This window comes from Xenopus laevis, chromosome 7L (assembly GCF_017654675.1).
Source record: "Xenopus laevis strain J_2021 chromosome 7L, Xenopus_laevis_v10.1, whole genome shotgun sequence".
NCBI classification, from domain to species: Eukaryota; Metazoa; Chordata; class Amphibia; order Anura; family Pipidae; genus Xenopus; species Xenopus laevis.
In genome coordinates, this window is record NC_054383.1 from 130,495,302 (window position 1) to 130,550,005 (window position 54,704).

At 38.3% G+C, this 54,704-nt stretch overlaps 1 protein-coding gene across 1 annotated transcript; it reads left to right on the forward strand.

Annotated features, from left to right (window-relative positions):
- The first annotated feature begins 21,966 nt into the window (after positions 1–21,966).
- On the forward strand, positions 21,967–35,372 carry LOC108696949 (sialoadhesin). Its single transcript, XM_018226657.2, has 8 exons — positions 21,967–22,043; positions 24,250–24,615; positions 25,534–25,827; positions 31,335–31,437; positions 31,678–31,738; positions 32,249–32,316; positions 34,152–34,215; positions 34,835–35,372. The coding sequence occupies exons 1-8, from the start codon at positions 21,998–22,000 to the stop codon at positions 34,940–34,942; spliced, it is 1,110 nt and encodes a 369-aa protein (XP_018082146.1). The 5' UTR covers positions 21,967–21,997; the 3' UTR covers positions 34,943–35,372.
- Positions 35,373–54,704: the final 19,332 nt, after the last annotated feature.

Genomic DNA, 54,704 nt, shown 5'->3' on the forward strand with positions numbered 1-54,704 from the left:
AATGTGCCCCTATATGTGCCCTTCTTTAGCATGATTTTTTTTTTATGTTGGTTATTTCCACACCTTGTTTGTTTTTGGGGCATGGCTTGGTATATCCTGTTTGTACTAAAAAAGGAGGGTTGCAGAAGAAGATTATAATTTCACTTAGGGGCCGATTCATTAACTTCGAGTGAAGGATTCGAAGTAAAAAAACTTCGAATTTCGAAGCATTTTTTGGGCTACTTCGACTATTTGCGCTACAACTACGACTACGAATCGAAGGATTCGAACTAAAAATCGTTTGACTATTCGACCATTCGATAGTCGAAGTACTGTCTCTTTAAAAAAAACTTCGACCCCCTACTTCGGCAGATAAAAGCTACCGAAGTCAATGTTAGCCTATGGGGAAGGTCCCCATAGGCTTGCCTACGTTTTTTTGATCGAAGGATATTCCTTCGATCGTTGGATTTAACTCCTTCGAATCGTTCGATTCGAAGGATTTAATCGTTCGATCGAAGGAATAATCCTTCGATCGTACGATCGCAGCATTTGCGCTAAATCCTTCGACTTCGATATTCGAAGTCGAAGGATTTTAGTTCCTAGTCGAATATCGAGGGTTAATTAACCCTCGATATTCGACTCTTGATGAATCGGCCCCTTACCTTCATGTCGTATATTCCTTTTCTTCTTGTCCTGACATGTCAGTTCAGAGTTTTCCATCCCAAGTTATTAATATTGGTTACTGTACCGCAATGGCAAATGTATAACAGTGGCGAGGAGGAGGTCATGTGGTCTTGTAGGTCAAGTTTACGGGAAGGGCAATGCTGCCTGTTTGTACTGACATGTCGGGACTAGAAGAAAAGGAATTCACATAATGAAGATAAGTGAAATTCGCATTACACAGAAAGTTACATTTAATTACGTAAATTCCATCTCCCATGGATTTCCTTTTTCTCTGTAATAATAAAACAGTAGCTTGTACTTGATCCCAACTAAGATATAATTAATCCTTATTGGAAGCAAAACCAACCTATTAAGTTTATTATCTTATGTTTACATGATTATCTTGTAGATTTAAGGTATGAAGATCCAAATAACAGATCCATTATCCAGAAAAGCCCAGGTCTTGAGCATTCTGGATAACAGGTCCCAAACCTATATTAGCTTTTTCTAGTTTTTATTGATTTCTTTATTATACTGTAATATTTACTAAAATGAATTATGGATTATTTATACTTTAAGGGGCAGATTTATCAAGGGTCGAATTTCGAGGGTTAAAAAACCCTCGAATTCAACCATTGAAGTAAAATCCTTCGAATTCAAATATCAAATTCGAAGGATTTAAGCACAAAAGCTTTGATCAAGCGATCGAATAAAAATCGTTCGGTCGAAGGATTTTTATTCGACCAAAAAAAACTTAGAAAAGTGCTGGGGGAAGGTCCCCATAGGCTAACATTGGACTTCGGTAGGTTTAAAGTGGCGAAGTATGAAGTCAAAGTTTTTTTTAAAGCGACAGTACTTCGATTATCAAATGGCCGGATGGTCGAACGATTTTTACTTCGAAACGTTCGAATCATTAGATTCAATTGAATTTGATCGAATTTGACCAATTCGATGGTCGAAGTACCCAAAAAATTACTTCGAAATTCAAATATTTTTTCATTCGAATTATTCACATTATGTCTATGGTGTTAATTGTCTTAACATTAAACTGAAACATTTCTCCCCCCAAACACATCCAGAAAGTCACAGAAACTAGAAGCTTCAGGAGACAGGAGAGTGCAAACCATCAGGTGAGGCCATAACAGTTAGATGTGCCTATAACCTCCCCAATAACACTATGATAAGGATCAGGCACCTTTTACTTGCAGCCTTATTGTCCTGGAAGAGTCTGGTATAAAGTGTACAGATTGTGACATCTAGTCAGTATCTTCAGACTCAAGAACTGAAACTGAATTATATCTCAGTTGATTCTGACCCTGAGACAAAGATCTGGATTTACCATCTATGATGCCCTGGGACAATCTGTTTTGTACCATGGCTCCAGTCTGTTGACTTATTCCCTACTAGCCTGCATCTCATTTAAATAAAATACATATACAAATATAAAACACTACTGATTTAGCTTCAAGTAATAACAGATTTAAAAGCCAAAGCATAATAAAACTGTTAAACCGTGGCCTTTCCACGAATGTGGACATCACACTCGTCTTAAAGGGCATGTGAAGGCAAAATAATAAAATTGCATTTTTACTTTCTTCAATGTAAAAAAAACCTATCTCCGATATACTTTAATTAAAAAATGTGTACCGTTTTTATAAGAAACCTGACTTTATGCAGTGAAATTCTCCCTTCATTTACTGCTGTGGATAGGAATTGTCAGACGGTCCCTAACTGCTCTGCACGGAAACAATCATACTTATGAACAGCAGGGGGAGCCCCCGCCTTACTTCCCAGCCATGCAGAACTAATGCAGCTTTGTTTGTTTCCCTGTAGAGCAGTCAGCGACTGTGTAGAGATTTGTATTGGATTTTATTTTTGTCTTTACATCCCCTTTACTGTTTCCAACTTTAGCTCCAGGGACAAAGATCATGGAGCCAGATTTAAACCGATAAACTATGATTTTATTTGGAGGATTATTTTGCTGCAGAGTTGGAGAAAGTTTGTATTAAACAATACAAAAACTATAAAATCCACATTAGATTAAATGACAACACAGGACCCAGTGCAGTCTGTATATTCTGATTATTAATCAGTCTTGCTGTATCGGCTTCTGGCAGATATTATTTGACTTGTGCTGGTTTGATAATTTATGATGATATCTAAGCAGCCCAGATCACACTGAGCATGTGCACAGTCTTGGTTTAACAAAGTTACAAGATGGTGACCCCCTGTAACCAACTTTGAAAGCATAAATCATTTGTTTGATTAGACTTGTGGTGCAGCAAGTTCATGTTTATGTTTAGTATACAAAATACAGCATTTCTAGCCTTATTCTATTTTAGACTTTAGTTCCCCTTAAACACAGAGTTAAAAAAACAAACACATTGGCACATACAGTGCTGGGGTCCTGTGTTCGATTCCAGCCAAGACATTATCCGCATAAAGATTGTATGTTTTTCCCATATTTGCAACGGTTACCTAGTACTCTAGATTTTTGTCATATTCCAAAAACATACAGGCAGTTTCATTGGCTCCTGATAAAATTGACTAATGTGTTTTGTGGTAGGAACCATAGAGGGGAGTGATGTGAATGATATAAAATCACTATAAAGCACTGTGGAATATGTTGGTGTTAGAGAGTTGACTGATTCAGATACAGTATCAGACAAGGTATTAGGATCACTGGCCAGAGTCTGGGATACAATACAGTTTCTAGTTCAAGTCTAAAGTTAGATATGGACAATTGATGTTCTTATAAGGAATCTACCACAAATGTATTTTACAGAGCTGCAGAATTTTTGCACTTCATAAATACTTGTTAATAATAGTGATGAGCGAATCTGTCCTGCGTTTTTTCTTATATAATAAATAAAAAGGGATGAGCTGCAGTTTATTGTGTTTTATTTTATAGTATGGGGAGGTGGCTCTCTCCTTAATGCTTGCTCTCCCAACCCCCATTCAATGGTGTTTTTGTAAGAGATCATGCTAAATAAAGAGAAAAGCAGGTATGGTCTTTCTCCCCCCAAAAATAACACTTTTTTCACTTAGGTAGGACTGACGCATGGACACTGCCTTGACGGGGCGCGTCAGCTTATGCATATTTTGTACAAACTTTGTAACTAAAAGTGTCTTTTTTACTAGTTACAGTTCAGCTGTGCAAAAATAGGTTTCTCTTGGGGTTCTATATTGGAGTGCTGGGGTCAAACTTTGTGTAATTTGTTTATCAAGCCTCACCCACGTGCACCCAATAAAAAGGGATGAGCTGCAGTTTATTGTGCGTTTTTTCTTATGGAGACTTTTTGTCCAAATGCATTTAAGTCAATGGGCGTTTTTTTCTTATGGCAACTTTTTCAATGGCCGTTTTTTCTTGGCGATTTTTTCCATGGCAAATTTCTCAGCAGTTTCATAAAAAAATTTGCACATGGCAAAATTCATAATTTTGTCGCAAATCCATGGCTGGCGAATAAATTTGCTCATCACTAGTTAATAATAATAACTTGTAGTTTCTGCCTTGTAGTAAAATCACTTGCTTGCAGATCATTTTTGTGACTGTTTTAAGGCCTAAAATGATGGATATAGATGTAAAGATTCTGTAGCAGAGCTGTTTCATATAGGGTTACACTAAATTATTATATTTAGATGAGACCAAGACTTTCTAAACAATGAATTTTCCACTTCCAATTCAAACAATTTTCCCTTGATGATTTGTATCCAACAAACAAACAGGGACATGTACCTAACGATGGACCAGAGAACTATTACTGCAACATCTCAGCGATTAACAGTTCCTCAAGGTAATTAAACGAAATTGAAGAATCAAAAAGTCGCAATTGGCTTTTAAAGGATCACTCTGTCTATAAGACTGGTTATAAATTACACTTGGTAGATATTACTTTATTGCAGTAGAAAAGTAACTTCAAACAGTTGTTATTTTATAGCTAAATTTAGCTGTGATTTTAACCAAATTAGTCAAAATTATTCCAGCAGAAATGTACATAGCTTTGAAGCCTTGCAAATTCCATAACACAAAGCATCAAAATATCTTTCACCCTCCACACATTACCTAGCATCCTTTAAATGTGCCTTATTTTAATACAGGACACAAACAGCTGGACATGATTAAAGGGGCAATTCACCTTTCTATAGCACTAGCCAAAATTATCATATCATATACATTATCAGATATTGAGATGTGGTCTTTATCCAAAGGTATTTTTAAGTCTTTCTGATTGATAGCTTACTCCGATATAATGCCCCTCAGACACTGGTTTGGTGAGGCACTGTTGTGGTCCCATCCATACTTAATGCAATATCACCTTTAGTATATCAGTTATCAGCAACTTATATTATTATTATTAACATGTATTTATATAGCGCCAACATATTGCGTAGCACTGTGAACTTATAGGCCATTTTAAGTTTCCAGAACTTTACCAGACATATTTCCCTCCACCGAGAGATATTAAATCAGCTTAACCATTTCTACATAGAACAGTCCTCCAGAACAGTATTCTATATAGAAGCAGAACACAGATCAGATATGAAGTAGCAGATCTGATTGATAATCTGATTTGGAATCTGCTATCTGCCTGTCTAGCCACAATAAACTCTAGCAGTCTTACATTCTGTCTGTCACAGGAATAGAGCAGCAGGAACCCAGTTGAGTGAGATGGAGTTAGAAGATCTTTACACCATGCCAAAGGTAATTATTATGGATTGAATACATAAAGTTTCATGAAACAGCAATGACCTGTAGTAATGGCAGTAGAGCAAGTCTCAGAGAAGCGATTCACAGACACCATTTGAACCCTGCAAAACGTATTGTGCGTTGGTAACATAAATGGAGAATAAGGAAGATTTGTAGAGGCTTAGATTCTGCAAATAGACACCAACTGTTTTATTGTGTTCATATATAATTTCATTTCTTCACTTGAACTTTTCTATTAGTAGCCTCCCAAACAGAGATGTTCCCCTGCCCCCATGACCAACACAAATATTTTACTACTGATCAGCTTCCAAGATAATGCAGATTATATTTATTCTATTCCTGCTTATTTTTGTTGCTTTTTTGAGAAAGTACTCTGATTGTTGGATTAGTAAACTACAGAGAATAGAAGGGAAACTCCAGCGTGTTCTTTTGGGACAGAATTAATTTGTAATAATAATTTTACAATTTAATATCTTTCCTTTTCCATAAACACAATGAAGGAGCCAGACGAAGTTGAATATACTTTGGTGGATCATGTTCCAAGTAGTGAAGCCCTTAAAACCAGGAACTGCACAGAGGAGACAGAATATTCCCTTGTAACCTGCTGATTTGGGAGCGCAGAGAAAAATTCTCCTCACATCAAGACCAAAGATAAACGTTTCAGATGGTTCCAGTGTTTTTAATTCTGTTCAAATAGCACTGCCATAGGGGGAACTGACACTATAATTCTTCATCAAACTCATGCATTTCTCATTAAAAGTGGCCATTGATGTAACAACTACTATCTAAAGTCTAAGATATCCAGGCCTTCTGCCGATCCAAGATCTCCCGTCACACACACCGAATATCGTACAAAACATCTTTTTAAGATGTTATCTGTGTGTCTATGGCCACCTTTAGTCTTATTTAGTCAAAGAAGCAAATATTGGCACAAATTGGAAAGTTGTTTTCCACCAATGCAACCAATGTAATGTTGATAAATAATGAACAAGTCCCCTTTGTCAGAGTAGGAGAGTCTACATATTTTCATCCAAAACCACTCTAATACTTGAGGCTTGAGCCTGCCTCACTCTAATACACAGGTGTTTTCCCTTACTAAGCCAAACTAGGGCCTTGTGCTTCATTTATCAACACTCAAAGAAAAAGTGCAAATTTGCACTTGGGCAGTAATTCATGAAAACCAACAACGTTTTTTTCCCATTGTTCTTCCTGCAGTTGGCCAAAAAAAGCTAATCACTGCTTGCTATGAGTTACTGCCCATGGTTATGGATTACTGACCAGGTTTGGTAGGTGGACCAAATTCTGTCCAGTTTATCCAGGTTTTGCATACTCATTTTTCTTTGTAATTTGTTGGCATATCTGCCAGGGCCCTCCATTATCCTAAAATGTACTAGGCTCAATCAGGGCCGCCATCAGGGGGGGACAGGGGGGACAAGTGGCCCGGACATGAAGGGGGGCCCGGCACTGCTGCAGTTTTGAAAAGAGCCGAGCCTGCTTGCAAGCGCCGAAAGCCGTGCGTGCGGCCAGACGAAATGCGGAAGTGCCAAGAACAGCCGAACTCCCGTAGCGGCGAAAAGACCCGAAGTCAGGAAAACCGCAGAAATTGAAGTCCTGAAGTGGCGAAAAAGACCCGAAGTCACGAAAACAGCCGAAATTAAAGTCCTAAAGCTAAAGACCCAAAGTCAGAAAAGGAGGCGAAGTTGCTGAAGCCATGAGTTCAATTCCACTGAACATCGAAGTGGGTGTTTTTTTAATCCCCTGGCCACCAATGTATTATTTTAATATTCTATAGGCCCCAATTTTTTTTAACTTGTAAGGGGGTCCCTGCCACAAATGTTTTTTTAAAAAAATTTTTTTGGGGCCCCAATTATTTGTACGGGGGGCCGCGGCAACAATGTTTTTCTTTTAATTTTGTGGCCCCAATTTTTTTCAATTTGTAAGGGGGGCCCCAATTTTTTTTTGTGTGTGTGGGGGTTACTTTTTTAGCGCTGATGTCTGTGTGGTATTTAGGCAGAATGGAGTGGGGCTTGGGTGGAGTGGGAGGGATCTGGGGTGGGGCTTGGGTGCTAGTGTGGGTGGGGTCCAGGTGACCCTGAAAATTTTGTTGTATGGGGCCCCGTGATTTCTAATGGTGGCCCTGGGCCCCATTCAACCATAATCCCCTGTCTATGACCTAATGTGATCCTTAATGCCCTGCAAGGGCTATATAAAGCAGATCAAAGTATCCATAAGTAATGTTGCTGGTAAAGGGAACATAGCAAATATATGGATTACATCCAGCCAGCCACATGCAAAAGTGTCACATACTTTAATATCTGGAAAAAACCCATTGGGTCCCTCCGGCAAAGACATGCTACCTGCCTGCCTCCTGACCTCCTCCCTGGCTCTGGTTATGGCTGAAAGGAGACAAAATTTGTGGGGGGGGGGTGATGTATCTGTGGCAGGTGGTCCAAGAATGACTCCCTTACCTAACTGGTTTATCAGATTTAAATATCTGAGCAGGGACAGGTTACACAGCATTGATGGAACCATTTGTTAATCTTATGAGAAATAAATGTAATATCATGTTAATGAGCATTATCAGTAACGTAACTTGGTGGGGACGGGCCTTGGTGCGGGCCGTGCAGACGGGCCCGTCCCCACCATCGTGTGCGCGCTTTTTCTCTGCCACTGCAGCCGACTCCAGCCGGCTGCATCGCGAGTGATCTGCTGGGGGGCCCTGCGGGGGTGTGGGCCCTGGCCCATTTGCACCCCCTGCTCCCCCTGTAGTTATGCCCCTGAGCATTATATAACAGGCCATCTACCTACAGGAGTCAAAAAGTTCACGCTGTGTCTGCTAAAGTTGACTACTCCACTTGCAATCTTTTGGGAATTGGCAAAGTATCCAGTGACCTTATGCCAAATTTCCAAATGCCACTTTGGGGGACCAATTTATGATGAGGGTGTATCCATCTTGTCTTCTCCTTGCATCCAGGAGTCCGAATATATACTTATTGTTGCCATATAGGCATTTTTGTTCTATTTTATAACAGTTTTTATTATATATATGCGCTTTTTATAATATATATATTTGTACATATTGCAACTGATTCAGCTTTTTGTAATATTACATATAAAACATAACTTTAGTCCATTGCTTCTCTAAAGGACCCCCATAGGCTGTATGAAAGTGTGTATCTGTGTGCCTTAACCCTCTGCATGCTGAAAGCAGTGTCAGACTGGGACACCAAGGGCCCACCCAAAACCTTTAGACCAGGGCCCACCAAAAAGCTCTAGACCAGGGGCTCACTATCAGTATTATTCTTCCTCTCCTCACTCAACCTATATTCTCCTAGTCTCTTTTCTTTACATACTATAATCTATCATTCCATCTATTTAGCCTCTTTGTTCTCATAGAAATAGGGAATGGCCATAAAATAGGCAAATATTTAGCAGCATGAGGGGCCACTGATACCTGGGCCCACTGGGAGTTTTCCTGGTATCCCAGTGTGCCAGTCCAACACTGGCTGAAAGTAAACATCTGGTTAAGCCATTTCACCACTGGCACAAATTGTGTTTAAACACCTTAAAGCCACACCCAATGTCACATGCATCTCACACCTAACAACAAATGATGTATTGACAAATAAGATATTGAGCCAATGTTTGAAATATTAATATTACAGCCCACAAGATGGCAACAGAAATCCATAAACTAAATATTTAACACACAATTATTGTGTTTCTGTGAAAGAGAATTGTGTAAATTCTGTCCCCCTCACCACAATGATTTTCATACACAACTTGATCTCATAAATAACTCCACACATCTCCACACATACTCCTTGTAAGGAAAGCAATACTAATCCTAATACAATCCTAATTGTTTCTTACAGTCTCCCCTTTGATCCTGTGAAGGACCTCACACACAATTGTGTAAACATCTGAATTATAAACACCTCAAACCCAACATATTGTTCTGTAGAATTTAGCCATTGCACCTAATTAATTTTAAAGTCAGTGTTTTTCTTAAATCTGCATAAATACATTAATAATTTATGATCAGAAATATTATCAAGACTTCCAATTATCATAATATTAGTAATAATTATTCTCACTCACAGTGGTCACAGGAAAATCAAATGGAAACACATTTTAACTATAATATTCAGACTGAAAAGTGTAATTAATATGAATTTCCCTCTCCCCAACAACCACATAATCAAGATTATATGCAGCCATATTGTTCCTTTAATTCCTGTCCTTGAACCATTGGCTCTATTAAATAAAATCTATAGACCACTGGCCCCAGGCACTTTTTGAGGCACGGGAGTTGGCACCTTTTACAGTGTGAAACATACACTTTGTATGGTTACTTTGCAATTTATCTAAATAAGGTTTTACCAATCAGGACCTTTCCACTTTGGCTTAAGTGGATTCTTTTTCATGTGATGCTAATACAGGGCCCAGTGTCCAGAGTCTGAATCATGAATTTGACTTTTAACTATGGAACAAGGGATGTGACATATCATCAAATATAAACCCACCCTTAAACATCTTTGGAGAGTCCAAGCACACCACAGCCTACTAACCCACCTCTTACCTCCCCACCGTGTCGCTGTTTTGTACATTTTAATAAATATCTATGCACTCCCTGCCAAGCTTTTTTTTTTTTTTTTTTACAGAAGTTTGGGCTGTGGAAGGAGATCAGACAACATTTAAAAGTTTGGCTCAAGGGATGACTTTCAATAGATCGCAGTGAGGTAGCTACTCTGCTACACATGAAACCCTGACCCAGAAATGATTTAGCACCAGGTTCCCCATGAACTTGCGGTGTGCTCCGGGAGAGAGGCGACACCCTTTTGTCCACACTCTGGTACCGAGAGGAATCGCTGTGAGACAGGTTACCCTACCGATTATGTGTTGTCCCAATAGTAATCCTGCTCAAGACGAGAGGAACCGCAGGTTCAGATATTTGGTGTATGTGCTTGGCTGAGAAGTAGTGATGGGCAAATTTGCGCCGTTCGCGATTCACGAAACGGCGCCGGCGTCTAGTTTTTGAAGCTGGCGTCTGTTTTTTTGGATGCTGGCGCACATTCGTGGCAGATTAGTTTCGCAAATTTATTCGCCAGCAGTGAATCGCGCAAATTTGCACCTGGCGAATAAATTCTCCCATCACTACTGAGAAGCCAATGGGACGAAGCTACCATCTGTGGGATTATGACTGAAAATCAGAATCCCCCCTAAATGTGATACATTAACACTGGTGAGCAGAGCCCATTGATTCGGGAACAGAATGTGGATGAAAGGGGATTGCCTCTCTCTGGGAGCGCAACGCACGTTCGTGGGGAACCTGGTGCTAAATCATTGGTAGACGACCTGATTCTGGGTCAGAGTTTCATTCATAACAGAGCAGCTATTTCGCTTCGATCTATTGAAAGTCATCCCTTGAGCCAAACATTTAAAAGTGATGTCATTGTGTATTGTAGTTCATGAGTGCCGTTTGATTACCACTCATTTATATGAATTAATTACCTTCTACAAAGTTGATTTATTGTATTAACATCAGTGTTTCTCAAACACTGATCTATCAAATATTGGAATATAATCTAAAGCTAACAACAGACCAACTGAAAAGTGTATGGAGCAGAAGGAGAGAAAGAGAGAAGATGAAAAAAATTGACAAAAGAACGAGGGGGAAAATAGTCTATAAAAAAAAGAAGAAACCACATACTTCCTCTCTTTTATACAAGTTAAATTGATCACATTTCATTAAAAGGGCAAAAATAAAGAATTCAACTTAAAACACAAGGTGGGACTATTCGCTGAGGGTAGCTGGAACTACTATGAAACATAATGACCTACTAGGACTCAGAGCCTGGGTGAGGGTGAATTGGGACACTTTATTACCTAAGCTAAGAGAGGAACCATACATAAGTTGTAATAGAAAAGAATCCACCAACTTTCAGAAAATAAAACAAGCTCAATCATATTTTCTGTTTTTTTCATTGGGTGTTCTTTCTCACTTTGATCCATTATATTATTACTTGTTGCAATGTGCATAATTAATGGATATGTTCTACACCATGCAGGAATATTTTGCATTGTATATTTGTAATATCTAATGAGTAGGGCCTCATTACCTATTTTTTGGTTAGTATTTGTATGTAGCATTTGTATGTTTTAGATATTTGTCAATTAGGCCAATATTTTGGCCCATGCAGGTCAACAAGTATTACCAACATAGGCCTGTGTATGACCAGCTTTATCTTGCTGTGTGTAACACGAGGCTTAGCTTTATCATATTATAAAATCCCAACAAGGTCACTCTTCCTGATCTTATTCTGAAAATAAACATAGTTCCATCATCCAGATGCAGTTCTTCCTGAAAACTATAATTAGTTAATAAGCTATTTCCTGTAATTGTAAATATTGTAAAATCATGAATCAGCCACATTTACTCATTTTCAGGACAGCAGTGCCATATGGTGATTCAATTTGATGTCAGAAAACTGTACAAAGATGAGTTTGCAGGAGAACTGTAGCAAAGTATTGCACAATCCCATGAGGATATTAAATATAGACTCCTATAGCCAAAGATTAAAGCCTATCACTCCAATCACATCCTGAGCACTCATAATAATACATTCTAGATATAAGCCTAACAAACTTGAAGGTGGATCAGACATAGACAGTGACCCAAAAGCAGTCCACATTAATACCAAGCATACTCAGGATAAGAACAAGAGGCCAGGGGAGTGGAGAGATGTTGGTGAGTCTTAAGCTGGCCATAGACGCAAAGATCTGATCCTACGAATCATCGTACGATCGGACTTCCCCATCTCCGGACCTGCCACTAACCATTCAGATCAAATACAAAATGTACAAAAGAACAGATCAGCCAATGTTCTGCCCCTGACAGCAATCTTACGGAAGTTATGTCTGACAAAAGCAAGTGACAGTCTCCCTCTGAAAATCGCACGATCGGCAATACACGCAGAGATATTATCCTGTACGATCAACCAAACGACCGATCTCTGTCGGATGAAAAATGTCGGGACTCTCCAAAAATCGTACGAATCCTCGATTCGTACAATCAGATCTTTGCTTCCATGGCCAGCTTAAGACCAAGTCAGCAGCCAATATCGGCCTGTGTATGGCCAGCTTTATCTTGGTGTGTGCAACACAAGGCTTAGCTTTGTCATATTATAAAATCCCAACAAGGTAACTCTTCCTGATCTATGACCAAGCATACCAGGGATAAAAACAGGAGGCAAGTGGAGTGGAGAGATGCAGGTCAGTCTATGATTTGAAATTTTTGATTTGGTTTTCACAATAAACCATAAAAATCAATATGATAACAAATAGTATGCAGAATAAGAAGATTCCAGGTCAGTCTAGACCAAGTCCGCAGACAATATGAGGTACCAGGAAGTAGACAAAAGTGGAGGTCAAGCGTAGACAAAACAGGTTCAGAGTTGTGGCTCAAGCTTGATAACAAAGCAAGAAGTTTTAAGTCTCTAAACAGGCATGAATGCATGGCATCATCATGATGTACAGTATACACACATTGCATGTCACTTCATGTTATGACGCATGCAATGTCCATGTATATTGGAGAACCATCATGTGTGCATGCACTGAACCACACACAGGGGAAAAGCTGAACATCAAGCAGGCAGTTAAGTATCCTTACAAAGGCTTAGTGGGTGAGAAAATGTGTACATAAATGAGTTTTGCAATGAAAACGAGTAGCTGATTTTTTAGTTCCTCTTTAGAGGGCATCATGAGGTCAGTTCCATGATAAGGAAGCACAACAGCTCATGAAATTCACATATACTTGTGCAATAATACAAAGAAGTTATACTTGGCTATATGTTATATAAAGGTTTCTCTGGTAACTTGTTTCCAAATAACAGGGAAATAGATTTTGAGGGATTTTGATTTTGAGGGGAACTGTTTAAAAACAATACATTTTGTGAAAGGGAATTTCCCCTTTGAATATTTAAAGATGATTCTTCTTAAATTGCTAACACTAATAAGATGGAAGAACAAAAGTGATTAGGATGAGGCGGGCTAATTAAAACAAAAGCTTCTCTGCTGTACATTAAACACACTAAAATCTATCTTTACCAGAATGTATTTACATGACCCCCTGCTTATACACAGCATTGCCTTACATCCAGACATAAGATATTGTAACTTTCACTAAGGAATTATGGGTGAGAGCAGGATTGTTCCACTGGTTAAACAGTATGGATACAGTGTCATATTCATAGTTATAAATCACAATTTAAAGACTGCTGCATCCCAACACTTGATAGTAGAACATTGCTTGTGAGGAGCAGGTCCAAGAGAGAAGAAGAAGCCAAAAATCCCTCTAATGTATATTTGAGTAACACTGACACTATGGGGCCGATTCACTAACTTCGAGTGAAGGATTCGAAGTTTTTTTTGGGCTACTTCGACCATCGAATGGGCTACTTCGACCTTCGACTACGACTTCGAATCGAAGGATTCGGAGTAAAAATCGTTCGACTATTCGACCATTCGATAGTCGAAGTACTGTCTCTTTAAAAAAACTTCGACCCCCTAGTTCGGCATCTAAAAGCTACCGAAGTCAATGTTAGCCTATGGGGAAGGTCCCCATAGGCTTGGCTAACTTTTTTTGATCGAAGGATATTCCTTCGATCGTTGGATTTAAATCCTTTGAATAGTTCGATTCGAAGGATTTAATCGTTCGAATAATCCTTCGATCGTACAATTGCACTATTTGCGCTAAATCCTTCGACTTCGATATTCGCAGTCGAAGGATTTCAATTCCTAGTCGAATATCGAGGGTTAATTAACCCTCGATATTCAACCCTTGATGAATCGGCCCCTATGCTGGTTAACAAATACTCAGGAGTAAATTTATCAAAGAGTGAAGTTCCGCCACTAGAGTGAAATTCCGCAGCTCTCAATTCATTTCTATGGTATTTTGAAAGGCGTATTTATCAATGGGTGAAGTGAAAGTTCACCCTTTGATAAATACACCTATAAAAATTCCATAGAAATTAATGGAGAGTGTCGGAATTTCACTCTAGTGGTGGAACTTCCCTATTAACTTTACTCTTTGATAAATATACCCCTATGTCGGCTGCTTTATTTAAGCTGTGATATGGATGGTACATTTCGCTGATTCTAGGGGTTGCTGCCGCCTTAAAAATCAGCTTTAGAGCGGGACAAAATGGGCAGCATTGCTAGTGCATTGAGAGCAATTGCACTCTTTGCACTAGCGTAGCCGAACTTCCTAGTTAAAACCCGAAAATTCGGCTCTTAAAGTTACAAGAGGCGATTTTTTACCGTCACTTGTTTCCAGCCGCTCGCTTCCTTCTGAGACAAGGTTTTCACCTTGCCTCATGGCGGGAGCAGCCCTGATGGTACATGTGAGTACAAATGAATCAGCATCATATTGTAAGGCTATAATAAATTTAGATGCACCTTTACTCTAACTGAGGGATCCCCAACCTTATTTACCTTTGAGCCACATTCAAATGTTAAAAAAGTTGGAGAGCAACACAAGCATGCAAAAAGTTCCTGGGGGTGCCAATGATAAATTGTGGTTAACTGCTGGTGGCCCTTATGTGGACTGGCAGCCTACAGAAGGATCTGTTTAGCAGTGAACTTTGGTTTTTATGAAACCAAAACTTGTTTCCAAGCCAGGAATTCAAAAATAAGCACCTGTTTGGAGGCCACTGGGAGCAACATCCAAGGCATTGGTGAGCAACATGTTGCTTCCCAGCTACTGGTTGGGGACCATTGCTCTAACTAGTAGTTTTACCACTATATTTGCTCAAGATGAGACCAATTATTTTCTGGGGGTGAGTCCTCACAACATTGTGGAGGCAGGGTGTAGTACAACTGTAATCAGTGAGATCTCCAAAGAATTGGCACCAGTGGTTCTTATAAGTTAACCATAGAACTTATTCTAAATCCAGGGTAAGTGAGAGTATACACAGGGGCAGATTTATCAAGGGTCGAATCTCGAAGTGTAAAATTAAAATACTTTGATTTCGAATATCGAAGTCGAAGTATTTTTCACCGAATTTGGCCATCGAATGATCAAAGTAAAATCGTTTGATCGCACGATTAAATGTGTAAAGACTTAGAAAATGGTTGTAGAAGGTCCCCATAGGCTAACATAGCACTTCGGCAGGTTTAATTTGGCGAAGTATTGAAGTCAAAGTTTTTTTAAAGAGACAGTACTTTGATTATCGAATGGTCGAATATTCAAACTATTTTTACTTCAAATCGAATTCAAAGTAAATTCGAAAATCGTAGTATCCTATTCGATGGTCAAAGTATCCAAAAAATTACTTCGAATTTAGAATTTTTTTACTTCGAAAATTCACTTCGACCCATGATAAATCTGCCCCACAGCGTGAAATACCACCTCTCTCCATTAATTTCTATGGGATTTTTAAAGGTGTATTTACCAAATGGTGAACTTTCAATTTCACCCTTTAATAAATATGCTTTTAGAAATCCCATAGAAATGAATGGAGAGAGGCGATATTTCACTATATAATGTTCTCTATAAAAACAGCAGTTTTCATATCGACAAATGTAAGAATACAGGACATTCAACTACTTGTGGGCTGGAGGAAGAAGCTTCTGATAAACAACTTCCTTAAAATGAACAGTATGTGGTAGATACGGTATTAAGGCATCTTAACTGTTATATACTTTTTCACTGTTCAAGGCTGGACATAAGCTGAATGCTGGTATGTACTATGGTTTTTATGCTGACATAGAAACAAAACCAAAATGAATGAAAATCAACCTTACAGCTTACTATACAGGTTAATATTTCAGCTCTGGTATTTTCTGTGGAGTGAACCCATTGCTTGTTCTTGAAAGCTCATTATATTTACATTTTCCTGTTGAATTGTGCTTAGGGGAATACCTATACTGCCATAGTTTTATGGGATCTCTCTGTACAGACTATGAGCAAACTTAGGGGTATGTTCCTGCTGAATTGTGCTTAGTACAGGGGAATACCTATGCTGCCATAGTTTTATGGGATCTCTCTGTACAGACTATGAGCAAACTTAGGGGACTGTTCCTGCTGAATTGTGCTTAGTACAGGGAATACCTATGCTGCCATAGTTTTATAGGATCTCTCTGTACAGACTATAAGCAAACGTAGGGGGCTGTTCCTGCTGAATTGTGCTTAGTACAGGGAATACATTTGCTGCCATAGTTTTATGGGATCTCTCTGTACAGATTATGAGAAAACTTAGGGACTGTCCCTGCTGAATTGTGCTTAGTACAGGGGAATACCTATGCTGCCATAGTTTTACGGTATCTCTCTGTACAGACTATGAGCAAACTTAGGGGACTGTTCCTGCTGAATTGTGCTTAGTACAGGGAATACCTATGCTGTCATAGTTTTATGGGATCTCTCTGTACAGACTATAAGCAAATGTAGGGGGCTGTTCCTGCTGAATTGTGCTTAGTAAAGGGAATACCTTTGCTGCCATAGTTTTATGGGATCTCTCTGTACAGACTATGAGCAAACTTAGGGGCTGTTCCTGCTGAATTGTGCTTAGTATAGGGGAATACCTATGCTGCCATAGTTTTATAGGATCTCTCTGTACAGACTATGAGCAAACTTAGGGGCTGTTCCTGCTGAATTGTGCTTAGTATAGGGGAATACCTTTGCTGCCATAGTTTTATGGTATCTCTCTGTACAGGCCATGAGCAAACTTAGGGGGCTGTTCCTGCTGAATTGTGCTTAGTATAAGGGAAGTGAGAGTAAATGCAGTAACATCTATTTAAGGACATCAAAAGTATGCAAAGTTGTTCTTGGTTGTTATTCAAATGAAATATCAGTTAAGGATTCACTTGGTGCATTATTTTCTTTGGCTCCAAAGCAATGGCGGATTTACAAACTTGCAGAACATAATGAAGTTTTCATACAGCATTTGTGAGGGACAATGTGGGTATAAGAAAATATGAAGAAAGTTTTGCGGTTACAGGAAAGGAAACTTCCTCTTCTGCAGCAGAAGAATATGTTTAAGAAAACACTTGCATGTCCAATATTTCATTCCTGAACCATGGGGATCTGAAATGAAGTTGCCCCTCATTTTCCTGCTATTGCAGTCCCAGTTCATCTTAGAATTCTCCCACTAGGAATTTCGAAATGTCGGAACATTGTTGCAGGATTGTACTTTTATCTGGCACAATGGGGCAGATTCACTAAAGGGCAAAGTAGCCATCGCTAGCAAGAACCAGAAATCCCATCCGCAGGGAGTTTTTTTTTTATTATTGATATTAATCAAATATGATCGAACGATTAAATGTGTAAAGACTTAGAAAATGGTTGTAGAAGGTCCCCATAGGCTAACATAGCACTTCGGCAGGTTTAATTTGGCAAAGTATTGAAGTCAAAGTTTTTTTTAAAGAGACAGTACTTTGATTATCGAATGGTCGAATATTTTCGATAGTCGAAGTACTGTCTCTTTAAAAAAAAACTTTGACCCCCTAGTTCGCCATCTAAAAGCAACCGAAGTCAATGTTAGCCTATGGGGAAGGTCCCCATAGGCTTGGCTAACTTTTTTTGATCGAAGGATATTCCTTCGATCGTTGGATTTAAATCCTTCGAATCGTTCGATTAGAAGGATTTAATCGTTCGATCGAAGGAATTATCCTTCGATCCTTCGATCGAACTATCTGCTATATGAACTATTTTTACTTCAAATCGAATTCAAAGTAAATTCGAAAATCGTAGTATCCTATTCGATGGTCAAAGTATCCAAAAAATTACTTCGAATTTAGAATTTTTTTACTTCGAAAATTCACTTCCACCCTTGATAAATCTGCCCCACAGTGTTAACAGAGGTACTTCCAGTTTTAGCCTTTACCTTAAGTGGAGCCCCAAGGCTGTCTCTCTAAACCCTGGCTCAACACATGGGGGTTTATTTATCAAAGAGTGAAGTTAAAGATCGCCACAGTCCACTAGTGTGAAATACCACCTCTCTCCATTAATTTCTATGGGATTTTTAAAGGTGTATTTACCAAATGGTGAACTTTCAATTTCACCCTTTAATAAATATGCTTTTAGAAATCCCATAGAAATGAATGGAGAGAGGCGATATTTCACTATATAATGTTCTCTATAAAAACAGCAGTTTGCATATCGACAAATGTAAGAATACAGGACATTCAACTACTTGTGGGCTGGAGGAAGAAGCTTCTGATAAACAACTTCCCTAAAATGAACAGTATGTGGTAGATACGGTATTAAGGCATCTTAACTGTTATATACTTTTTCACTGTTCAAGGCTGGACATAAGCTGAAGACTGGTATGTACTATGGTTTTTATGCTGACATAGAAACAAAACCAAAATGAATGAAAATCAACCTTACAGCTTACTATACAGGTTAATATTTCAGCTCTGGTATTTTCTGTGGAGTGAACCCATTGCTTGTTCTTGAAAGCTCATTATATTTACATTTTCCTGTTGAATTGTGCTTAGAGGAATACCTATACTGCCATAGTTTTATGGGATCTCTCTGTACAGACTATGAGCAAACTTAGGGGCTGTTCCTGCTGAATTGTGCTTAGTACAGGGGAATGCCTATACTGACATAGTTTTATGGGATCTCTCTGTACAGACTATGAGCAAACTTAGGGGACTGTTCCTGCTGAATTGTGCTTAGTACAGGGAATACCTTCGAAGTTAAGAATACTTCGACCCTCGAATTGAAATCCTTCGACTTCGAATATCGAAGTCGAAGGATTTAGCGCTAAACGTTTGTTCGATCGATCGAAGGATTTTTCGTTCTGAATTGCTGAATTGTGATTAGTACAGGGAATACCTATGCTGCCATAGTTTTATGGGATCTCTCTGTACAGGCTATGAGCAAACTTAGGGGCAGATGTAAGAAGGGTCGAATATCGAGGGTTAATTAACCCTCGATATTCGACTAGGAACTAAAATCGTTCGACTTCGAATATCGAAGTCGAACGATTTAGCGCAAATCCTGCGATCGAAGGATTATTCGTTCGATCGAACGATTAAATCCTTCGAATCGAACGATTCGAAGGATTTTAATACAACGATCGAAGGAATATCCTTCGATCAAAAAATCACAGGCAAGCCTATGGGGACCTTCCCCATAGGCTAACATTGACTTCGGTAGCTTTTAGCTGCCGAAGTAGGGGGTCGAAGTTTTTCTTAAAGAGACAGTACTTCGACTATCGAATGGTTGAATAGTCGAATGATTTTTAGTTCGAATCGTTCGATTCGAAGTCGAAGTAGTAGTCGAAGGTCGAAGTAGCCCATTCGATGGTCGAAGTAGCCCAAAAAACACTTCGAAATTCGAAGTTTTTTTAATTCGAATCCTTCACTCGAGCTTTGTAAATGTGCCCCTTAGGGTCTGTTCCTGTTGAATTGTGCTTAGTACAGGGGAATACCTATGCTGTCATAGTTTTATGGTATCTCTCTGTACAGACTATGAGCAAACTTAGGGGCTGTTCCTGCTGAATTGTGCTTAGTACAGGGGGAATACCTATGCTGCCATAGTTTTATGGGATCTCTCTCTCAAATATGTTTACAGCAACACAGAATGTAGTATTGGACAGACATTGTACCTTTTACACCATAATCAAGGTCACCATAGTAGCTGAACGAAGCATTCTGTCAAACAGCAGTATCAGGAATAAACATGTGCAATAACACATATCTGAAATACAGCCAAACTATAAGTACGAGAAACAGAGAAAGAAAAAAACAAACATACGGAAGGTTTCCCAAAAAAAAAAAAAAAAAAGGGGGGGGGGAAAGGGAAAAGGATCAACCACACCATGTAGTTGAATCTGCTTCAACTTTATGTGAGATTCTTGTTATGATGCAAGTTGAGAGAGAGGGCCATAATATCGAAGTCGAAGGATTTACCGCAGATAGTTCGATCGAACAATCGAAGGATAATTCCTTCGATCGAACGATTAAATCCTTCTAATCGAACGATTCGAAGGATTTAAATCCAACGATCGAAGGAATATCCTTCGATCAAAAAAAGTTAGCCAAGCCTATGGGGACCTTCCCCATAGGCTAACATTGACTTCGGTAGCTTTTAGATGGCGAACTAGGGGGTCAAAGTTTTTTTTAAAGAGACAGTACTTCGACTATCGAATGGTCGAATAGTCGAACGATTTTTACTTCGAATCCTTCGGTAGTCGAAGGTCAAAGTAGCCCATTCGATGGTCGAAGTAGCCCAAAAAAAACTTCGAAATTCGAAGTTTTTTAACTTCGAATCCTTCACTCGAAGTTAGTGAATCGGCCCCTTATTGTTTTGGACCGTATAAAGAGTCAATTTAAACCTAGAACAGTAATTGCAAAATTCCTGCACTTCTGCAGACAAGACAAAATGCTTGAAGCTTACAAGAAAAACCACCTGGTCTTAGATGCCCAGAAAATACTTATTTTTCAGAACTACTCTGTTCTTGTAACTAACAAAAGAAAGGCTTTCACTGCCAACTAGTTCACCAACTAGGAATTACATTTTCCTTAAATTATCCAGCTAATCCGAAAATATTTCTACTTTCCGGTCCTCACATTTTTGGTGGCTCAGAGAAAGCTTATTGCTTTGTGACTAAATTGGAATCTCAAGAACTAAAACACCAATCCCAGTCTTCAGACATTAGAGACATTTCCAGGTCAGCATCTTCAAATTCACCAAAACCTGATCCACAGCGCACAACTTATAGGAAGATGCAGAGAGATGAGAAATGCAGAGATAAGTGGAATAGATCCCCATCTCCCCTGAGAATATCTCCCTCTGCAAATGTTTAATGGGAAACATCTTTGCCCTCTAGTCATTTATCTCATATAAGAGTTATTCCTAAGCAGGGTAAGGATCTTTCCTCTCCTAAAGCTTATCGTCTTATCGCTTTGATTAGTTGTGACTTTAAATTTTTTAACAAAAGTACTTACTGACTGTTTGTCATACTGTATTTTCTGCAACCTATGATCTAGATAGCTCCAAAATACAGAAGTACAAATTATTATAATTACTAAAAATGATTCCCTTTTTGTTTTTTGATAATAATACAGTACCTTGTATAGGGTAGCCACTTGTCCGGTTTTGACCTAGACAGATTGGTTTTTGTAAAGGCTGTCCAGTTCAAAACTGCCTGGTTTTTCAAATTTGCAAAACCAGATAGAAATCTCCAAGTCCACCCCACAGCATCATTGGCCTCCCCTGTGACATCGAAGGCATGTCCCCATGTCTGGACTGCATGACCCCTAAAGGTGGCAACCTTAACCTTGTACTTGATCCCAACTAAGCTGCTTGAATCCATATTGGAGGCAAACCAATTCTGCTGGGTTTATTAAATGTTTAAATGTTTTTTTAGCAGATTTAAGGTGTGGAGTTTCAGATTACAGAAAGGTCTCTTATCCAGTGAACCCCAGGTCCCAGGCATTCAAGATAATAGATCCCATACCATATTGGATTATTACTGTCTTTCCTGAGGGATGTGTTTTGGTATAGTACTACTTCAGGGCTTCATTTTAAAACATCACATACAATTATTAATTAGCTATTAGTTTTAGTAAATAAATGTTTACTTTTTTATTTTTTTAATGCAGGAAGAAGGACGGTTCTGGGTGAGACAGATGGAGCTCTACATGCATAGGATTATTCTCATGATTCTTCTTCGAGGTAAAGTCGAAACAACCCCATATCATGTAGATAATCCAGTGTGTGTGATTTGTATGTTTTGCCTCCCAAAGTACCGCCAATAATTCAGAAAAGCTTATATTGATTACATTTTCTTCTCTTCTTCTACTGTCATATTTGGGGGCATAGAACAGCCCCCAAAACATATCCCACAGTGGTTAAAGAGACGTCTGCTGCTCATGCCTGATTGGAGCAGAGGCAGCAAGCATGCACAATAGATACCTCTTTGGTCATTTTCACACCTCAAGAGTGAAGAAAAGTTTAGAAATGAAAATGCTAGACTAGAAAGTATCTGAAATGAGCTGCAATTGAGCTGCTTTTGATTTAGAAATGACATGAGACTGAATGCATGAAGAAAAATATGTTATTATGGGGACTGTTTAGGTTGGATGCTCCCAGCATCTGGCCTAAGCTGTAGGTGATGCTTTTTATACTTTAAATTTTTATGCAAGATCCTGACTTCTCTTCCTTGTTATTCACAATTCAAACTGTTGTTGAAAAACCACCAAGCCAGCACCTAACACATAGGGATGCACTTATTAACACTGAAATCAAACATCACCGGTGATCAGTCAACTACAAGCTATAAAACAAAAACAATGGTTTTATTAGTTGGTATTGGGCAAAATCCCAGGTGAAGTTTGTCTTCCGTTTTATTTAAATATATTTTTACTTAGCATTGGCGTGCTCCCACAAACCCCCTTTTTTTGCATTTAATAAACATGCCCCATAGTGAAGAGCACAAAAGCACACAAGTAAATTAGTCAAAACCCAAAAATTTAATTGATGTAACCTCACCAGGGTGCTTATCTTGGAACTTCAGCAATTTAGATTTATTTTCCAATTTAGCAGTTTTTGGGATATTTGCAGTAGTGCAGTCTTTTGGCTCAGCTAGAAATCTGCAACGTTAGGAGGGAACTGAATTTAGTGCATAGAAAATGCAAAACAGTAAGGGTCACTAACACTCTGGATCTTCAAAAAGCTGTTGAGCTGAAGGGTGCCTAGCAGTGTAAAACTGTCTAATATCTTAGATACAGCTACAAACAGAAAATTAATGCAAATAGCAAAAGTGCTCAGAGAGATTTACATTAATTCAGATTAGATCCCCTTTAAAGAGGTTGTTCACCTTTGAGTTAACTTTTACTATGATTTAGAGATTGATATTCTGAGACAATTTGTAATTGTTTTTTATTTTTTATTATTATTATTATTTTTTTTTATTATTTTTCTTGGTTATTGTTTTATTTAGCTTTTTATTCGGCAGCTCTCCAGTTTGTAATTTTAGCAATCTGGTTGTTAGGTTCCAAATTGCATTAGCAACTATAAGAGACTGGAATATAGATAGGAGGGCCTGAAAGACAATCAATAAAAAGTAGCAATAACAATAAGGGGCCAATTCACTAACTTCGAGTGAAGGATTCGAAGTTAAAAAACTTCGAATTTCGAAGTTTTTTTTTGGGCTACTTCGACCATCGAATGGGCTACTTCGACCTTCGACTACGACTTCGAATCGAAGGATTCGAACTAAAAATCGTCTGTCTCTAAAAAGTACTGTCTCTTTAAAAAAAACTTCGACCCCCAAGTTCGCCATCTAAAAGCTACCGAAGTCAATGTTAGCCTATGGGGAAGGTCCCCATAGACTTGGCTAAGTTTTTTTGATCGAAGGATATTCCTTCGATCGTTGGATTAAAATCCTTCGAAGGATTTCAATTCCTAGTCGAATATCGAGGGTTAATTAACCCTCGATATTGGACCCTTAGTGAATCGGCCCCTAAATGTGTAGCCTTACAGAGCATTTGTAATTAGATGGGGTCAGTGAACCCCATTTGAAAGCTGGAAAGAGTCAGAAGAAGAAGAAGGCAAATCATTTTATAAAATAAAAAATAAATAATGATGATCAATTGAAAAGTTATTTAGAATTGGCCATTCTATAACATACTAAAATTGAACTTAAAGGTGAACCCCCCTTTACGTTGCAGTTTATTTTAGGCTTTATAATGTGATTCTTTATCAAGAGTTAACAGCTCTTCTGAGATGCGCCCTGGCTGACTGTGACTATTTAAACCACATTTTATATATTTTTTTCTTTTTCACGGAATAATGATTTTTACGTACTGCATGACTCCATCTGGTTACAGGTCTGTGCTCTATACGTTGTGTGTGTTGCAGTAATGTGTCTGTTTGTCAGGTTGGTTCCCCTGTTCCTACAGTCAGGATTGGACAATTACCCTCCCTGAATCCATCAGAGCATTGAGAGGATCCTGTGTGGAGATTCCCTGCACATTCACCCTCCCCAGGGACTATGAAGACTTCAATCTGATTTGGTACAAGGAAAAACGTCCTCGCAGTGATAATATGATATTCAGTCAACAAAATTCCTCTCATGTGAATCAACGTTACAGAGGTCGCACTTCTCTGGTCGGAAATGAATCAAACAGCTGCTCCCTGAGGATTAATGATGTGCACGAAAGTGGCACTTATTATCCCTTTATACATGGAAACTGTTTTGACTCTTTCACCAATAACTGCCAGAAAATCAAGGTTCAACTCTCAGGTAATATCTATATGGAAAATATAAGGGTACAATCACAATCCACACGATTTGTAAATTGTATAGTATGTAAGTTGGCAGGTAACAGCCTAAAACTAACAATGCCCTGCAAACTGAATATATATATTATCCAGTGATGGGACAATGGCAGAGCAGACCAATGGCTATTGGAAAGTACAGCAGCAGGTGTGGGGGGGTTCTTCACTCATGCCCAAGGCAATTAATATGTAGGATGATCAGGCATATGATGATCGCAGAAATATTTATTAGAGGGACTGGTATGCTCTCAAAAAACACATAAATATTCAGCAAAATTCACCAAAAAATTAAATAATGAATTATTGGAAAATGATTTTTGGATGAATTTTCTCTTCTGTCTTTGCTAATATATGCCCAAATTTTGTATAAGGCTGACAGTTGAAACAAAGTGTTAGGAAATGTATTTATATTTCAGTAGTCATGGCAATGTTGAGGTGAAAAAAAGTGTTGATTTATTCACACATCATCCGATGATGTGTGAATAAATCAACACTTTTTTTCACCTCAATTACACAGAGTGTGCTGACCCTCTTTTCAATATTGCTACAAGCTTGGTCGTGCACCTCTGGCTTCGTCTATGACAGAGTGCAGGCACTGTCTGATATTATATATATATATATATATATATATATATATTTTTTTTTTTTTTTCACCAAGAACAAATTAAATAAAACTTTTGTTTACAATCATTTTTTTTAATTCAGATAATATGGAAAATAAACAGTCCCCATGTAGTAGGTGCTTGCTTTGTGCCATGTATTAAAGTGATGTTACAGGGATGAGGGAGAAAGGGATTGAGGGAAAGATTTGAAAATATGACAGCCGTAAGCAGGCATAGGTTTCATTATCTCTGTTATTAGTAAATAAGTTGATTTATTTTAGATACTGCCAATAAGCTATCAATACAGAGGCCCTCAAATATAACTGAAGGGGAAAGATTCTCCATCTCCTGCTCTGTAGAACACACCTGCCCCTCCAGTCCCCCTACTCTACAGTGGGACAAAGCTGGATATAAACTCACTGAAAGGCAGGAGAGACTTATGGATGGAGTGTGGAAAACTGAGACTGTTATGGAATATCTCCCCTCCTTCCAGGATCATGGAACTGCACTTGAATGTAAAGCTACATATCAAAATGGGCTTGTATCCAAGCGGCTGGTCACTTTACATATAATACGTAAGTACTGACTGAGAAATGTATCTTTTTTATACTCTATTTAATGCCAGTTTCAGTATTTATATTATTTTTAGACTTACTATCTTCCCTACTGGACAGTTGACAGGCCTGTTACTTCTTTTCTGATGTTGTTAGACCTTGCTGTCTACTCATTGCCCAAAAACTCCCTTCTCTTACCAGATGAGACAGTTTAAAGATGGCTGTGCATTCCACTGTGGAACACATGGCCACCTTTAATCATTATGCAAGCATTTCATGTATGTAGGAAGCAGAGTTATTCAAACAGCATGGGGATACTTAGAAAGAAGAAAAGTTTGTTGCTTTCTGACAGATAATTCATGTCTGGATGTAGTTAATGTGCTCATAATCAATCTCAGAAATAGCTGAACATCTGTTACAATTTATAAAGCACACATGTATATTTAATTTATAAGAAAACTTGTATTAAGTAAACACTTTTTGTGGTCATGTGATTATGAAGGTGATACTGGTCATGATATTAGAGATTTTTATGAACACATACGGAGTGAGGGGGTTGACACTGGTGTTATGCGACAGCAAGAATATTGTGTGCAGAAAGGGGAGAAGTCCCCATTTTTTATAAAACAATGGGCAATAAGAATGTGAGGGGTTCCCCAGACATTTATCCTGTGAACAGTAGGGGACTGTAGTCTCCACCTATCAATAGTAATGGGTGAATAAATTCGCCGGCGTCAATTTCCGATTTTCACGATTTTCCCGTGAAAATGTCCAATTTTCAAGATTTTTTAGTGAAAACCTTCAAATTTCAAAATTTTTTAGTGAAATCCTTCAAATTTCACAATTTTTTAGTGAAAACCTTCAAAATGCACAATTTTTTAGTGAAAGCGTCTGACTTTCATGATTTTTTCGTGAAAACGTTCGAATTTCATGTTTTTTTCATGAACTTTCCAATTTCACGATTTTTCACACATTTGCCCATCACTACAGAGTTAGTTGAACGTGACATGAACCAATTGTGGAATGAACAGTGCAATAGGAATAAGATGGGTAATCTCATTGCACATCAGAAACAAGCCCTAAAAAGATTAAAGGAAAATGCAGCCCAGGCATTTAAACAAGCTAATAAAGAAGTCATTTTGGTGGTTCTAATACTTCAGATTTTGAAAAGGAACCATTGTGGCAATTGGGGGATACAAAGACTAAAGCTCGCCATAGATGTTGAGATTTTTAAAAGATCAGATCATAATCGTGAGACCACGATCTTCTCGGAATTACCATCAACTAAAAAGACAGGAAAACAAAGGGGAGCTGCCTGCTTGGCCCTGCAAACATAGATACATTGCACTGGGACCGACAAAAATTTTTGACCTGGCCGATCAATTTCCTGGAAAAATCGTGAGATGTACGATCATTCGAATCCCACTAACCGCACGATAATTTCGAAGGATTGGTCTGACTTCCCTAAAATCGGTCGTTCGGCAAGAAGAATCGTAGCGTCTATGGGGAGCTTTACAGAAAGTTACCAACCAATCTGACAAAGGAGTTTAGAACTATCTTAGAAAAATGAATGATATATGAGAAAGGATTGGGACTGGTTATGGATAAAATGTGGAAGTTTGTAATACCTGACTGTCCCCAGACACCTGTTTTTTGCCACCTTCCAAAAATTATAAAGGGCGTAACCCCTATAGGTCGGCCTATAATATCTGAAATTTCATCCTTTAATGAAGGTCTATAAGAATTGATAGATATGTTGTTATAGCTATTAGCTATTATTATTAGACTGGTTGCCTATGTTCAGAACTGAAATCTTGAGATTAATCGATGGGTTGACCTAGGGTGAAACATGTACCTGGGGAACAGCAGATGTAGTATCGTTATATTCAAGCATACCACACACAAAGAGGATGATATTGATTAAGTACAATCGTTGGCAGGTACAATAATTATAAAGATGGAGTGAAGGATTTCATTTTGGAGGCCATTTAGTATCTCTTAACTCACAATTATTTCATGTTTGGGGCATCTGCTGTTTGTGTGAGTAGGAACTGGTAACCAGGTTGAGAACTTTAGCACAGTCCTTAATACGAAGAGGAACTATACCTGACATTTTACATCTGTTTTGGTACTAAAGAAATAGTCTACCTAGATTTATGTATCTCTATTAGAGGGAATAACTTGGTGTATATCTAGGCTTGCAGTGGAAACTCCCTGTTAAGGACAGATTCATGTCACCTACACCACTTTAATAAGGGTATTCTGAAGGGGCAATTTCTCCCGTTGCAGAGAAATTTTAGCTCTGATGAGGAATTTTTGAATGAGACTTGTTTATTGCAGGGCAAGTTCCTTGATAAGGGATATTCTATGAAGGCAATAAATGATATGTTTAGGATAGCGCTTGAAACTGAAAGGAGTACATTATTAATTAGATAGAACATTCATCATGTTAGAACTTCAGGTGAAGGAAGTCTGGTAGTATTTATAACTAGATTTATAGATTTTATAGAATCAAGTAGATTGTTAATAAATATTTACCTGTTTAATATAAAGATAGTGGGTACAAAGAAGTACAGTATCTAGTAGAATGAAACCTCAAGGGTTTAAATGTCGAGGAATTCCTTACCAGTTACCACTGAAGACGTTACTCGGATGAAAAACTCTAAGGGGCTTATTTACTAATTTTTGTTTGGGCTTTTTGGGGTAAAACTCAAATTTTTGGGGTTTTTTTAACTCTAATTTTTCAAGATTTATTAAAGCCCAAAGCAGCACAAAGCTGCTTTGGGCTGAAAAAGCCACCATCTCAGACCTGCCGAGGTTTCTGTATAAGTCAAATGCAGAGGTCCCTATCCTGATTTGAAGTTTCTGTGTTCTGCTCTGGAATAAGCCAGAAAATCTGAAAATCCGAAAACCAGTCATGTGACTTGTGTCTGCACTTTAGGATGGAACTACTTTCTGACAGGCTGTTATTTTTCCTACTTAATGGAACTGAATGTGTCTCAGTGAGTAGTGCTGTTCTTAGATCTACCAGGGAGCTGTTATCTTGTGTTAGGGAGCTGCTATCTGGTTACCTTCCCATTGTTCTGTTGTTAGGCTGCTGGGCGGGGGGGTGAAGGGAGAGGGTGATATCACTCCAACTTGCAGTACAGCAGTAAAGAGTGACTGAAGTTTATTAGAGCACAAGTCACATGACTGGGAGCAGCTGGGAAACAGACAATATGTCTAGCCCCATGTCAGATTTCAAAATTGAATACAAAAAAATCTGCTCTTTTGAAAAATGGATTTCAGTGCAGAATTCTGCTGGAGCAGCACTATTAACTGCGTATTGAAAAAAAAACTTGTTTTCTCGTGACAGTATCTCTTTAATGAAAAAAACCCCTACCCCCCAACCCTGCATAGACCCTGCTCCCACCCCAGCCTAGCTGCTACCCCTGGTAAATGCCTCTAACAAAAATTGGCTATAAAGGATATTTAAAATCCACTTCAGGTGGTTGTTACTAGATCTTTCAAGGTTACCATTAACAGACACATCTTTAAAGTGTGTATGAGTTTCAATGGATGTACCTCTCAAAGTAAGACCTGAAAACTTAATTTCTTTGGAAAAACAAAAACATCTTCTAATTGATCTCTTGTGCCTTTCCAGATTATAAGTATTTCAACTATGAACCTCTTATTTAGGACCAGGTTGGCTGTCCACATGTGTGGACTACCAGTAAACTGATGTTCCCAGTAACCTAAAAACCGTGACCCATGTTTGTATATATATGTTATACATTTAGAATCACATATTAAAGATTCACAACATATTTATTTTAACTGGAATGAAAGGGGAGGTTGATTTTTATTTGGGTCAGGACTGATGCATACAGTAGTTATACAAACATACATTGTGATTTGGGTTTGGAAGAAGTAAGTGTAAAGACCCTGAACAGTGATGGGCAAATTTATTCGCCAGGTGCGAATTCACAGGGAATTTCCACATTTCGCCGCCAGCGAATAAATTTGTATTGTCGCATTGCTTTAAGGATTATTACTGCTGAATCATTCTCAGAATTTCCAACTGTATATTGAACTTTAATGTTTGGGACTCCTTATGTTTTCAAATTGTTTCATTTGTTTTAACCTGGAAACTATCCCTTATTAATTTTACAACCTTTGAATCCTATCCTATTTATAGCTCCTCCTTAGTATACAATTGTTATCTCAACATGAGTACCCTCTATAAGCAGTAAGGAATTGTTAACCTTTTTCTGAAGTCAATTACCATCTCTTTGGTCTTTTAAATATTTAAGATTAAGGGGCAGATTTATCAAAGTTCGAGTTATAGAGTTTTTTTGACCTCGAATGACCTTGAAACTCGAATTGTATCTTTTTTAGGAATAAACTCTAAGGGGGCCCATGTACTAAGGGTCGAAGTGAATTGGAAATGAATTTTTGAATTCAAAAACTTCAAATTTCAAAGTAATTTTTGGGTACTTCGACCATCGAATATGCCAAACTTCGATTTGAATTGAAAAAACTTCAAATATTCAACCATTCGAAAATCAAAGTACTGTCTTTTTAAAAAACGTTGACTTCGACACTTCGGCACCTTAAACCTGCCAAATTGCTATGTTAGCCTATTTATGTTTTTAGAAGTCAAAGTTTTTTTTTTGAAAATCGATCGATCGATTTAATCTTTCGAATCGTTCGATTCAAACAATTTCTATGTTCAATGGAACAATTTGAATTAGATCGAAAATGGCTAAATTCACTCAAAAAAAACTTTGACTATCGAATTTCTACAATTCGATGGTCGAATTTCGAAGTTTTACCACTTCGAAATTCAACCCTTAGTAAATGTGCTTCTTGGGGGCACATTTACTTAGGGTCGAATATCGAGGGTTAATTAACCCTCAATATTCGACCGTCGAAGTAAAATCCTTCGACTTCGAATATCGAAGTTGAAGGATTTACCGCATTTAGTACGATCGAACGATCGAAGGAAAAATCTATTAAATCCTCCGAATCGAACGATTCGAAGGATTTTAATCCATTGATCAAAATGATTTTCCTTCGATCACAAATTGGCTAGAAAGCCTATGGGGACCTTCCCCATAGGCTAGCATTGATGCTTGGTAGGTTTTAGGTGGCGAAGTAGGTGGTGGAAGTTTTTTTTAAAGAGACAGTACTTCTAAATTCAAAGTATTTTTTATTCTATTCCTTCACTCGAGCTAAGTAAATGTACCCCTAAATGTCTAAAACTCGAACAAATATTACGAAAAAATTGGAATGTTAGGAATGAGCCACACAATCATAAGTTACCAGAGTAAACAGCGGTGGGATAAGCACACAGCCCTGACGGGAACCTGTACTCAGACTAAGGAATGTACAGTATTGGTGCATTTTTACAGTTCATACCAATGGCAAAACTAAGTTGTGAAAACATATGGCACTTTTCACCTGTTCTAGTACATAAATCAATGAGATCCAAGAGCACAGTACAGTGTTACACCTAATTCATGTATTGCTCTTTTCGTCTATTGCAGCTGCACAAAGAGGAGAGGAACTACCATTGAGAATTATAATCGGAGGTGTAGCTGGTGCTGTATTGGTCATACTATTAGTTCTGGGTCTATATTTATTTCTTAGGTATGTGATTAGACTTTATTGTTGGAAATAATACTTTTGCATAATGTGGACCCAGGGCAAAACAACAACCAAGCATAAGTTATAATCTATTAGTCTTTTTGTAGTTCTTGTGGAATAATGCAAAAACTACAAAGTTTATACATTCATTTATTATACAGTGATACTTATTAAACTGAACTGTGCTCTATTTTCTTTTGTAAGTCTGACTATGTTGATAATTGTCCCAATTTTTTCCCCTAGAACATCCAGAAAGTCACAGAAATCAGAAGCTCCAGAAGGCATGAAAGTGGAGGCCAACAAGGTGAGGCCATAAAAGTTGTATGTGTCTATAACCTCCCCAGTAGCATTAGGGTAACAATTAGTCACCAGTCATGATGTTTTAAACTTCCTTTATGTTTTTTCATAGAGGAAGAGTCTAACATAAAACCTCAATATTTTAACATGATCTTTAGACTCACACTGAAAACTGAATTATACAGTAAATTGATTGACTCTGATTGTCATACCTTAGTCTTATCCTGATATCTGACCCCGTCTGCCTATAATTTAAATAAAATAAATTTTTTTAAGCTTCAAGCCAAAGCATAAAATAATTATTTATTAATCCTTCTAAGAGTAGAGTTGGCTTCTGGTTATTCTGCCCTCTGCTCTAACTTATGTGACCTGTCCCGAAATAAAGGTCTGATACATTAGTCTTTAAAATAAACTTCTGAATCAGGATCACCATAAAGCGTTAGGATCAGAAGCTGGATCATTTATTAGGTCAACACTTGAACACTTTTGATATTTCTTGCTCTGCTCCATCCAACAGGGGCATATTCGAAATGATGGACCAGAGAACTATTACTACAACGTATCAGCCATTGCAGGTTCCTCAAGGTAATTATGAGAGTATTCAATTCAAGTGTATAATCAATCAGAGTGAGATTTTACTTTGCAGAAGAAAAATAACTTCAAGTAGTTATAATTTTACATTAAACACTGATATTAGCCAAGTTGTCAAAAACAAACTCCACCAGGAGTCTAAATATGTGTCCATATTGCCCCATGCTGTCTCCTGAAGACTTATATCTGGGAAAGGCCTGAAAGCTCCATTCCATGTTATTAACAGTTATATGATGCAACTAGAATCCATGGTAAGAAGGACAATGGTGATTTGTTGCTAGAAACACACAAAAAGAAGTGGGAAACAGATATCAAGATGCAAGCCCTGTCCAAAGGGATGATGTTGATTGGGTAAAATGGGTTTGCATCCATCTTGTTAATATATTGCTATATGCCTTAGATGTTTGTTTTGATCATCATAGTTAAACTGGGATACCTGGTGAGTGTCGGATATATCTGCCTGTTGAGCTTTTGACTCCCTTTATATTACCAATGCCCAAGTACTACCACTGTACTGTCCCATGTCAATGTTTCTGTGTCCCTCTGTTCTGAATATAGTGAGCTCTTACTGCTCAAACTGCCCAAACAGCAATTGCCTCTTAGTCAGTACCTTTTAGACCCAATGCCTCAGTGACTGGGTATGACCATACTCCTTTATATATTTAAATATTAAAACATACATGGTGCCCATGACATGCAGTTATATGACCTCAGTGTAGCCCTGATACAAATTCTTGGTGCACTATAGCCTTTAGTACAGGTATGTGATCCATTATCCTGAAACCCTGCGAAACAGCACTGCTAAATATGTTGGCGCTATACATGTTAATAATAATAATAATAATAACCCTTTATCCAGAAAGCTCTGAATTAGGGGAATGCTACCTCCCATAAACTCCATTATAGGCATATAATCCAAATTTTAAAAAATGAATTCCTGTTTCTCTGTAATAATAAAACAGTACTTCATAATGGGTCCTTACTAAGACATAATTAATCCTTATTAGTGCCGAAACCATTCTACTGGGCTTCATTAATGTTGAAATGATTGGTTAAGTATGGGGATCTACATTACGGAAAACTCCAGGTCCCAAGCACCCTGTATAACAGGTCTCATACCTGTATATCAGTTGTGAGAAACATACAGGCCTACCTAGGTTTCCAGTACTTACTGAGATACAAGACTTATTTCCCTCCATCGAGTGTCAAAGCAGATATTTAACCAGCATCACAATCTCTACATAGAATATGGTACGGTATTTTATGTAGAATCATGTACATATATCAGATATGAATTCTGGTGGAAATAATATTCAGAACTTGCTCTCTGCTTGTCTTACCCAAATATACATTAAGGGGGGTTATTTATCAAGGTCTGAATTTATCTCAATATCGGCTGCTACAAACTCCGATCTAACCCGCTCGGGTTTTCCACGTTTTCCACATTTTCTCAAAAATTACCTTTGCGGGAAAAGCTCTGAATTTCACGATTTTTTTATGAATTTTCACTGAAAGTTTTCCTCCGAAACCTCCGAAAACATAGTGAAATTTCCCGAAACCCCCGACACAACCAAAAATCAATGGGACTGTTCCCATTGACTTTTATGCAACGTCGATAGGTTTGAGATGCCGCGGTTTTATATTTGAGATGCCGCGGTTTTATAGCCCTCTGGGTTTAATAAATGGGTTTTATAGCCCTCTGGGTTTAAAAATTCATGAAGTCTGATTTTATAAAAAAAAAATCACAAATTTTTCAGATTTTGAGGGATTTCGGGTATTCGGAGCTTAGTAAATAACCCCCCAACAGTCTTATATTGTCTGTGTTACAGGAACGGAACAGCAGGAACCCAGTTGAGTGAGATGAAGTTAGAAGATCTTTATTCTAAGCCAAAGGTAAGTATTATGGATGAAATATGTAAAGATTTATGGAACAACATTGACCTGTGATAAAAGCTGTAGACATACTGTAAGTCTTAGAGAAGCAATTCATGGACATCATTTGAAGCCTACATGCTTTGCTATCAAACAGCCAGCACCGTAAGTGAAGAATAATGAAGAATTATGAATACCAACTGTTTTATTGTATTCACAAATAATTTTAAGTTGTCTTATGTAAACCATTATTATTAGAAGCAGTAGCCTCCCCAAACAGAAATTTTACCCTTCTTCGATGGTCAACATATATCTTACTAAAGAACTATTTCCAAGATGTTTGTTGAGCTGGAAAACTATAGAGTAGAATATGTCTATGAAGGTTTCTATTCATCCAGGTCATAGTATATCTAGCAGAAGTAGAAGTTCAACAAAGTTGACTGAAGAAGCTTCTCAGATGAGTAGTGAAACATCTTCAATGGTTGCTCAGCAAGTCCAACTGCTCTAGATTTACTTTTACTAGATATAGAGTAGAAGGTTAACTCCATTGGGTTACAAGATCACTGCTATTTGGACAGAATTGATTTGTAATAATAATCTTAGCGTTGAATATGTTTTCTTTTCCATAAATGCAATGAAGGAACCAAACGAGGTTGACTATGTTTTGGTGGATCATGCAGCAATTAACAAAGCCCCTCAAGCGCAGAAACACACAGAGGAGACAGAATATTCCGTCGTGACTTCCTGATTTGGGAGGGCAAAGAAAAATTCTTGTGTGAAGACTAAAGAAAAGAAATTTCTCAGATGATTTTTTATTCTGCTTAGTGCTTGGTGCTTGATTTGTTTGAATTGCTAGCCCTATCTAGTGGTAAACATAAGCGTAGCACCAAAGCAGGACAACTTCTGATTTTCTCCTGCTTGGGTATCCAATACAATTTTAAATAGTGGAGTGAATTATTTGCAGTGTAAACAGTGTAATTTAGAAATAGAAAGAAAATCATGGAAGTCTCCCTTTAACTAAAAATGAGCACAATAAATTGGACTTGTGTTGAAATTACATTATCCCTATTGTTTTAATATTAAAAAAATCCACATCTTTCTATTTTTTAAATGTGAAAGTTCGGTTATTTTCATTGACCCTATCTCCCACTTTATGAACAGGGCAATTACTTCAGAGCTCTGTACCTTTAAACAAGTATCTAAGCAGCAGCCTTTGAGCAGCTCATTACCAGGGTCTTCTCAGTGGACTGGTAACTCATTTTATTATGAATCCTGCCACTTATTATTAATATTATACTGCCACTTTAAGTAGAAGGGTCGTGAATGGTCTATGAGGATATATTTTTATCCACCGTGTGGGCGGGTGCAGAAAGTATTGCTTTCCTGTGCACTGCAACTAATTTAAATGAATAAGTAAAACCAGCACATTAACCCTAGGTGCAAGGCATTGTGAGTGCAACTACTATATGTATGATGGTAATTTATGCAAATTTAAGCACAGTATTTTGTCTGTTGGTTGAGCACGCTAGGGGACACGTTATCCAAAAAACTACAAATTACAGGAAGGCTGTCTCCCATAGATTTATCCAAATTTTTAAAAATAATTTCCTTTTTCTCTGTAATAATAAAACAGTAGCTTGTACTTGATCCCAACTAAGATATAATTAATCCTTATTGGAGGCAAACCCAGCCTATTGGATTTATTTAATGTTTACATGATTTTCTAGTAGACTTGGGGGCAGATTCATTAAGGGTCGAATTTCGAAGTTAAAAATACTTCGAAATTCGACCCTCGAATTGAAATCCTTCGACTTCGAATATCGAAGTCGAAGGATTTAGCGCTAATCCTGCGATCGACCGATCGAAGGATTTTAATCCAACGATCGAAGGAAAATCCTTCGATCAAAAAATCACAGGCAAGCCTATGGGGACCTTCCCCATAGGCTAACATTGACTTCGGTAGGTTTTACCTGCCGAAGTAGAGGGTCGAAGTTTTTTTTAAAGGGGAAGTACTTCGACTATCGAATGGTCGAATAGTCGAACGATTTTTCGTTCGATTCGTTCGATTTCGTTCGAATTCGAACGAATTTAACCAATTCGATGGTCGAAGTACCAAAAAAATACTTCGAAATTCGAATTTTTTTCATTCGAATCCTTCACTCGAGCTTAGTGAATCGGCCCCTTAAGGTATGAAGATCCAAATTACAGAAAGATCCATTATCTGGAGTCCAGAGCATTCTGGATAAGAGGCCCTATATCTGTAGTTCATATACAGATGAGCATAGACTTTCTTTAGATTAGACTTGGGCAGCCATTAGTGATGGGTGAATTTATTCGGCAGGCGCGAATTCGTGGCGAATTCCCGCGATCTTTCAAAAAAAGAAAATGGACACTGGCGTCTGTTTTTTTGAACGCCGGCGCAATTTCGCCAAAAACGGACGCTGGTGTCCAAAAAAATGGAAATTCTCAAATTTTCCGGCAAAGCGAAATGCCCCAAATTCGCCCATCACTAGCAGCCATTGCTCTGTTATAATATCAGGAGAGTAGGGAATAGATACAGGGCTGATTGTCAGGAAATTCACTTCTACATAATTCAATAGCTAAACTCACTATATATTTTTGGGTAAAACAAATGAATAAAAACAACAACAAAAAACACACACTTTTTGCCAGCGCAGCTTTATTCAGCACAGTTTTCAGGTTTAAACATGTTATTTATATGACATTGCAGCTTTTAAGAAACTGTACATTTTGCATGTGTAATCTTTGATATACAGTGAGAACTTGGACTGATACTATGATATCCATATGATATAACAATTATCTGTTAATGTACTTTGTTTATAATTGTTAAAATGTGTCTTATATTTTGGTTACTTTTGAAAAATAAAAAAAATATATATATATATTTTCGCCTTCATTTTGTTCCTCCTGTGTTTAATTCAAGGTGAATGCCTGTATTGACATAATTTTATGGGATCTCTCTGTACAGTCTATAAGCAAACTTAGGGGGTTGTTCCTGCTGAATTGTGCTTAGTATAGGGTATAACTATGCTGCCCTAGTTTTATGGGATCTCTCTGTACAGACTATGAGCAAACTTAGGGGGCTGTTCCTGCTGAATTGTGTTTAGTACAGGGGAATACCTATGCTGTCATAGTTTTATGGGATCTCTCTGTACAGACTATGAGCAAATTTAGGGGGCTGTTCCTGCTGAATTGTGCTTAGTACAGGGAATACCTATGCTGCCATAGTTTTATGGGATCTCTCTGTACAGACTATGAGCAAATTTAGGAGGCTGTTCCTGCTGAATTGTGCTTAGTACAGGGAATACCAATGTTGCCATAGTTTAATGGGATCTCTCTGTTCAGACTATGAGCAAACTTATGGCTGTTCCTGCTGAATTGTGCTTAGTACAGGGAATAACTATGCTGCCATAGTTTTATGGGATCTCTCTGTACAGACTATGAGCAAACTTAGGGACTGTTCCTGCTGAATTGTGCTTAGTATGTTGCAATAGTTTTATGGGATCTCTCTACAGATTATGAGCAAACTTAAGGGCTGTTCCTGCTGAATCATGCTTAGTACAGGGAATACCTATGCTGCCATAGTTTTATGGGATCTCTCTGTACAGACTATGAGCAAACTTAGGGACTGTTCCTGCTGAATTGTGCTTAGTACAGGGAATATCTATGCTGCCATAGTTTTATGGGATCTCTCTGTACAGACTATGAGCAAATTTAGGGACTGTTCCTGCTGAATTGTGCTTAATAGTGGGAACATTTTAGGTAATTCCTGCATATGTACTCTCTACACTAAAATACACTAAATTCCTGTTTAAAAAATGCTTTAAATTGTTTCCAGGAGTGCCCTAATCATCCCATTATGTGAGAAGGCTCCCAGCTCTGTAAATAAGGCAAAATGTGACCCTGTTTATGAAAAAATTACAAAAATGGTCTATTTATTAATAAGAAACTGAGTGAGTACTAATAACAGAGCCCAGAAGGTGGCAGCATAAACCGTTAAAATAAATGTTCAATGCACAATGGTGTTTCAGAAAAGGGGTGGTTTCACATCAAAGTTAACTTTTACTATGTTATAGGACGTCTAATTCTAAGCATCTTTTCAAATGGCCTTCATTTTTTATTTATTAAAGTTTTTGAATTATTTGCATTCTTCCTCTGACTCTTTCCTTACTTTTCAAGGCTACAGATTTATTGGTTTTGCTACTTTTTATTACCACGTCTAAGGGGGTTATTTATCAAAGTCCGAATTTATCTCAATATTTTCTGAATAAACTCTGACCAAATCCACACTGGTTTTTGGGCTTATTTATTAATATACTTTCCCGAAAATTTTGTTTGCGGGAAAAAATCGTGAAAAATCAGATTTCCACAATTTTTTCAAATCTTTCATCTGATTTTGAAGTTTTTTTTCAGATTTTTCACCCGAAAACTAAGAACTTTGCCCGAAAACTCCGGTATTGCCAAAAACTCAGCGCACATCAAAAAATCATTGGGACTTCTTCCATTGACTTATGTGCAACCTCAACAGGTCTGAGATGCCAGATTTTCAGATTCTGACTTTTCTATCCTCTGGGTTTTATAAATTCCGAAAAATTATAATTTTTTAAAAAGTCAGGTTTTATAAAAAAAAAATCACAAATTTTTAGTGATTTTTGCATTTGGAGGTTAGTAAATAACCCCCCTAAGAGTGCAAGATTCTGTGTGCAATATATTGTGGTGCTCAATTCGGAAAATGTGCTGCATAAAAAATTTTCAACAATCAATATAATGTAGAAAAGATCAGATGGCACACACTATAGCAATTGTGCTAAATCTTTATTGCGATTTATTGAGATTGGTGCAAATTCAGGCCTCTCCTATTCATATTCCAGTCTCTTATTCAAATCAATGCATGGTTGCTAGGGGAAATTAGACCCTAGCAACCAGATTGTTGAAATTGCAAACTGGAGAGCTGCTGAATAAAAAGCTAAATAACTCAAAAACCACAAATAATAACAAATGAAAACCAATTGCAAATTGTCTCAGAATATCCCTCTCTGCATCATACTAAAAGATAATTTAAAGGTGAACAACCCAATTAAAGGGCATTTCGTATATTCTGGGACAGTCACTCACTGAATACTATTTGCTTTGACTCATATATATTTCAGGTTTTAGCGTATTTTTTTTTCAGTTTCAACATCATTCTACACCCACATAAATAGAATGTGCAGTAAAACTAATCACATTTTTGCCAGCTGGTCCATATGCACCAGTCAGTTGTTATATGGGGGGAGGGGGTGATGTAGGTGTAGAACCCAATAAAGCAAGAATTTATTCCGTAAGATTTCAGCTGCAATAAATACTCATTTAAAATAAAAGTGTAGTAATCTGTAACAACCAATTAGAAATTAGCTGTCATTATTCTACCTTCGTTAGGCTGATCAAAGCTTTCTGCTGATTAGTGATGGGCAAATAAATTTGTCTGGCACAAATTCTCGGTGAATTTCCGCATATCGTCGCTGGCGAATAAATTTGGGAATCTCACACGAAAATTCAGAATTTCCGAATTTCATGATTTTTGTGTCACAATTTTTTAGTGAAAACTTTGAATTTCAAAATTTTTTTTAATGAAAATGGTCAAAGTTCACGATTTTATCGTGAACTTCCGATTTTAAGATTTTTACACGATTATTACGGACAAAATTCACCCATCACTACTGCTGATTGGTCTGCCTTGCATCAGGGGGTACTGCTGTACCGTGCCTGAAGGGGGGCCCGGCTGTGCTGCACTTTTCGAAATAGCCAGACCCCCCTTGACAGCACAGAAGCCGTGCCGCCTCTCCTGAAAGTGACACAAAGTCACAAAAAGAGCCAAAATTTTATTCCTGAAGCGGCGAAAAGACCCGAAGTCACTAAAGGAGGCGAAGTTGAAGTCCTGAAGTCGCGAGTTCAATTCTACTGAACACCAATGTGTGTTGTTTTTTTTTATTATTACTGAACACCAATGTGTGTTTTTTTAATCCCCTGACCACCAATGTAATATTTTAATAATCTATAGGCCCCTGCCACCAATGTTTTTTTTAAAAAAAATATTCTCTGGGGCCCCAATTTTTTTAACTTGTGAGGGGGGCCCTGGCACCAATGTTTTTTTTTAACTTGTGTGTGTGTGGGGGGGGGGGTTTACCTTTTTTTAGAGCTGATGTCTCTGTGGTCTTTTAACTGTGGTGTGGAGTGGGCTGGATCTGGGGTGGGCTTGTGGGCCGGGGTGGGTGGGGCTCAGGGGACCCCAAAAATTTTGTTGTGTGGGGCCCGTGATTTCTAATGGCTCATTGTACCTCCTGACTGTGTTAAGTTTGCATATTAACCATATTATTGACCATTATTCAGTGCTTTACCAAAGATTGGGGAATCAATAAATTAAGTGTTTAGCCAGTGGAGCTTACAATCTATTCCTTCATATCGCAAGTACTAGAGGTATTTTTGTTTTTGCTAGCGTGCTGCGTGCTATTAAAGGAGTTGTAAACTATAACACAGCGCCCAATAGTTTTCTATTGAGGTTGCCGAAAACTAGGGATGCACCGAATCCACTATTTTGGATTAGGCCGAACTCCCGAATCCTTTGCAAAAGATTTGGCCGAATACCGAACTGAATCCGAATCTTAATTTGCATATGCAAATTAGGGGTGGGAAGGTGAAAACATTTTTCACTTCCTTGCTTTGTGACAAAAAGTCAAGCAATTTCACTCCCCACCCCTTATTTGCATATGCAAGTTCGGAAAAGGATTTGGCCGAATCCGAATCCTTCTGAAAAAGGCCGAATCGCGAACTGAATCCTGGATTCGGTGCATCCCTACCGAAAACCATAATTAAAGATGCAACAAATTTCACCAATGAGAATTCTACTGATCCAAGACTTCATTATAAATGCAAAAGAATTGACCAATAAGAATTCTGATTCCCAGCACCATGTCAGGCATCTTGCTGTTATCTTACAAATTTTTTCATTGTATGACACTGGAATCAAACATGGGGATAAAGGACAGACTTGTTCAGTGCTGGGAAACTCTGCTTAAAGCTTCCAACTCCAATTACAGGAACAAAGAATAGGGAGTCAGATTTATACAGATCAGAAGGGATTCTCATTGGAGGATTTTTTTTTTTTATTTTAAAGAAGTCGTTGACTGTGAAGATTTGAGGAAACATTTTGGAAAATTTTTCTTTTGCAATATTGCTTTAAGAATACAACCCTGATGTTGCTGAACTACAGGTCCCAGCATGCCTCAGCCTTCAATATATGAGTAACGTTTGGTTGAGCAGTGTAGCAGCAGTGTTTACTACCCCTTTAAAGGGCAATCAAAGATGGGGCGGGGGTTGCAAATGGCCTTTTGCATGTAAATGCATGCCCTGTGCTTAGTGTAATCTTACATATGTATCATATCATATATACTACACCTTTCAGCACACTCAGGCTAGTTGAGCTGGGTGGGACACGTAGTTCTACTCCCAAGGATGGACCTACAAATGTTGATCTTAGCCCAAGGTAATTGATACTCTTTCTGCTGCACAGAGCCCAACAAAGATCTTAAAGGACCAGTAACAGCAAAACATTTTTTTAAAAAAAAATCATTAGTATACATAGAAAAAAAAAACACCAAAACAAATTAAACTTTAAATTCTCACAGCCTTTATTAAGAAATAACCGAAACTCTGCTTGCGCTCCTCTTCAGAAAAGACGACATGGCAACTATCCATCATGCGGCGCTTGATTTTTCCTCCCTGACTATCTCCTACAAGGAAAAAGAAATCAAGCGACACACGATGGATCGCCTGATCGCTTTCTGAATAGGAGCACAAGCAGAGTTTCAGTAAGTTATTTCTTTATACAGACTTTGCGATTTTAAAGTTTAATTTGTCTTGGTGTTTTGTTTTTTTTTGATGTATAATAAAAATTTTTTTTTTTTTTTTGATGTTACTGGTCCTTTAAACTAAACCCTAACAATACATATGGGTAAAAATGCCATATTGATACTGAACTTATTGCACGAGGCTAAAGTTTCAGCTTGTCAATAGCAGCAATGATCCAGGACTTCAAACTTGTCACAGGGGGTCACCATCTTGGAAAGTGTCTGTGACACTCACATGCTCAGTGGGCTCTGATTGGCTGTTGAGAAGCTAAGCTTAGGGCTCATCACTAATTATCCAGCAGAAAATGAGCTTCCCTGGCTGTAATATAAGCTGATGCTACAGGTTTGCTGATTATTAAATTCTGATGCTAATTGCACTGGTTTCTGTGCTGCCATGTAGTAATTATCTGTATTAATTACTAACCAGCCTTATATTGTGACATTTCTATTCTATGTGTACTGTATATTGTGAGTGGGTCCCTAAGCTCAGTAAGTGACAGCAGCACAGAGCATGTGCAGTGAATCAGCAGAAAAGAAGATGGGGAGCTACTGGGGCATCTTTGGAGACACAGATCTTTACTGCTAAAGGGCTGTGGTTGCCTTGGGCTGGTACAGAAGCACAAAACATCATATGCAACATTTCTAGCTACTTCTTTAGTTATGCTTTGGTTCTCCTTTAAGTGTCAGGAATCCTGCAGAGTTTAGATAAGCAAGGAGCAAGTGTAGAAAGCATCACAACTAATCCAGATCTACTGCATTTGTAGTGCAAGATGGTATTGCCCTGAACTTTGGAATTCATTGTGTAGTGAGTGGCATGCTGAGTGCAAGAGAGATGGACCAGATGTGCAGGGCCTGTATTCCCACTAGTGTGACAAATTAAGTGCAAATTGGTGCAAAATTAAAAGCATTCTCCAGTATATGCTCCATATTTTGCACCTGCTACCCTCTGTTGTAAATGTAAAGTAAGTGATAAACAGCAATTGACCAAGTACATTAGAAGACTGGACTGGATCAGTGAGTTGTACTTTTGAAGCTGTCGACTTCATCCAAATGAAATAATTTTAGTTTGGGCTGGTACAATATTATCAAAAGTTCAACAGCTTCCTTGTGTAAACTTCAGTCATTTCCCCTTCCTTGTTTTCCTTCCTTCCCTGTAAATATTTTATTGTCACTCGTTATTTTGTCTCCGTCCAGAGAACGCCTGTTGACTGAAGATCCCGACTGATAGTCCCAAATACTAGACAATATGCCAAATGGCTTCAGCAGATAAAGTCAGTAGAGTTTTGCATCAAAGGAAACATTTGCTTGGACTGGGACTTTTGCCCTCTGGATCACTTGCTGTTTGCTGAAGTTCATGAACCTTGACCATGGCTGATGTTGAGGAATTCCATCAATTTCAGCAAGTAATGCTCATAGTGAAAAGGTCTGTTTTTGTAGAACAAGAATGTTCAACTTATCTTTAGTGGTTTTTACTAGTGATGGGCGAATTTCTCCTGGTCGCCAAATAATTAGTAAATTTCCTGCGGAATTCGCGAAACAGCAGAAAACTAGCAAAACTGAAATTTTGATGTGAGCGTCTATTTTGACGCCCATATCAATTTTGCATAAATGTTGACACTCGCGTCAATTTTGAAGCAGACGTTAAAGCCAATGGGCGTCCAAATACTGTTGACGCACAATGGTTTTGACGCGAGCTACTTTTCAATTTTTTTGATGCCGGCAAATTTTTGCGCTAGTTTTGCAAATGTATTCGCCATCAGTGAAACATGGAAATTCAGCACAAATTCGCACCTGCCAAATTTATTCGCTCATCACTAGTTTTTACCATATCTTTTAACAGTAACCAAAAGCATGGTTGGGATATTTGGTTTAGTAAATGTAAGTGGTCCAGATTGGACAGCTTTGCTATATACCCCCCAAATATCTTAACTGAAGCAGTTATGGATCGTGGATCCCCAAGGCACTGGGCTTCTGAGAACATCAGAGGTATTTCAGGTGGACCAGGGCATATCTAGGAGGGTACTGGGTTGAGAAACACTGACTAATTGCTAAACAAAACACAAGGAAAATCTCAATGTTTCTAATATTTGTTTGGGATTGATTCCATTATAAAAGGGGACATTTTTTTCAATGCAAGGTGAGCTTATAATGCTATATTTTGACACATACTACATGGTTCTCTCTTGGCTCCTTGATTATTTGAAGGTCTATTTTCCATTGTTCTTTCATGCTTTTGTTCTCGCTCTTGGATTTTTTTGGTTTCCAACTTTGGACAATGACTGATGGCTGCATTCCTTAGACCTATGCCTATTTTCCAGATTTGTTTGACCAAGTCCTTCCCAAATCTTGTGGCCTTTTTTATTAGTACAGATATTGGACCTATTATCCAAAATGCTCGGGACCTGGGGTTTTTCCAGATACCGGTAATGGATCTTTGTCTAGTAAAAAAAATCATGTAAACATTAAATAAACCCAATAAACTGGTTTTGCTTCCAATAAGGATTAATTATATCTTAGTTGGGATCAAGTACAAGCTACTGTTTTATTATTACAGAGAAATAAGAAATCATTTTTGAAAATTTAGATTATATGGATAAAATCGAGTTTATGGAATATGGCCTTTCCATAATTCGGAGCTTTCTGAATAACGAGTTTCCGGATAACGTATCCCATACCTGTATTCACTTCAAACTCTTTTTTTTAACGGAAAAGGAAAGTCTTCTTCCACTTTGGGGTGCCAAATGTTAGGCACCCCAAAGTGATTGTATTGACTTACCTGAAACCCCGGGCCGGTGCTCCCATCAGCAAAAAAACTTGGGGGTGCCTAAAATTTGGCACCTCCAAGTGGGATGTGACTTTCTTTCTCCTTTAAAGGGGTTGTGCACCTTTGAGATAACTTTTAATATCATGTAGAGAGTGATATTTGGAGCCAATTTGCAACTGGTTTTTATGTATTATTTGTGGTTTTTGAGTTATTTAGCTTTTTATTCAGCAGCTCTCAATTTCATGAATTTATTCACCGGCGGCAAAATGCAGAAATTCTCTGCAAATTTGTGCCTGGCGAATAAATTCGACCACCACTGTCTAGCAACCAGACATTGATTTGAATAAGAGACTGGAATATGAATAAGAGAGGCCTGAATAGAAAGATGAGTAATAAAAAGTACCAGTAAGAATACATGTGTAGCCTTACAGAACATTTGTTTTTTTTCGATGGGGTCAGTGACCTCCATATGAAAGCTGGAAAAAGTCAGAAGAAGAAGGCAAATAATTCAAAAACTATAACAAATAAATAATGAAGACCAATTGAAAAGAATTAGCCATTTTATAACATACTCAAAGTTAACTTAAAGTTGAAGTACCCTTTAAGTCCTGGAGGCTGCAGAGTACTGGAGACACAACTAAGAGAAGAGCAGGAGCTATAGGTGAAAGCAAAGAGAGGAATGACCTCAAACCCCATTGCTGAGTTTTGCACCTTCAGCTTCACCTCATATAGATTGTCACTTTCCTTTATAGGAGTGTGTAGGAGATCAGATCAGCATGCAAGGAGCTAAATCTTGTGCAAAACAATTATCTGTTCATCGTGTTTTGCACTTTTCCCCTTGAAAAAGGCTTTACACCAAAACGTTGGGGTAATTCTCACTTTTTTTGGCAAGGTGATCCCCTTCCTTGTATTGCTTATATAATCTGGTTACAAATCGGTGGCATGTGTTTGATAATTACTACTGTTTTTACAATTTCACTTTAATGTATACTTCTTAAAAATGTATCTTTGTATGATAAATTAATAATCTATAAAGACATTTTTTTTGCAGTCCAGGTATAGGATCCATTATCCAGAAACCCAATATCTGAATTATGGAAAGGTCGTCTCCCATAGACTCCAGTTTATCCAAATTATCCACATTTTTAAAAATGATTTCCCTTTTCTCTGTAATAATAAAACAGTAGCTTGTACTTGATCCCAACTTAAGGCCCCCATACACGGGCCAATAAAAGCTGCCGATAAACTAAGTCATCCGACAGGCTTTCCCGATCGATATCTGGCAGAAAGTTGGCCAGATCTCGATCAGGCAGGTTAAAAAATCCCGTTGGATCGCGGCCACATCTATGCGTGTATGCGATCCTATGATCTGACCGCCCGTTTCGGATGCATTGTGATCCGATTGTTGGGCACAAGGGGGCATATCGGGGAGAGATCCACTTGTTTGGTGACATCGCCAAATGAGCGGATCTTTGCGTCTTTGGCCACCTTAAGATATAATTAATCCTTATTGGAAGCAAAACCAGCCAATGGGGTTTATTTCATGTTTACATGATTTTCTAATAGACTTAAGGTATGATGATCCAAATTACACAAAGATCCGTTATCCGGAATGCCCTTGGTCCTGCGCATTCTGGATAACAGGTCCCATACCTATACTACTTTTTTTGTGTGTTGATGTATTTCTTTAAGTGTGCAGGCGCATAACAGTAGAATTGTACTTGGTTGCAGAACAATGTGAACAGAGTTTTGATAGAATGGACTTAGCCCTGACATTTACAATTCTGCGGGTTTGTTCCATACAGTGTTCAGGACTAGTGTGTAGCAGATCTAAATACCTAACAATACATGCTGCATATTGAGCAATTTACTAATGCGCTGTCACTGAGTACAGTATGTCACATTCAGTAGAAGTAATTGCTACACTTCTGTGGAAACCTAAACAGGAGCAATATGATAAAGGAAGTAAACTGATCTAAGTGGTGAAATTGTGTCTTAAATAACACAGAAATTGTCACATCAAGCTTTTCACTTCCTTTTATTGTCTGGGTGATCAGTGCCGCAAAGAGACAGACATATGGACTGGGCACAATATACATCAAAGCTCCACTTCCTAAAGGGAAGTTATTAGTGTAGAATAAGATAATGTAGAATAAGAATAAGATAATGTCGAATAAGAATGCTCAATCAGGGACTTTATTTGAATTCCTGACATTCATGCCGCCCGTTTGCTTTGTGCTGTACAACTGCAACCCCAGTCACAGAGGCTCATGTAAGAACAGTTACTTACAATGTTGGTGATTTATTATATTATAAAACGTTATGCAATAGGTACAGTGTCATCCAACAGCCTTTGCAAAGAAAGGTTTGTAATGAAATATATCAAACTATATAGACAAACTGCAGTACAGATATGGGACCTGTTATCCAGAATGCATGGGGCCTGGGGTATAACGGATCTCTCTGTAATTTGGATCTTCATACCTTAAGTCTACTAGAAAAACACATTAAATAAACCCAATAGACTGGCTTTGCTTCCAATAAGGATTAATTATATCTTAGTTGGGATCAAGTACAAGGTACAGGTATGGGACCTGTTATCCAGAATGCTCGGGACCTGGGGTTTTAACGGATAATAGATCTTTCCGTAATTGGGATCTTCATACCTTAAGTCTACTAGAAAATCATGTGCTTCCAATAAGGATTAATTATATCTTAGTTGGGATCAAGTACAAGCTACTGTTTTATTATTACACAGAAAAAGGAAATCGTTTTTACAAATTTGGATTTTTTGAATAAAATGGAGTCTATGGGAGATGGCCATTCCGTAATTCAGATCTTTTTGGAGAAAAGGTTTCTGGATAACGGACCCCATACCTGTACATGTATTGTATTTTTTTGACCTTTTCCCAATATGGCCATGGCAGTTTTACAGCTCTTGTGTGTTGTCTGGTAAACTGCCTATACGGACTGAAACCCATTCAAATGGCACACACATTACTGGCTGGTTATTAAACAGATGATTCACATTTTCTGATTGAAACGTATACTTTTGGGCTGGCCAGTATTGTACATATAATAATGACAATTCCTGTTTAAAGTCACACTCAGACAAGGCAATGCAATGACTCTACTGTTTATAAGGATTAAAAAGAACTAAGTAGAGTTGTTCAGCCTCTTGTGTCTGTAGGCCACCCTTGAGTGCACTTTAGCTGTGTATTGTTGCAGTGTGTGACCAGGCTAAGGCTGCTCTGCCACTGACCTACTGATACTTTAGTAACTCCCAGCAACTCCCGGTACCTCAGGAAGAAATAATCCATCACAGAAAAGGTTTTCTTGCAGCAAATTAACTGATTTATTGATTTATTTACAGCAACAAGATAGTAAAAATATTCTCAGTCGCTTCAGTCCAAGCAAAGTCAAATGTAGAAATCACAAATCCCTCTCAAGGGGCAAATAAACAGCATACAAATGACCACACTCCTGGGTAATTCTGTCCTGAGATTTAAGTGCTGCTCCTAGGGATCCTCAGCCTGGGATATTGTGTCTTGGCACCCTACCTGGTCCTCAACTCTCCACTGATCTCCCTGAGCTAGTGGCTCACATACGTCAGGGTCCTACTCCCACTATTTAGTTTAACCTCTAGACATTTTGGTGGCCAGCAGATTTTTGCCCCCAAATCGTCTGAAATTGAGGAAAGTCAATGAAAAATAAGAGAATGCTTAAGAGTGATTTGACTGGGGTGCAGGACCCAAAATCTGGTAAATTCCCACTTCTACACAACTTAGTCCCATTGAACTTGGCAGTCTGCAAATTATTCAACATGCATTGGGAGAAGCAGGCTTGGCACATTAGGGCAAGAAAAAATGTTGGCTGTAGTGATGGGCGAATTTGCGTCGTTTCGCTTTGCCGAAAAATTTGCGAATTTCGCGAAACGGCGAAAAATTCGCAAAACGGCGCCGGCGAATTTTCGTGGGCGTTTTGTGAATTTATTCGGTGGCGAATCACACAAATTCGCCATGAATTCGCAGCTGACGAATAAATTTGCCCATCACTAGTTGGCTGGTTTGCAAAGTACAAACCAGCCAAAGGCCCAAAAAGTAGCCCAAATCTGTACCTTGGCTAGTTTGTACTTTCAAAACCCACCTGAGCTTCAAATTAGTAGCCCATTTTGTCCTGAAAACTGCCAGCCTGGCAGCCGTGCTGGAGAGACCCTAAGCACAGGGTGCTGTACCCTTTTATAGTTTCACATATTACCCCCTAGTGGACAAACCATAGCCTAGTAATTCCAAGTGGACCCAGTAAGTGGAGATATAGCTGCCTGTATACACCAAAGGACCACCTTATACACAGGGGGAACTGCCTGAGCCACTATACCAAAACTCGATCTCCCTACATCCCATTTTGGAAGTTTCAATTTGAATTAACTGTTCTATGATTATGGCGTAGCCTCAAGGCAAGGACAGCAGGGCATTTCAGCTCTTTATGCAGTGCCTACCATAAGCAGGGTCTCTGCTGTGCCTTGAGATCCCTGGTGCTTCCATATTCCACATCATGTAAAACATACAAGAGATAGAAATGCCAAGGAATGACCACGTCCTGCCCATGTTCCTCTTTGCATTTGAGTCTTGAAGCAGGAGGAACAACTTGGGCATAACTAAGTGCATAACCTGCCCATTTGTATGTGTGTAGTGTTTAGTAAATCTTCTGATGTTTGGAATGTACAAGGTTCAAGTGGAGCTGTTCGGTTTAAAATCTATACCTAAAGGGGTTGTTCACCTTCGATTTAACTATTTGTATGATGTAGAGAGTGATATTCTGAGACAATTTGTAATTGGTTTTCATTTTTTTTTACTTCAGTTTTTTGAGTTATTTAGCTTTTTATTCAGCAGTTTGCTATTTCAGTAACCTGGTTGCTAGAGTCCAAAGTCTGGAAGTTTGGATATTTGGCTCTGAACTATTAGGCTGTATCTGTGCTATAAAACCAGCTGTTCTGGATGCATAGTTGACCAAAGGGACATAAAGGAGTTATTTGTATGTCTCCGCCCATAATGAGAGTTCCACACCTATAATATATATAATATAATATAGTTTCTTAAACTGTTATTGCTTTGCGAATTTTAATTGCGCACTCTTAAGAAGTGCTTAAAGGTGTCGCAATTTTTTGGACTTTTTCAGTAAGAAGTTTTATTACATTTACTGCGCATTGGGGCAAACTATAAAATTCCCAAACTGTCTTCCACTGTCCAGTGGTCGCTAAACAGTTTCCGGGTTCGCAAAAGCTATATTCAATTCGCACAAAGCAAAATATTTTCGCGCATAACTTTTCGCATTGCGAATAGTTTTTCCGTTACCGACTTTTATTACATTCCCCGCTTGTGTTTTCAGAAGGCCTTATGCTGCTAAAAGGCAATAACAAATTCTGTACCCGCTTTACACTGAGCCTTTTTTTGGGATCAAGAACTATTCTGAAATGTCAGGTTTGGCATAAATAAAGTCCTATAAGCGTCTCTTTTTTCCTTTCCTATATTTAAATGCATGAAGTCATCTGTTTGCCTGGGAGTTGTTGGAGAGCTGCCACGTTTGCATTCCACTGGAGCCCACAGAGCGGCACTTGGCCACGTTCATATAAATTATAAGTGACACCGCTTTCCTCTATGGCACTCGCTAGATGTCAAACAAGCGGCAGCCGCACAAAATGCCTGCGGTAAATACAAAACAGCGGTGGTATTATGATTACAAGCTTGTTGTTTGTCCCCAAACCCACTGGGCCTGTGGAACCCTCCCATGCTCAGATTATAAGAGAGGAAAAGGGCTTGAGAGTTTGGAAAGAAAACTAAATAAATGCACCGCACTTCCCATTGTGTAACTGACACAAATAGGCAAAATCAGTCGGTGGAAGGTCGTACCTTGTCTCTGGCCCGTGTCAGTGGGAACTGCACATTCAATAACATTCAGTAACCCTTTACATGCCGCAGCTCATTTATAGAGAACTGCACTATTGGTTTAATTGTATCGTAGATACATTGTATTTGATTCAACTTGAAATCTTAAGTTGTGCTCATTGCTCTGCTCCTGGGTTCAGTTCCAACAGGAAACCAAGAATAAACTGTTGGTGGTTTCATCTACCGGAACCTAATCTCATAGAGCAATACTCATATATAAGATTTTTAGCATAAACAGATGCTTTTATTTGTATGTAGAGTCTTGGGAAGCATTCAGCCAAACACAGTGAATAGTATCACAGAAGGCTTCAAGTCACAGCTTTTTTTAGGTGACCTGTTTTACAACTTACATGACATTTGCAAATACCATAAGATGCAATTACAGTTACTTGTAAGAATGCAATAGGTTGTAAAAGCTAATACGCCCAAAATATTCTGCGTAGTCAGCATTTACGTCGGCCTGATAGCTGCTGAACTGCTGAGAAAACAGAAGGATAATTGAGCTTGGTCATCTCTTGTTCTGATTTAATATATGGAACATTTCTATATTATTTAATATACCTTTAAGACGCCCAATCATCTGCCGTGGGTTATCTGTTAGGAAACACCTTTGGGGGTCTTAAGGTCCTTTAGAAATATTCAGCAGCTTATCTGCCTGTGTGTGGGGGCTTCCGACGGGTCTCCCTGATTGATATCAGGAAAGATCCGCTCTTTTGGCGAGGTCGCTAAACGAGTGGATCTTATTGTGTATGGCCACTTTTAAATTAACTTTAAGTATGTTATTGAGTGCCCCAATTCTAAGCAACTTTTCAACTGGTCTTTATTATTTATTTTATCTAATTCTTCAGTTATTTGCCCTTTTCTTCTGACTGTTTCCAGTTTTCAAATGGAGGTTACTGACCCCATCTAAAAAACAAATGCTCTGTAAGGCTACAAATGTATTGTTATTGCTGCTTTTTATTACTCGTCTTTCTATTCCGGCCTCTTCTATTGATATTCCAGTCTCTTATTCAAATCAGTGCATGGTTGCTAGAGGAATTTGGAACCTAGCAACCTGATTGCCAAATTAACAAACTGGGGAGCTGCTGAATAAAAAACTAAATAACTCAAAAACCACAAATAGTAAAAAATGAAAACCAATTGCAAGTTGTCTCGGAATATCTATCTCTACATCATACTAAAAGTTAATTTAAAGGTGAACAACCCCTTTAAAAACAACGGAAAAAACAACAATCTCCTGGGTCACAGCCTGTAGTACTAATGCTCCCAGCACCATAATGGCAAGTGGATATTCTAGCTGCTGGAACCTGCGATAGACTGCTGTTAGTTCAGGAACTTCTATTGTTCCATCTGTTACTAATTAGATGCAATTATTGCTATTAATGTAGGGGGAGCTGACGGCTACCTCTACGTTGAGCTGGCAGTTATTCCTGGGTTCCCACTGCATAGTAGACTTGTGCCTAAAGAATCGCAGAAATGAAAGCATCAATTTTCAAAACACAAGGGTAATTGTCCAAGGCGCATATCCGCCTGGTGATTACTGTATGCTGGAATTGTGGGGAAAACACTACATTCTGGGTTAAAAAATATGGTAAATTGTGGCAAAAATTGCACAAACAGTTTACATGGTTATAGACAAGTAGAACTGTGAATGGGAAATTAAACTGTAAGGTCCACTGTGTCTGGAACACATGCCAATAATTAAAAAAAAACGAGGGCTCATTTAATTTGGGTTATACCACTGCAATACTGAGATATCAAGCTCTGGGGAACCAAATCTGGGTCACCTGATGGGCAAGACCTTCTATAGATAAGCAAAAAAACCCTGATGGAGCTTCACTTGGGCCTGAAAACTATAAATTAAAAATGTATTTAAAAATATAGATTTTTTTTAATGGACCTTACACTTACAGAGACGTAACTTCCAGGTCCTGAGCCCTCCTGCATAAAAAAAGATCTGGGCCCCTTCCACGATTTTGGGCAGGGTGTGTTGGTTGTGGGTGAGACATGATTTTGCTCCCATTGCAGGTCACCCACTATCTCTCCAAATAAAATCACAGGTGACTACAGAGTAAGCAGACCTTCCTTTGTAGTTACACCACTGCACTTGTTGTTAAACTACAACTACACACATTCCCATACTTAAAAGGGTTGTTCACCTTTGACTTAACTTCGGAGACAATTTGTAATTGGTTTTCATTTTTTATTATTTGTGGTTTTAGAGTTATTTAGCTTTTTATTCAGCAGCTCTCCAGTTTGCAATGTCAGCAGTTTGGTCCAAATTCCCCTAGCAACCATGCATTCATTTGAATATGAGACTGGAATATGAATAGGAGAGGCCTGCATAGAAAGATGGGTGATATAAAGTAACAATAAATGTGTAGCCTTACAAAGCCTTATTTTTTTTAGATGGGGTTAGCGACCCCCATTTGAAAGCTGGAAAGAGTCAGAAGAAGAAAGCAAATAAATAAAAAAACTATAGAAAATAAATAATGAAGGCCAATTGAAAAGTTGTTTAGAATTGACCATTTTTTAACATATTAAAGTTAACTCAAAGGTGAACCACCACTTTGAACCACTTTTGTGACTCTCAAGGTGACTGGGCGACGGTGCAACCGCTGTCTAGTGATGGGCGAATTAGCGAAAAATTCGCGAAACGGCGCCGGTGCCCGTTTTTGACGCCGGCACCCGTTTTTTACGCTGGCGTCCGTTTTTTCGGAAATTTTTTTGACGCCGGCAAATTTTTGCCGCGAATTTTCGCAGGCGTTTCGCGAATTTTTTCGCAGGCGTTTCTCGAATTTATTCTCAGGCGGCAAATCGCGCGAATTCGCGCCTGGCGAATAAATTCGCCCATCACTACCGCTGTCCCCTAAATATATCCAGTCACTTTTCATTGAGTATGAACCAGATGTAAATGACACTTTTCAGAATAACTACATGAAATAAACAGTTGCCAACAATTCCTGTTATTACAGAAAACATAGATTACATTAAAGTATCATTGTGCTCACCCACCCTCATTGATTGCTTTGTCTACGTGCTCACAAACCCATTTTTTTCTGGAAAATAAATGAACATAATTATGTCTTTCAGCTCCTTCATTCATATTAATGGGCCCGTTCCTTTCAACAAAGGGACAGACAGGAGGATCACTACGCTGACTCTTTAGAGCACATTATAAGGGTGTGGATGGCACCATTGCGTTTCCTAAGTAACACACAATGGTCTGACATTCCAGGGGGACATTCCTCTTGCAACTGCCCAAAGGAAACTGTAACATTATCAAGTCTGAAAAAGGATAATGAGATCAAATAACATAAAATGCATTTGGTGTAGAATAACAGAGATAGCATAAACTAGCTAGAAATCTATAGCTCAGGTAGAAAATGAGGGCAAAACCACAATTTGACAGCAAAAAAGAAAATCAAAATGTTTAAGTTGCAGATATCAGCACATGTTTAATGCAAGCATTATTTATCTGGCTCATGGTGAACTTAGGTATAGAACATACTGCCCCTTTAAATTCCAAGTACAGCTTGTACAGAGTAGGGCTTTTATCCAAACAAAATGAACGATTCGATCCAGGAAATTATTTTTCTGGCCAAAAGGAAATAATGAAAGGTTCTGCTTTCCTAATGGAAAGGTGAGGCTGGTGAGTTAAAGAGGGGGGGAGTCTTTATTTTTCTTTGGGTCATGATGCCAAATGGTGCAGTAAAGAGTCATAACACATTATAAACCTCATAGACGTGTCTTTTTAAAGCCACCTTAACTATATAGTACAGGTGTGGGATCCATTATCCGGAAACCCGTTATCCAGAAAGCTCTGAATTGCAGAAAGGCTGTCTCTCATAGACTCCATTTTGTCCAAATAATTTAAATTTTTAAAAATAA

Excerpts from the sequence above, each read along its gene's own strand:
- LOC108696949 (XM_018226657.2), top strand. The coding sequence starts at position 21,998 with ATGGAGCTCTACATGCATAGGATTATTCTCATGATTCTTCTTCGAG. Across the intron at positions 22,044-24,249 it reads TCTCATGATTCTTCTTCGAG|GTTGGTTCCCCTGTTCCTAC; the intron begins GTAAAGTCGAAA and ends TCTGTTTGTCAG. Across the intron at positions 24,616-25,533 it reads AATCAAGGTTCAACTCTCAG|ATACTGCCAATAAGCTATCA; the intron begins GTAATATCTATA and ends GATTTATTTTAG.